The sequence below is a fragment of the Balaenoptera ricei genome, chromosome 14 (assembly GCF_028023285.1).
Source record: "Balaenoptera ricei isolate mBalRic1 chromosome 14, mBalRic1.hap2, whole genome shotgun sequence".
Taxonomy (NCBI): Eukaryota; Metazoa; Chordata; class Mammalia; order Artiodactyla; family Balaenopteridae; genus Balaenoptera; species Balaenoptera ricei.
The window spans coordinates 76,747,345-76,819,433 of record NC_082652.1 but is presented as its reverse complement, the minus strand read 5'-3'; the positions used below and the strand labels follow the sequence as shown (position 1 = coordinate 76,819,433).

Genomic DNA, 72,089 nt, shown 5'->3' with positions numbered 1-72,089 from the left:
GAATGAAGCATTTCCTGTTGATAGAAATGATACTGCCAAGGCGACAGGACTAGCTGCTGCAGGAGCTTCACAGATGCAACTCTAAGGGGAGCCACAGGCAAGTCCGAGCAAGTGTGCAGTTAACAAGCACCGAGTACCTCTTGTAAAAGCGTCAGAGTAAAGCGCACAAAGAAGTATGGGATGTGGTCCTTGCCCTCAAGTAGCTTACATTAGTTGGGTTACAAGGTGCAAAGCAGAAAATACAAAGCAGGATGAGCTAAAGGTCAAAGAAGTAGCAAATACAAGGAATGCCATCAATGGTGGGGATTTGAGGGCAGAGTAGGAGGGAGAGCGATCTCATTCAGGATGAGGAAATGGGAGTGGGGATGGGAGTGGGGATGGGAGTGGGGAATGGGAGTGGGGAATGGGAGTGGGGATGGGAGTGGGGATGGGAGTGGGGAATGGGAGTGGGGATGGGAGTGGGGATGGGAGTGGGGAACGGGAGTGGGGAACGTGAGTGGGGAACGGGAGTGGGGAACGGGAGTGGGGATGGGAGTGGGGAATGGGAGTGGGGATGGGAGTGGGGAATGGGAGTGGGGAATGCACAGCTACCTGTGGGAGGTGGGATCTGTACCTGGATACCAAGAGCTTAAACTAGAACAATTTCTATACGCAAACCATCTTTTGGTGATACCCATTTTTGAAAGTTTAAAGTCTAAGGAATTGTATTCATCTAGGTTATATTTTAGTAATACATTAACCCCCAAATCTCAGTGGTTTAACAGCTTGGCTTGGCTCACTTGGACACTTCTGGGAATGCAAAAATCATGAATAGGTTTCTGAAGATGCCAGTTTTCTATGAGGCTGTTGGGAATCTGTCCACCCCAGCTTCCTGCCCCTCTTCCCATAGCCACTTTCTCCCTCCCTAGAGGGACTAAGTCTGTTTGTCTTTTTTCATCACAGTGCTGCCTCCTATTTTAACCCTTGAGCTTCTTCTGTGTGTCCCCAAACTGGCAGCAGAGGAGGCCAGACTCCTAGTTCCAGCTCCCGGGGTTATCCTGATAACTCTGTACTTACATGGGCTGGGTTTTGGGTGCTGTGGGCCTGCCGAGTCATGTTCCAAGGGCCTGGCTCGGGGGACACCATCACAAGCCGGAGATTATTGTGGTGTGTGCATCTCAAGGGCAATCCCTGGTTACAGAACAAGGTGAAATCTGGAGTTGGCATTACTGTATCCAGCCAGGGGCAGATGAGGACACCAAGCTGGGATCTGAGTGGGAGGGGGACTCTGGGGAGTTAATATGTGAGGAAAGTCAGTGCAGTTAGACGGAAAGGAAGCGAGGAACTTCCCTGAAGCAGAATGCTGGGACCGTTTAAAGGAGCTGCCAGACAGTTAACAACACACAACAGGGGAACAGTCTAGGTATTCAGCAAAAGAAGCACAGGGAATTACAAAGATGAAAGAGAATGACAAAGTTCTCTGGTCCCTTGTCCCTGGTTGGTAGCTCAGGATTCTCTTCTTTAGATAGTATCCAGATCAACGCAGCCTTCCTCCTTTTATACCAAAGACTCACGGAACTTACCTCTTCCATCATTCATTCTTTCTGCTCTAGTGTTTGCTGTATTCATCACCTGGAAAATTCCCTCTCTTAGTTAGGGCTGGATCCAGAGAGTGAGAATGGACAGATCATGTGGTGTTCACTGGCACCCGTGGATCGTTTCCTGGTCTAGAACATCTAGGTGAGGGTGCGGGGATGTCTTCCATCTGGGAACCCTCAGCTACTAACAGGAAAGACCGTTTAGGCCATTTAAGCCTCCACATTTCATGTAAATAATCTTGTCTCCTAAGAGTGAAGCCTCCAAGTAGTCATTCTGGTCTTGATATAATTTAATACAGAAAACTTTCTGGTATACGTTCCATTCTGAAGGATGTAATGCTTCCAAACTGGACAAAACAAATCTATGTCGCCATTTCATTTTCTGATTTTCTATTTAACTCTGACCTTTCTCTCCTTTAAGTCGCTCAAGCACCCTCCTTTACTATATCTACACTTCATTAAAGATAGTTTCAGTGTGTTCCATTTCTGAGAAAAATATCTCCAGCTAAATTTCCACCTTAGTTCCCCATAGGCTTTGTTTACTGCTTAGGTCACAAAGGTTTCTGGAAGCTAAATCAGAAGTATTCGTGTTTGTGACTAAAGTTGTTGAGATCTATATCTGTATATCTGTGATGTCTGCTGCAAGATGAGAATGAGTTTTAAATTGATCTTTAAGTGTCAAACAACTATGTCCACTGGAACATTTTAGACATCTCTTCTGAACTTACACTTCATGTCATGGGTTGGTCAACTTTCATGTTTTCTCCTACATGTTTTTTTCTTTCAATGTGGTGCATGTACCCCAGCCAGAAAACTCACTTATACAAGACCAGTTTCCCTGGTACTGAGCATCTCCTTGGTGTGGGAAATGAGTTCTTTGTATACTAGGAGCTTTTTTAGAATTTGTTGATTTTGGTGGTGATGTTTGATTTGTTTCTGAATCCACTGTTGGAAACACATCCATTTATTGTCTATAGATTTCAGAAAGCTTTATAAAATATGATTTAAGAACATAATTTCTACCACCCAGTAATGCTGTTGGGCTCTTGCAGTATGGGTTTGTTCATTTTAAAGGGGGATAATGGCACCAGGAGCACATGTGAGTCTGTGCATCACTGAATTGTGTTCCATGGGTTCTTCTCTGTGGATCCTTGAATTACTTGGTGGATGGGGTAATATTGTAAACGGATGTAGTGGGTTGAATTGTGGCCCCTAAAAAATATGTCCACCTGGAATGTGACCTTATTTGTAGTAAGGATCTTTGCAGATGTAATAAGGTAAGGACCTTGAGATGAGATCATCCTGGATTAGAGTGAACTCCAAATTTCTTATAAGGCAAGTCCTTATAAGACAAGAGAATGGGAAACATATAGACACACAGAGAAGGCCGAGTGAAGATGGAGCCAGATTGGCGTTATGTAGCTAAAAGCCAAGGAATGCCAAGGGTTGCTGACAGCCCCAGAAGCAAGTACAGAGACATCAAACAATTCTTCACAGAACTCCCAGAAGGAATCAACCTTGCTGATACCTTGAATTCAGACTTCTGGCAGAATAAATTTCTGTTGCTTTAAGCCACCAAGTTTGTGGTAATTTATTATGACAGCCCTAGAAAATGAATACAATGAAACTTATCAAATGATATATTTTACATACAGGAAGGAGCATGTTACTTAAAGCAAGGTTTGGCAAACCATAGCCCCACAGGCCAAATCTGGCTGCTGCCTGTTTTTGTAAATAAAATTTGTTGGAACACAGCTGTACTCATTCATGTACCATCTCTAGCTGCTTTTGTGCTACAATAGCAGAGTTGGGTAGTTGTGACAGAGACTGTGAGACCCACAGTGATGAATATACTTACTCATTTATTTTGGGTGCAGATACAGATTTACTTAAGAGGGGGACAGTAATAGGGAATAGGGAGTTCTATAGTTATTTCATTGGCTACCCTTAAATCTGCTTTGAAAATCTGTATGTTCTAATTTTGAATTTGCTTTTAAAGTCACATCTCTCCTGTAGAAGTAGAGATATTGATTTTAAAAAGTTCAACAAAACAACTGGTCTATAGGATTTGTGTAGCCTCAAGGTAGATTATTTACCTCATCCTACTCACTTTGACTTCTTGGACTTAATGCGAACTGGAAGCACCGTTGAGTAAGCAGTAAACATACTCTCAGAATAAGGAAAAGCGCCACCTATCGTTGTATTGAAGGTCCGTCTCTCCCAGATGGTCCTGGGTGCTTCTTTTTTGATTAGCAATGAGGATGTGATCGGATGGGCTTTCTCCATTGATGAGTGAAGTTCTCCCCGCTCCCAAACAAGAGAAAAAGTAACTGAATTAAGGAGAACACAACAATAGCTTATTTACTTACCTTAGCATCATATATAAATAGGCGTTACTTCTCTGTTGAGGAGTCATCCTTGTTGATGAAGCATGCTTTCCTCCTAACCTTTTTGCTTTTTTAAAGCCTTTTCAACTTTTCTTGTGAAACAAAGATTTAAAAATTTGGTCATTGAACTTCTACTTGAACATTTCTGACTGGCTTTGAAAAAGACTTCTCTTACAAAAATTTGTCATACCTCTTGAAAATCCACTTAAAGGGATTTATACAGGGAAACAGTCATTGATGTTCAAACATTCAGTTACAAAGACGTTCATCAAAGCACTGTTTACAGCAAAGAAAAATGGCAAAGAATGCAAACTTAAATTTGAAACAACAATGGAGAATTGGTTAAATAAGATACAGCTTCCATTATGTGAGCCTATCAAAGAATATTTAATAACATGGAAAGCTGTTCTTGATATATTTTTAAGTGGAGAAAAATCAAAAGAACGCAACAGTATGCATGGTTTAGAACAAACACACACTCAAAAACAGGTGAAAGTTTTAGGTTTTTTTAATATTCTTTTGCTTATCTCTATTTTCTAATATTTTTTCAAAGAATATTTTTATAATAATAAGAAAAAAGAGTTAAAATGACCAGATTTTCCTTTCAAATATTATCATTTAGAATTGAGAATTGTTCGTTGATATAAAAATAACTTTGTCGTTTGCGTCCCAGAAAATTGATAAAGTACTTAAAATGTGGCTCGCTAGGACAATACATTTAGATTAGTCACTTTAACTCCTAAGCCTTGGTTTCTTCATTTGGGAACTAGAGCATTGAATTCATTGAATCTCTAAGTTCCTGGTCACCTATGATGTTCTGAGTGGTGTGAGATAGTGTTCAGAGCAGCCTAACTCACTCACTGAGAATAGCGTGCTCAAATGGGGGAAACCTCAGCTATTGAGGCTGGTATGGGCCACCCCGGGCCTTTGGACCCTGTAGAAGGCCCACTGGAGAAGGAGCCCACACGCTTGCTTAGACTAATGCAGAAAGCTGATTGCCCTACTGACCTGGGAGACTTGGGTCAAGTTGGCCCTTTTATGGGTGGGGTTTCTTTAATTTTCTGTCTTGGTCAAGCTGTGGCAGTGCATTTTCTTAGGGAAAAAAATTCTACTTTTAAAATTTAATTTGTACCAATTGGCCCCAGGCAAAGAGAGCCTGCAATAAGCTCGGTGTCAATTTCACGTTTTGCTGAAGTTTGTGAAGTGTTTTGTTTTGTTTTAGAATAACTTAACCTGCTTCTCTGTGAGAGGTGATGGGGGGAATCATCAGCTTGTCAAGTAGTTTTCGGAAAATATAAGCCCTGAGTATTACATCTGGTGTCTAAAGTTTTTATTGCCTTCACTCGAATTTAATGGGACATCCTTTACTCTGTTTGCCTCTCCTTTTCTGTGTGTCACCTGCATCCCAACATTCCCTGGAGCTACATAGGGTAAATGATATTCCCCTGTAATGTGTTGAACTATTTCCCCAGTAAGACCTTTAAGTTCCTTCAGGAGGGGCATTGTGAGTTTGCTCATTTCGTATCCTGTTCCTATCCTGCCTGGCGTTACACATAAGTGACCATTAAGGACTTTTGATTTGAATTAGAGAGTACTGCAACAAACCCTCTCTGATGCAACCCTGTTTACCGAAGGTGGGGTCTTTCCAACCATACTGTATTTTTTTTACCCTACATAAGTTCTCCTTTTGCTTAAAATTACAATCAGGGTGCGCTTTGGTGCATTAATATGCTGGGACATTCTTAATGTTGGAGCATAGATATTGAGAAAAACAATTCTGGGACTGTTCATTCGTTCAGCCAACAGATACTTATTCATGGTGCTATCTGAGGCAGCAGAGTCAGAGCAGAGTGAGCACTTTTGGTGTCTGTGGTGGAGGCACAAAGACGGGAAGGGAGATAAACATGAGTGGAAGTGATATTCAGACTCTATGGTGTATCCATCCATCCATCCATCCAGCCAGCCAGCCAACAAATATCAATTGATAGCCTACTAAGTTCCTAGCACTCTTATGGGCATTGGGGGCATAGGCTGATTAAAGCAGGCAAATTTATCTGTTTTGGAGAAGGTAGAGTTTATAATATAGTGGGAGACACAGAAAAACTATGAATAAATAAATGCTATCATTTCAAGTGAGGAAAGAAAATACTTTGAAAAAAATAACACAGGGTAAGGGGATGGAGGCTGATGGGGGCATTCAGGGCAGGTGGTCTAAAGAGTGACTGGAACGGTGTGAAGATGCAAGGAAAAGAGCCCTGGACTGAGTCAGTTTCTCATTTTAACTCTGCCACTAGCCGTGCAGCATGAACCGAGTCCTTACGCATCCCTCTCTCACCTGATTAGTGATGAAATAAAATGGTGTATGTGACTGTAACATTCAAGAGTAATGTATTATTATTTAACAATGTTAAGGCCTGTTGCATGATTTGCATTTAAAGGACCTAGGGGAAAATTGGGCATCGGGGAGCTATTAGTATTTGCGGCTAGTTCATGGCTGTAGACAGCCAAGCTCAACCTTTCTGGAGTTCTACAAATCTCCAAGGAGAATTCCTCAAAACACAGGGAATGAAGAAAGGAGGATGCATTTAATGTCTTCGTTGGATGCAGTGTGTTTGTGTGTGTGTGTGCGTGTGGCTGTGGTGGGGTCTTCCGAACGGGGCAGAGACACCGAGCAGTGTTTTCCAGTGCACGATAAAACAGTTTATTTAAAAACAACGCATTCAGTACTGTGTTTGGCACACGAGGCAATGAGGCAGGCACATTCACGCTTAACAGGTACATTTGGGGAGCTGTTGAAGCAAATCACTGCATTTTCTCCGTAAACTACAGTCACAATATACACGCGATTACCTTTACAAAAGAAAAAGATGATTGTCCTTGTTCACCACGAAGGCAGGAGGTTATTTACATGTTCCTCAGTCCAGCATGCTGGCTTCCTTTAGGTCTCCATGGCCCTGTCAGTCTGGCAGCTTGTTTCTAAGAGCAGCTGAGGCTGCCTCTCACAAGAGACGTGAGTCTGGGTCCTAAGGGTTGAAGCTTCTTCCAAAGAGCAAGAGGTCTTCTGATTTAGCTGGGAAGGAGTGAAGTCTTCAATGCCAGTCTCTCAGCATAAAATAGCATTTCCGGAACAAATGCACTAGGTGCGTGGGGGGAGGGCTCCATGGTTATGACAGCACAAGAAGCACTTATTTTCCCTGACACATGCTGCCTCCCCATTTCTTTAATGACTTACATTCACTGTTCTCCTACCTTTTGACCTTTTGGTTCCATCATTACACCATAAAGATCTTTGTTACTCATCCTACACTGATATAACATTCCTTAAAATGATGCTAAAATGAAATGGTGAAACCAAGTAGTTAAATGAGAGAAGATACCATAAACATTCTTTTGCCTTGTTTTCTGATTTATGCTTTCACGATGGATTGTCAACTTCCCTTCTAAAGAACGGAGGCAGTATGGTGTGGTGTAGTAGAATCAGTGGTGGGGAGACCCAGACTCTAATTCCAGTTAACTAGCTGGGCAGATAAGCTTCCTACTTTCTGAACCTCAGTTGTCTCATGTCCATGTTGAAGATGTTCACCTAGAATCTAGACCTGAGTGAATGTCTAGATCTGTGAAGTTCTGCTATGGACTTAGGTGACTGTCCTATGTGAGTAAATGAAGCAGCATTGGGATGCTTCGGTATTTTTGTTCTGTGTCCTGGGTGAATTTCTGTGCTAATTGCTGATGTTCCGTGTTTGGATCTCAACCCATCAATAAACCCCTGCCAGGGCTCTTGGCTGTAAGGCTGCTTTCTGCCTAGTAAGGGCTTAGATCTGGATCTTGAAACGGGGTGAAAGAGTATTTCTCTCACGGATACCAGTTATACTAAGTCTTGCAAAATGGTCTGGATTCTAGATTTCAGAGGGAAATCTCCCCTTCCTTTTTGAAAATAATTAAATGACTTTATTTCACTTACACACATTGACCAAACCTCTGTCCCATTATCTACCAGATTTTCTCCCCACCCTCCCTAGCTAAAGATGTTATGGAGGTGGCTGGTTCCTCAATGCTGGCTTTGCTGTCAATTTATTCATAATAAAATGGGGGCTACTGTCAAATCCCTTCTTTTTGTAACTACGGACTTAACCTCTTTGGTGTCCAGAAAAGAGCCAGAGGATGAAGGCCTACTTTGTGCCCAGGCTCCATGCAAATTGTTCTGAATACAGAAGAAAACATTTTAACATGTACCTGACTCATTTAAAATAAAATGTAGTGTGTTAAGTATAGAGAAACAAGCTCATTTTGGTAACTGTTAAGAAGAACAGAAAACAGAGGCATACCCTGGCCTTTGGAACATAATATAGAAAATGTCCAAGTTGAGCTTCAAACATTCACAGTCTAGAAAGGTTTTACAGAACCTATAGGATATTCTACTACAGCAAGGAAAGCAGATTTGGTCCTTTATGATCTGTTTTTGATTTACTACATGCAGAATAAAAACCTATGGCCACTTATTGTATGTAAGGAATTAAGTACATTTTTTTTTCCCAGCATTACCTTCCAAAGGATTTAATTAAACCCACCTAAGAATGACTTACATCAGAACACCTTTAATTTGCAAACAAAGCTTGTTCTGTGGCTCACTAGGGTATCTGATTTCTAGATACTCAGGAAATAGGGCTTTCACTTATAACTAGTGGTGAGGAAGAAGGAGAGTCGTGCTCAATGCCCAGGGACTGCAGTGGCCAAATGTTTTCTGGTAGAGTTTTTTCAGGTTCCAGCTTTACACTAGCTTAGCTAAGGGCAGGGCATCATAGGGTGCCTTCCTTTACAGTTTTCTCAGTAGTATTCTTATTTAGTGTTGTTTTTAGCCCACTAGGAATTTTCTGAGTGCAGATAAAGCCCAGCCGAGTGCACACTCAAGCCCCAGGTATGGGCATGATGCTTAGCTGAGTGTCCCCCTGGTGAGGTAGAGACATTTGAACTACGGAGCCTCTCCAGGTGTAATGGGTCCAGGTAAGCGTATTGGATGTCTTGTTTTTTCCCCTGCTCCTTTGCAGGCACTAATTTCTGGATGCCTGTCAATCTTGTGCCAGAAGGTTGAGGAGAGGACAGAGAAAATTAGAGAACTGGGGAAACAGGCGATGGACTATAGGATGTAAGAAAAGATCAGCCAAACGTGGTTTCAACTGGCAGTTAAAGAATGTTTACCTGAAAGGTCAACTTTAGAAATCAGACAAGCCATGGCTAGTAATTTCCTAAGGTTCTGAGGAGTTTGTTGAGTGCTTCCTAAGAGTCACATGGCTAGGGAATATTTTGAACACCTTAGGGTCCTTAGCCTCAAGGACCAATAATATACTAAGAATCAGTAGAATTGATCAAGGTGGAAACGCCTCTCTGTGCGGAGGGGGGGCCCTTGGGAGTCCCTGCAAGCCACTGCAAGTCCTCCTATTTGGTATCACTGACTCAGAAATTGTTCAGGCAGTGCTGTGCTGGAGCCAGCTCAGAGTGGCTCTTGAGAACATATTGTGACATTTTCAGCTGGTTGACATCAAGTTAGTAGTTTGAAATCGGCTATGATGAGAGTATTTATACCATGGAAACTGGCAAGTCCAACAGATCAGGGCTTCATCATTCTTCATAGCCAGTTGTTAAACATTTAGCAGCACACCAAAGAGCTAAAGCTGTCTCTTAACCCCACAGCAGGGAACTCAAAGGAGATCTTTAGTATCCCTGATGATTCAAGGCTTTGCATGGGCACAGCCATAGTAAGGAGCCTGGCCACAGCTTCATTAGGATGGAGGCACCTCATTCAACAGAGGCTGGCACAAGGCAGCCAGTGCCAACTGGCCACCTCTCTTATACTCACTTGGTCTTAGAACTTTAGCTTCTTTTTTTCTTTTTTGATTGGTTTCATTTTAACCCAAAGATGTGTGCATTTGGGGCATTACCTGGGGGTTGAGAAATCAGACCACTTGAGGAATATTTTAGGCTCTGGGAATGACATCTAAGTAGAATCTGAATGAATCGTTTAACTTCCCTGTTTCTCAGTCTATCTATTTATAAATATGAGTGACCTGAGATCTGTCTCTTAGTTTGAAATATAAAGAGTGAAATATAAAGAGCTGGCCTTGAGGTAAAGTATGTTAAAGCTATGTTCCCCGCTCTGACTGTCTTCAGGCTTGCATCCATTCTGACTAAATTAACCAGTAACTGTTCACTTACAAATTCGTGACTGGTCAGTTTAGCCAAAATAGTTGAATGGTTGAGTCACTAAGACTGTGTCTATATTGCCATGATAACTCCAGGGAACAGATCTGATATTAACTGCATGAGGAGTGATAAGCATTCAGCTACTTTGGTCAACATGGTATATATGACTTTGCTCTATATTTTTGTTTCTCAAATTGTGGCCACAACAGAATCACCCGGGAATCTGTGTAAGCTGGGCTTATTCCAGGACATTCTGAGTCAAAGGTCTGGGGTGGGGAGCAGGGATTGTATTAGCGTCTCCTGTCATTCAGCTTTGCTTGCCGGTGGATTGGTGGCATAATCCACGTCCTTACCCCATAACCCCGCTGTAATCTTAAATTGGAGTCAGTTATTCCATGACGGGCTCTTCACTGTGATTCCATTGTAATTAACAACAAGAGAGTGAGCTTCACTGAGGATAAAAACATCTGTTCAAACACGTATATCTTCAATAATAAGTCATCAGAATAAAAAGAAATTTTAAGAAATACTGCATAATACAATAATGACATTCTAAAATGTTTCCCACTTCAAATGTTATATCTATGTGGCAAGGCAATCAAAGTGTGAGAGAGGCATATTTAGTCATTTTGGTCCTTGGTATCAACTCACCTGTGGCCTTGATTAATTGGGCCACAGAGCCCAGACAGGTCCATCAGGTGGCCCAGGGGCTCTAAGTCCCCAGCACCTATGATCCTCCATCTGGGCTTTTCAGCCACATACACATAACCCCAACTTTGTAAGCAAAAGCATAGTTCTACACATTCAGGGAGAAGTAGAGGCTAAACAGAAGCTTTTGCCTGGCACATTCAAACAACTGAGGGGAAAAGGACTTAAGGATCCAGAATTGTACAGAAAATTGCTAAGTCTCTCATTTTGCACATGAAGACCCAGCTCAAATTATTCATTATTATTTGCACATCTTCTTAGCATATTGAACTAAATGCAATAATATGGAGTCTGCTGTTGAAATTACTTATGAGAGGCATTGACAAAATGTATTTTTACCTCAAGAGGCCTCAACTGAAAATTATACATATGGAGAAGTACATAACCATCTTCAGTATTCAACTTTTAAATTACCTATACATATTACTAAAACACGATTTTATTAAGATGAATAGATTATTAGCTAAGAGTCCATCTGTCAACTGGGAACTGTCAGTAACTGAATTGTGATTTACCAGGTTTATCAGAATCATGATTTACCAAGTAGGTTTCCTCTCATTTTAGGGGAGAATGTAGGTTATTACCAGTGGACTGTTGTATACCTAGGCAAGCATCTCCTTTTCCATTTTGCATTGAGAAATAATTTTTTTTTTGGTGGGGGGAGAATCTTTTTTCCTCTTTTACAGCTTTTATAACTTATTTTCTGTGCCTTGTGAACCCAAGACCATAATCACTTTCCCTTTGAGCCCATTTTTATTTGATGCTGATAAGCCAAGAAGTACTAGATGAGGAGTCAGAATCTCTCCACTGATTTCCTGTGCAATCTTGGGAAAATCACTTAGCCTTTCTGTTTCTCCATGTCTCATTTGGAAAGTCAAGAATTAGGACTAGAGCCACTCAAAGGCTCTTCCATTTCCAGCGTCCTAGGGCTCTAGAATTCTGTCCCTGCTACCTTTGCCCTCAAGTCAACACCTCTTTACTGTCTGTGAGTGTCTAATAATTAGTAATTTGCCCTAAGTCAGAAGAAATGCTCTTCCATTCCTCAGCTTCCCCACCAAGTTAGGTTACTCCTGGCACTCACGTTCATGGATAACTGGAGGCCTGGGCACAAGGAGGCTGGGGGAGCCTCTTGTTTTGCACATCCTGGCTGGTAGCCCCATGGTCAGTGCCTGACATCAAAGTTACACACAGACAGCACAGCGGTCACAGTCGGCACTGCTAGGCATACACACTACTAAACGCACGGCTCTTGTACAATGATCGAGGACAGTGAAGACACAGGAGCAAAGGCGGAGGAAGCGTAGACGTTTAATCGTCAAATACGGGGAATGTTTTCTGGGTTTGGGAGGGATTCATGATACCACACTTTAACTCTGTCTCGCCTGGATCTGCATGTCTGCACATGACACTCAGAGCAGCTGATGAAAACTGAGGGACTAGCATTAAACAGGTGGCTAAACGTTTGTGGGTTTTTTTTCCTCTGCAAGTGAATTGGTCATTTGTATTGGTGTCATGTGTAGACAGACTTGGGGGCTTTATGGTGATATTTATTCCAATAGCTGGGGGTGGGCTCTGCCGTGAGTATCTGAAAAGAGGAAAGATTCTGACAAAAGGATGCACTTAACCTAGAACCAATAAAGCAAGGGCAATGCAAATGCCAGGGGTTTGTATCTGTAGCTGAATCAGGAGGGAGAACCCAAAAGGCCCGTCTGCCCAATTCCCTGCTCTTGACCACACAGCCCCGGGAGCTCTGGCTACTTACACCACTGCCTTTCTAATCTGGACTCACGGGACCCACCAACCCTTTTGGTCGTGACAGTGGTTCTATAGGTTTAATCTTTGAAACGGTCTTTAAAAACAAGAGGAGTTTTTGTATGATCAGCTAGAGGCTGTTTTTCTCTATGCTGGAACTAACTGTAGGTCAAGGGCATAACTAACAATAAAAATAACAGTAAAAGCTGCCATATATTACTGAGTGCTGACTACATGCCGAAAACTGGGATAAATGCTTTACTCACATATTGAATCTAATTTTTGCAAAAGGAGGATATAGGCTGCATATAAAGAATTTATAATTATGAGAATTGTGGTTAACCACTTTAGGAGGACTTGGGATTTTCTTCAGAGTTTTTTTTAAAGAAAAGGGAAGTATGGTCTTTTTGGATCAGCTCCAGGAAGTCCTACCTGGAAACAGGGGTTGAGCCTGATCTCTAAGTTCTTCTAGTTCTGGGAGACAGGTCTGTTTCTTCAACATTTTGAGTTTTTTGAAAGTGATGGATGAAATGATGTTGGGAGATGGCAAAGTCCTCTCACTCTAGGTTAAAATGGAGCCAAGAGTGAAGTGAGATTTACAAAATCTCCCTAAACTTAAAAAAAAAAATCCCCAAACTTGCCATTCTGATGAGATCTAATTTAAATGGTCCACTAATAGAACAATTAACTGGTTTTAGGGATTGTGGTCTTTTGTTCTTTTAACCTTCCTGGTTCAAAGTGTCTACACATTTATATTTAGTGAAATCTAATGGGCACATTGGGATTAAAACTCCAGAGTCAGAAGCTGGCTTATATAATATTGGCATTAATATCACTTAGCTGTAACCAAATGAACTAAGTGCTTAGGAAGAGCCAACTAAACACTCCTGTCAGTTATCCATCTCTCAGTGACCCTCACAGAGAACAGCATGAGAACTGTAGTACTTTCCTCTTTAAAGTGATAGGGAATAAGCATGTGGTTTCGGTGCCCATCAAATTATACCATTGAATTTTAAAATGTTTTTAATATCTCCCCTTCTAATTATTTCAAGTATCGAGCTGTTTTAGTGTTTCCCATTTCAAAACATCTATTCCTATTTTTTCCTGTCTGTTTGGATGATTGCCGTTCACACAACATTGTGAGATGTGTCACAATTGGTAACACGTTTGAACCTGTATGATTTTTCTTTCACTGGTTAGTACTGGATCTACGTAACCTGCTCTGATTAGCTTTCTGGAAAAAAATTAGAATAAAACAGCCCCCCTTTAGGACCAGGCAGAACATGAGCATAAGGACTGAGTCTTTCCTTACTGAATTTGGCTTGATTTTAGGCGTGATGATACCTTCTCAAGGAGGGGCAGTGAGCTGATTACTGAACTATAGTAATTATTTGAAACAGTATTTGTAACATGACAAGCAATCTAGATGAAGATTTCTGGAAAAGAACAAGCTACCCCACCTAAATGTATTATAAATGTGCTTGACTGGCATTTGGAAAGAAGAAAGAAACTCTTATTAAAATTTAACATCAACTTGGCCAGGCTTTGGGCTGAACTGGAGGAACAAAGTGCTGCTCAGTGAAAAGCCAGGGACAAGAGTGATGTGATTTCTACTCCTAAGGCTGAAATGATGGAAAAGAGAACGGCTAGTGAATTCCTCTGCAGCAGGCCTATACATCTCCAATTCCAAGGGTTAATTTAGTACCAATCTTGCCACTACACAGTGGCTTTTCCTTTCGAAATGCTTAATTTGTAGGTGTATAGATCCAATTTCCGTGGCAAGAGGGAATATCTGGTGTCTACGATTGTCTTGAAGTTCTGGAGCAGTGCTGACGGACACAGTGATACTCAAGATGACCTCGCCTCAGTGCTATTCACATGGGGACCTGGCCAGCCTCAGAGCATCTAGTCTGCTTTAACCCTGCTGGTTCTCAGAGGCCCTAATCATAGTTACAACACTTTAGGGGATACGGGAGCCATAACAACTTCTAAGTATTCTCCTTCCTCTTCTTCCTTTTTCCTAGAAGTTCCAGGTTCTTAAGCTGACTCCTTGCCTCTATATTCTGAGAGAATTCCCAGCCCAGTGCTCGGGTTGGGACTGTGGGAGGCACTAAACCCAGGCTGCAATGCCCTGCAGATGTGGCAACAAAATGATCTGCCATAACAGCCCTCACGCCAAGAGATGAGATGCCGCCCATGACCTAGGCTTTTTTCGTGGTAGTGAAAGAGGCACTGTATTATACACGTCTCACCAGAGAGGAACCACACTGCTGTAGAATGACTTCACGGACTAGTGAGAACTTCATAAGAGGCATTTCTTATAAAAGTAATCATAAGGGGATCCCCATCATGATTTGCTCAGTTTGTCATGAAATATCAAAGTTACCCAGAGCCTTGAACATATCAATTACAGATGCAAGACATACAAGCAAAGCTATTTCAATAGGATTCCTAGCAAAAATATTAAACTCCACGGTGGGGGGGGTGGGTCAGGGGAGTGGTTGGGGGGGGTGTGGGGAGAGAGGGAGAGAGAGAGAGAGACAATATACGCAAGCCAGTCTTTTATGTTATCATTTTAAAGAGTCTGATCCCACCCAGGCAAAACTGAAATCCTGCTCAAATTGGCCAGAGGCCTCTGATTACGAGGACTGTATCTGAGCAAAGCTGCAGAAACTACAGCCCTAATCCTCATAAAAAATGGGAGGCAGTTTATTATTAAAATACAAACATGAAAATACTTCAGACCATTTCGTTAGCAGCATAGTTCCAGATGCAACATTCCCTTTATCAATCAAGTTTAAGTCAGGTGGCTTCCAAGCATCTGTCCTGCTAAGACCCTTAAAAGAGCAGCGCAAAAGGGGGAGAGAAGACATCTTTCCTTTTAAGTGGCAGACAATCCTTATAAGAAATTCTCTAGGGTTCTATTCTGTCGACTATTCAGTGTGAGTTGGGGCACTTTTAAATCAGCCATTTGGCACTTTCTGTTCGCAGTTCTTAGGCACAGCGTGACAGAGTCAGCTTGGTGAGCCCTTCCCCGTGCATTCGGTACAACAGCTGAAACTCAGCAGGCAGCTGGTGGGACTCCTGCCACTTGGTAGTAAATTTGGTTCCTTTTTTGTCATAGTAATGGTATGGAAGATCTTCCCTTGTGTTGGGGTCAAATCCAAAAGGCCAAAATCCATACAAGTGGATCTCTTCACATATTGCTGACGCAAGGGTGTACATAAGAATACCTGTGCTCAGCCGTTTGGGTGACAAATGTTTGTTTTTCCAGTACCTGTGGAACAATAAGTACAGGTGGATTCAGAGGCCAGTGTTGAAGGTTTTGGTCAGCTGGGTCACTGTGACTGGTTTGGGAAGTGAATTTATCCAGGTAACTTAACCAGTACTTGCTTTGAATCTGTCTTTTAGACCACAAAACACCTCAGGGCAGGACCGGCTACATAATTTGTGAGACCCCGTGCAAAATGAAAATGTGGGCCCTTACTTCAAAAATTATTGAGAATTTCAAGAGGGCAACAGCAGAGTATTAAACCAAGCGTCGGCCTTTCTAAGCGTGGGCTCGTGTGTTACTATAGAAGTCACACAGGTTTGAAGCCATCCCTGCTCTGGGTTGTCCTAAAGAGTGGTGTCTCTGACTCAGCGGTGATGCCGTAAAAGCCCGCCAGTGAGAATGACTGTGCTTCTCACACATAAAGGGCCCTTGGGCTGGGGAGGAGGTTGCTTAATCAAAGGGGGCCTCCTCTGTTAATTCCTTATCCAAACTTAGAGATGAAATCTGTCTTCTTGGGTTTGGAAAGATTGTAGGGCCTTATTTTTTTTCTACCCGCTCGTAAAAAAATCACATTCCCTCTTCCTTTGTCTTAACCAAATGCTCCCAAGCCCTTCTTTGGCGTGCCGGAACCTAAGAAAAGTATTTACACACTTTCTGAATTTTAAAAAAGGCTAAATTATGGTTGTTGTTCCTTCCATGTTTAGATAGTAATTTGAAGCCTTCCTACCTAAACTGCCAAATATCTGAGACTGCTGTGGAGTGTGTGTGTGTGTGTGTGTGTGTGTGCATGCACACACGTGTGCCTTTGTGACTGGCTGTGCAGGCAGAATCAAACTGTTCATGAATCAGGTTTCCATGGACTGTACTTCCTCCAAGTTTTCCCTGAACTAGCATGTTCAAGCCCGACCTGCTGAAAGGCTGGGGGCCAGGTGGGCCACACAGGCTGCTTCCTGAAGGTTCTGTCACATGCAGTTCCTGCTTCACTACCTGAAGGCTACACGTGGACATTTCCCTTCCAGGTGAAATTCAGAAGTTCAGTCTTTGTTTTAATATTCTTACCTAAGAAGTTAGAATGGCTTCTGATGTCTCTTTTAGTACAGCTATACTTACATAGAGCAAGAGGGGAGCAAAACGATGAGGTCAAAAGACCACAGGGCAGGTTGGCAGGAGGCCTGGCTTCTAATTCTGGTTCTGCCCATTTTGGGCAGTGACGTTGGGTAAATAACTCGTTCTTTGTACCTCAGTTAATGCATCTTTAAACTTAGGAGTTGGGTTATATTACCTCTTAAGAAGGTAACCATACATCCTGGGAAACTGGAACAGTCCCAGTTTTTGCCTATTGTCTTTGTTGTAATTCTTAATAGTGCCCTTTTTCTTTCAAAGAAAAGGTTCCAGTGTGGACTGTAAATTCTGGCATCACCCTACCTGTTAGATACATACCAGTTGATTACACGATAATTCCTCCTTATATGAAAGGTCAACTACACAGATCTTAAATTTGGAAGACTTTAGAGGACTACAGGTACACTACTATGTACCCATCTACCATGGGATAAAAATTTTACAATCCTTGTTTACCAGACCTCCTAGAACCCACTCTAACTTGCAGTAACATCTGGACAGTATGTTAGGACACTGGGGCTATTCTCATAGGGGAAATTAGAGTTGAGGCAATTTCCTCAGATTATTTAAAGAAAAAAATTCTGCAATTAATCTTGCTTTATAAAATGCCCTGCATTTTACAGATGCCTGCTCCCAATTCTGGCTGCTTATTAGAATCAGCTGGGGAGTTATTAAGACATACCAAGTGCCTGAGCCTCTCTCCTCCCCCACCAGACAAATTACATTAGAATCTCTTGAATTAGAGCCCAGGCAAGAGTATTTTTTAAATCTCTCCAAGTGATTCTAAGGTACAGCCAGAGTTAAGACTCATCGGACTAGACGAAAATATTGCATCCTGGTTAATCTGTCTTTCAAATTACAAGGGATAACGATGAGCTGATAAAATACTTTTCACGTGTTTTGGCACTCAAATCTCGAATTATAAAAGCAGATTATACAATTTTGATTTGTCTAGGTGGTTTTCTAATCTTGGACATCTAAAAAACACCCAAATATCAAATAAAAAGGAACATTTAAAGTCAATTGCATCTTTAAAAAAAGCAATTGATTTGTCCACTTTAGTCATTGGCATTATTGGGACACAGCTATCCATTAAAAGAAAATTATTGATTTGTGGTGATTTCCATGACTGCTTGTTAGGCTTACCACCAAGGAAGGGGACAGGGAATGGAGAGGAGAAGCTGATGAAACATCAGTCCCTCCATTTGACACTTGGTTACCAGCTGGGGTAGGAGACTGAACTTCTTACCTAGAATGATCCATTCATTCATTACAAAACATAAGCGTTCATTCTAAGGTACTAAGCTAACCGCAACAACTAACTAATCAGTTCGCTACCACCCCCAAGAGATTACAATATTGATTTGCCATCTGGTAGGGTATGAGTTAAAGGCAATAAAATATACACACCTGTTGACATGTTGCATTATATTTCCAGGCCAAGCCAGTTGGACCTTTAACTGACCTCTGTGTTCAACAAAAAAGTCAACTAGTGTCCTGGTAACAGTTGCTGAAGTGTGGAAAAAAAATGCAGGGATCCAAAGAATGGCCCCATCGAGCTTTTTTAAACTGAGAAAAAAGTTGTTACGGTCCTGAATGGTCAAAAGATTGTTGTAATATTTTTCCAGGATGCTGGGGTTGAAGGTGGTAAGGTTGGTTTTCCTTCCAACATCTCTTTGGAAAGCCTCCGTAGGGGCAAAATTGCAACGGAAAACAAAATCTGACTTATCTATTTGTTGTCCACACCGGCTCCCTGTCAGGATCCCACTATTTCCAACCACAGCACAAATATTATAATGCTTATTCACAATGGGTGACACATCTGGAAGCAGCGATCGGAAGTTATTGCTAATAGAGAAAACATATTTATGGCTGGAATAATCATAGTGCATCAGTTGTCCAATCCGAACACTATTCTTGGTCAAAGAAAAATTTTTTATTACATCGACATGCTGAAGAATTTCTTGCCTAAAATAAAAAGAAATTCATTAAATATATCCCATTCAAAAGAATTGATTTTCCATCTTATGTCTTATGCTATTTCATTTAGACAAGAACCGTAGGCACTGAACCCAAGAAAGATTATACATTCATAATTGAAGGAAGAACTGCTTCAGAATTTACAAACATGTGCTAGTCTCTCAAATTCTGGGTATAGTCCTTTGAAGCTTGTAAATGTTGTAATTTATGGTTTTTAGCTGCCAATTCTTTGGTTTTCTGCTCTACCTGAAAAGTGTATTTGATCAAGGGGGAGGCATAGGCCAAACTGTGTCAGAAAATACAGGGAGACAATTTACACAGGCCCCAAAGAGCTCACATTAATGCACAAACATTGGTGACTAAGAGTTTGTAACTAGGGACTACTTGTTTGCTATTGGACTGCAGCGTTCAAGGAATATCAAACATCACTGGTGTCCAAATAAGAGCCAAACAGATATGAGTCAGTATGATACTATCTATTATTAAAATATGAAAATGGTAATAGCAGTGGGTGTAGTTGACTAATAGAAATGAGATGATAATCTCATTAACGTCCTTTAAATAATGAAAAAGGAACATTTTTCTACTTGATTATATAGAAACCCATTTAAGTTAGAGAAACCTAATTCTTAGAAAAGGAAGCTATTGTAAATCCTGAAAATGTGTGTATATTCTAAGAATTCAGAGGATAAACAAGGCAAGGGTGATACTTAGCACTAATTTCTGGTTGCTTTCCTGTTGAGCATTAAGTGTAATTAAGCGTATCCTCTTAAAGTCTCTGCTATTTAAAATATTTAAGAGAGACCGGTCATATGTTACTCTGCTCGTAGGTTCTTCAGTTCTAAGAAACCATATTGAACCTCCTGTGTCTTTTGCCTAAAAAAAATAGCAGGAATGAAACTAAATGCTTTGCATATCATCATTTTACCTGGAATCTTAATTTTTAAAAATTACTTCATTTGACAAAATACAGAGAAACATAAACTGAAAGCTTTAAGCCAGAACTTCCAAAGTTACTAACAGTGTTCATTACAGACTGTTACAAAGGTAAAGTAAGTTTAAAGTGATACTGGGAAAGTTAATTAAACCTTACCTAAATGGATTAAAAGGAGGGATGTTTTGAGAAGGCAATATTGTTCTAACTGGTTATTTGGGTCACATGGCCTAGTGTGGGAAGAATATTTTTATTGAGTCAGAAACATGTTTGGGGAAAAGGTATACTGTATTCGACCCATGAAAATTTTCTGGGCTGTCTATAAAATTAATATTGGATTAAAACCACAAAAGTTAAAAAAAAACTTCAGAGTTTTAGAATTAATCAATTATTGTCATGGACTAACTTCTAATTAATGTTTAAAAAATTTTAATCATAATCATGTGACCGTGTGTCAACCTTTCATGTAAACATTTTCATGACACCATGGATAGCTACTGAATTTGTTTTAATTCCATCATTAGATTAAAATAAAAGAGTGCAATAACTAGAAATTCTATGACCAAAACACAACACCCTAAATAGAGTGGTAAAATAAGTATTTGTAAAATAAGTATTCATACCCCTAATGAATACACTAGATGGCTCACATTCCATTTAGCAGCATAATAATCCCACCAAAGAGGAAGGAGAAATGACTTATCTGTGATTCCTAAGAGTTGACCAGATATCACTGAGGAGAATAAATACGTTTGTATAAATCTCATCCTTCTTCCCCCACCTCCAAAACAAAACAAAACAAAACAAAACAAAAACCCACACACATAACACAAAAACTCCTTCATGTATAAATGAAGCTGCTACAAGACAATTAAGAACAATGTTGGGTAGCCTTTGCAATACGTTAAAAGCTATAAAAGTTTAATGAGAAGAAACAGGTAAAAAACCAAAACCATAAAATACCTGCATATATTTGGGCCGAGATTTTCACTAGTAATTTGTTAGGGATGAAGTGTAGTGTCTTCTGTGTTTCAGTGGGACAATACTTTTTTACTTTATTTAAAAAAAGTTTTTTCTAGTCGGGGAATGAAAATGCATTGGGTGGTATTTTTGTACTTAACTTTTTTTTTTTTTTTTTTTTTAAATAAATGGCTTTGGCAGTATTAGCCATAATGTTAACTATACATCATGGTGCTCAATTAAGCTCAAGTTAGGGAGGATACTGGAAATATCTTTTTTCCCTTCCATTCAAATTGGTGTTTTTGATGTTTTCTTTTTATGAGAGGGCACTACATATTTAAATTAAAAAAGATTACTAATCAGCCTTTGTTCAGTCAGGCCAAGAAGACAATGCAAATACACCTCGGGTTGGGGTGGGGGGGTAGATGTTTGTTGTTTTGTATTATTTCGTTTTGTTTTGTTTTTGAGCTCCAGAATTCAGAACACCTTTTGGATCTTTTCCCCCTATCCTACCTTTGATGTAAAAACGCTGTCCGATTAAATGTCCACTTAGGTCTGGCTTGGAGTTCATGAGTCAGAGAATGCGGAAAGGGCACAAAGGACGGATCTAGAAGCTTCAGCGCAAACTGTGACCTGGAGAGGAGTATGAGTACACAGACAAACGTGCTGGCCTCAGCCAGGGGAAGCCAAGGTAGCCATTAAAGTCCAGCCGGTTGGGAGCGGGGCGGGGATGGGGCGCGGCTGGAACACGTACTGGCTACGTCCCGCCCCAGAGCCCCTTCTCATCTGGTCCAGCTTCTGCTCCCCACACACACCCGGGAGGAAGGAAGAAAACGAGGGAAATCCGTCTCCATTGTCCATCCCTGCGGGGGCGGGAAAGACCATAAAATGGCCGTCTTGCGGAGAGCAGGGGCGGGAGCCCGGCGCTCTGCTGGAAGCTGATGCGCGGAGAGGACCAGGGAGTCAGCACCGCGGACAGCGGCCGCACCACGGCTCGCCCTACCCGCGCCGCCCCCGCGGTCCGGCCGGATTGATTTTTGTAGAAAGGGCCGATGAACCGGAGACCCAGGGGAAGGCTGGGGGTGGCTCCGTCCTTAACCTCTTGCTTCCCGAGCCTAGGTCTGGTTTCACTCCCTGTCCCCTGACTGGGGACCCCCCTGGAGGCGGCTGGCCAACTCCACTCCTCTGCCCAGGTGGGGCTTCTCTAGGTTTCGCGTTCTGGCCTGCCTTGGACCACAGGGTGCACTCTGTATTTGCTACCCGCCCCTCAGAGGCTCTGCCGGGGGAGCTCCTAGGGGGGCACACTGGGGCAGAGGCTCTCGACGAGCTGCGCCAAGCTTCGCCCGGAGCCTTCTCAGTCCAGCCTTGCGCCCGTTGGTGACTTGGAGCTGGGGCGAGGGTAGGCGGCCCTTAGGAGGCTCGCTTCCCGCAGAGGGCGGGGGAATTGCAGAAATCCCGGAAAGGCGGGTGGGGGGGGGGGCGATGGCGCGGTGTGCGGGGGAGGGAGGGAAGGATGGAGGTCGAATACCCCAGGGGCTTCAGGAGGACAGACCCGCGCATCATTTGATGGGGTGAAGGGTTGGGGAGAGGAAAGGAGGAGAGCGCAAGAGGAGTCCGGCGCCTGCGCCATTAAATCGCCCCGGACCGCCCGGAGCCCGGCCGTGGAGTCTGCGGACAAGGGCGCGGGGTAGGCACTCACCTAACGCATGTCCATCTCTCCATGCCCCTTCCCAAATACACACAAGGCCTCTCCCTCCACCATCATTCTCCTTAAACCCTCCCCCCATTTTTGAAATGGGGGAAGGGATGCCGAAGAAGAATTCGAGAACGCAATCACATTGATTAGGACAACGGCTTTTAGGGGCTTTGGGTTAAAAAAAAAGCACGGGAGGGGTGGTGGTGTAAGAATCAGAGAGAGGAATGGAAGGACCACGCAGTTTTCTTGCCCAAAGTGTCTCGGAGAAGGCAAAACACCCCCCTCTGACCTCCCGCCCCCATAAACCAGATACCTGAGGGCGCTCAGAGGCCCGCACTCACCGGAATCCCGCGTGGAACATGTACATTCGGGGCGCCCCCGGGTTGGCATACTTGGGAGTGGTGAAGATGTTCTCCTTTTTCAGGGACACGTAGCTGATGAGCGATAAAATCAGCAGGGCGACGCTGAGCATAACCAGCCCCAGCACACTGGCGACCCGGGCCATTTTGCAATTTCTCATCCCGGGCTGCGCTGGGATCAGGAAAAGCGGGGAAAGCGGTCCATTGAGCGGCCAGCAGCTCGCTGGCGTGTCAGTGTGTGTGAGTGTGTGTGTGTGAGTGTTCGCGCGCGCGTGTCAGCGTATGTGCCGGGGGGGTGGGGAGGGGGACCGGGCAGGGGAGCCGCGGAGGGCCAGGGCGTAGGGGCGGGCAGGAGCCCCGGAGAGAAGCCAGGCCCCCAAGGCAGGGGCGAGCGGGCCAGGAGGCTGAGCAGGAAGATGGAGGGTCTGCGCGGCGGCGTGGCGATGTAGCTGCGCGCCGTGCGTCTCCGACCGCCGGCTCAGGCTCCCCAGCGCGTTTCCAGCGAGGCTGCCGTCTCCTCTGCCGCCTGCAAGATAAATGTGATTGGAATAACGTTACAGTTCGATCTAAGCACAGGATTTAATTAATGAACTCTAATCTCCCAAATAACCGGGGGAGGGGCGGAAGAGGGAGGGATGAAGGGGAGGTGGCAGAGGGAGGGGAATTGAGGCTGGAAGGCTGCAGCCCACGTCAATGGCCTTCCCAGCTGAGGGTGCGGGCCAGGAGGTGGCTCTGGCCAGACAGACGCCCAAACTTAGTTCAGTGGACAGTTCATTACTTTATAAGTTAATCGTGGAATATAGAGATAAATAACTGGAGTTGCTGTCCTGGAGGATACACAACAGCTGGGTGCTTATGAGATGCAGGGAGAGTGGTTTTAGGAGTGGAGATTTAAGAGCTTCTCTCCTCACCACAGAGCACAGCCCCGGGGCCCCACGGATCAGCACCTGCCCCAGCAGCCCAGCAAGGAAGCCCTAAATAGCGGTTGGGCCTTGTGAGCGCTTCAAACCTCCTCGGAATCTTCCGTAATCTCTCCCGTATCTGCTTCCTGTGCCCAGCGCATACTGCGCTTCTCTCTAAAAGATGGGTGGTGCCTGGCAGAGTTGTAAGGTGAGCTGTGAGTGTGGAGGGCCTGGCTCCGCCTCCCTTTCCTCCCAGTGTCTGACTCCCAGCACCCTGCACGTGGGCAACCAGCATGCCCCGGAGGTAACCAGGACTGGAGCAGTTCCCTCTGATTAAACTCTCCATTGCCCACTTTTCTGACTCATCCCTGTGGCCAGGCCTTCAGGATGGGCCACTCAACTTTGCCCTGAAGCTTAGCTTAGCTTAGACCAGGAGCTGGGGCATCATAAACCTCTGTCCATTATAAATGCCCAGAACTCTCTTTTGGAGGAACTCAAGAACCAAGTAAGAGATGCTGCCTCCGAGGGTGGAAGGAAAGCTCACTGCCTAACACTCTGTGTTGCTGTTTCAATTTGTTTTAGCATATTCACATGTTATCTGTTTTAATATACATTGGAAATAAAAGTTAATTCATTTTCTGTCATGCTGTTGGATGCTCAGAAGGCAACCTACATGTTTCTTTAGCTCTGTCCTCTGCAAGTAACTTGTGACGTCTTCCCCCTAGCTTTACCCTTGGCCTGGTCCTGCCAGTAATGGTCAGTAAGCACTAAGGAAAGAAGCTGGAGGTGAGAAATCAGCTTCAGGAGCCTTTTCCAATAAAGCAAGTTGATGTTTTCCAAGGTGGCTATGATTTCTTTCTCTCCTGAACTTCTGGTTTTATGGGCTTTGGTGGACCTGATGTTATGGTCTGTCTGTGGGCTGTGAATTCTTCAAAGCGGTGAGCTCCTGGGCTGTAAGCTCCTGCAGATCCAGGGCCATGTCTTCTTCTGCCCTGTTTCCGCATACTCCCCGCATACTGTCTATGGAGAGGCAGGCTTAATAAGTGTTTGAGGACCTAATGGGCTGCCTATGAAACACGTCTGGTTGTGGAGAGCAGCACACAGATTGCAGCTGTCTTTTTCCAGTGGAACAGAGAGCTAGTAATTTTGCACCTACTCAAGATATTTTACATCAAAATCTAAAAATGTAGGTTAAGAGGACACAGTCCTTTCCCCATGGGACTTTTTAACTATGTAAAAATTTTAGAGAAGTCTTACATGTCTGCGCATGATGAGTACTTGAAGCATATTTTTTGAATAAATACTATTTTATTTTTTTTGAAAAAGAGCTCATATGAATATAGTGTAAAATGCCAAAGGGGATAAGATCTTATGAGAGCTGTCTGGGAATTACACAGATTGGAAAAACTCTTCTTGAACAAGAAGTAGGGGGACACACCATGGAGGCCAGAGTACTGGTTATAGCTCCAGGCTCTGAAGTCAGCAGACTGGACCTCAAACGCTGACTCTGTGACCTTGGATAAGTTGTCAGCATCTCTGTGCTTCAAGCTCCTTATCTACATAACTGAAATAAAAACCTTCCAGGATTTTGGGGAAAATTAAACAAGGCATGTAAAGTCCTAGGTACAGCTCCTGGCTTGTATTAAGCAGTTAATAAATATGAGCTAAACAGCTTGGGCAAGTTTTTAGTGTCTTTCTCTGACCCCATAAATATCCTGCTTCAGAACGCATAGAAAAGGATGTACTTGGTGAGGCATTTTCCTAACGGAAAATGACAAAGATCGAGAAGCTCTTTGGTTCTCTTACAGCATTACAGGCTTTCCTGGAACATATGATATGGACTCATTCTGCCTGGATTTAAAAATTGATGTAGTACTTACGCTTAGCACACCTCTGCGAACCCTCTAAAGAAAGTCCTACTAGGATAATTCCCATATTGCATATGGATCACTGAAGGTCATGTGATGTAAAGGAACCAAATTAGCCAGAAAATAAACAGGCACGCAGGAATCCTATGCCAGGCCTATAGGTGACAGTGGATTGCTCAGTAATTAGCAGAGGAAAAAATCTTGGGAATGCTGCTTCAAAGAGCAACTGCAGCTACTGAATATGATATTTTTCAGGCCTGGGATTATAGCTACTTAGTAAATTAAAAAATAGGGTACTTTTACAAAATATCACTTTTTCAGATTTCTTTGGAAATCAGACCTCTATAGTAGTTCAGGAGGGTAAATACAAGAAATACAGAAATGAAAGACTCCTTTGACTTAATATTTTCTAGGGGAGTTGTTATTTTTGGATACAAGTACTTTCCCACTTTTTGTTTGCAAAAAGTACCCACATTTTGCAAACATGGCTCTGTTGCCCTGTGTAGTTCCTCACCAACCCATGTGTAGCTCCTCACCAACCCATACCTACCAAGAATAATTTATAGGCACCACTTGGATGGGACAGCTGGGAGGGACGGTGTCTTTTGTTAGAAATGACATCATTCATTTATTTCTGTTTTCTTTCATCAATTCATTAAATCAAATGTGTTGGTTGTCAGACACTCTGATAGGCAGACTCAGGGGTTATAAAATTATTCTTGACCTCATAATGCTTATGGTCTTGTGAGGGGAGAGAGGAGTAAGCATTCTGGCAGTACTATGTGAAGAGCCCAACAATAAAGGATTGATGAGAGAACTGGGTTATAAACTCTGTCTGGAGAGGTTGGTGGTGGGGCTCTTCACAGAGGGCAACCTCTGAGCTGGATTTTAAATCATGAGTGGGGTTCATTAGGTAAAGAACTTTAAAAAGGATGTCCCAAGTAGAGGGAAAACAGGAGGCAGGGAAGATTATGGTGGGCTTGGGGAACAGCAAGGGTGTGAATTGACTGCCACAAAGAAGAGCCCACGAAGGCTCCCGATGAGATGCCGTATCTTCAGCAGTGCTCTTCAGAACCGTCCAAAGTTTGTAGAGAGGAACGGATCAATCTCATCTGAACCAAATGGGTGTAGGAGCAGCTGGAGTCAGGCCCACGGAGAGACGGAAACAGCGACTGCTCATGTGGACGTCAGCTGATGTGTCCAGCGGCCCGCCAGCCTGGTTTGTGCCTCAATTGATGAATGAAAAAAATTGACCATTTTCTGTTATGAAGCACTCTTGAATAAGGCATCATGGAGTTGACTTTTGGAAGGGCAAGTGACCCCTCCAGACGACAGTCCACTGGGAAACTCCCAAAGAGCAGTTTCCCAGTGGACTGTCCCCAAGCCACATGTGATGGAGTTCTTTCCGTACATTGTTGCCTGACTCCTTCATTTCTACTAGGTCTAACAGTGGCCACAGAGGAAAGATCTTGGGGTCCTCTGGATTTCTACCTCCTATTTCCCCACAGAAGATAAATACCTCATGAGTTCATAGGTGGGAAAAGCCATTGTGGTCAAAGAGAGCTTCATGAAAGCTCTCAGATGGAAATGAAACTAGAAAGATACATGGAAGTTTCCAGAGATGGAGATGGTAACAGGGGCAGGGCAGTCAGGGACAATGAGGCTGAAAAAAGATGCAGAGGCAGAAGAGAGAAAGGCGTGTTGGGGCCAGTGAATAAATAAGCCCCCTTGGAGTAAGGTGAAAACAGCCAACATGTATAGAGCACTTATTAAGTGCCAGGTGCTTTTTATACATTACCTGTAACCTTTGCACCAGTCTGGTGAGGAAGGTATAATTCTCCTCACTTTATAGCTGAAGAAACTGATGTTAAGGATTTGCTCAAGGTGAAACCTCTTTGACTTTAAAGCCCACCCTTTCCACTGCTGCATACTGCTTGTAAGCAGGTCCAGAGACAGACAGCTGGAAATGTGTGCAGGCCTGGGAAGTTTGAAAGCATCATTCTTTGACAGTAAGAACCAGTTAATGCTACTACCATTGAGGATGATGATGATTTGGTCATCTCACTTTTATTGCACACCTGCTATGTGTTGGGTATTATACTAGGCATTTTACATAACTAATCTCATTCAATCTCCGTTCCATCCCTCTGATGGTATAATGACTGCCGCCATTTCAAGAATGAGAAACTGAGGCTCAAAGAAGTTAAGCAACTTGCCAGGGTCACACAGCTAGTGGCTTTAATGTGTCCACTGGTATTCCAGGGCCAAGAGGAAGTGGGCTTTAAACCTTCTCCCTTGGTCATTGTGTCTCAGGGCTACTGAGGAAGAGGATGCATACTAGCCTCTTTAAAAAAGCCATTTAATCACAAGGGTTGGGGGGTGGGTGCGTGGCAACAAGGAAAAGACCACAGTGATACATCTGAAAGGCAGTGGCCTGCTCTGTGGCTGGGAGGAAACTGAGTAGGGCTGGAGCCTGGGCACAGGGGTGGGGGGGGGGGTGCCCAGCCATCCTGTGGGGACATTCAGGAGACAGCATCTTATTTTCATTGTATACTTTAGTGCCAGCACAGCACCCAACACTGCTGATGCCCGGTGTGGAAAGAAGGCAAGGAGCTTCTCTGCTCTATAGCATACCTGAGGTGCAGGTTAGGGAGAAGGTCAGTCTCCAGTACTGATTGTAGGGAAAGATCATTCACCTTGAATGGGATGCGCGAGTTGGCTTGCTTACTGAAGAGAACACGTTTAATTAAATACAAAATATAAAGCACAGGAGGTATGCACTGTGAACAGTGAAACGCCCTCCTACCCTTATCTCCCTAGAGACAGCTACTGTTGCCATCCAGAGATGCTCTGTGCATTCATAGGCATTTGAGTATGTATTAATTTTCATTTTATTTTATTCTTTTTAATATATATTTTTTTAAATTTATTTATTCATTTATCTATCGTTGGCTGCGTTGGGTCTTCATTGCGGTGTGCGGGCTTCTCATTGCGGTGGCTTCTCTTGTTGTGGAGCACGGACCCTAGGCACGCGGGCTTCAGTAGTTGTGGCTCGCAGGCTCAGCAGTTGTGGCTCGTGGGCTCTAGCGCTCAGGCTCAATAGTTGTGGCGCACGGGCTTAGTTGCTCTGCAGCAGGTGGACTCTTCTGGGACCAGGGATCAAACCCGTGTCCCCTGCATTGGCAGGCAGATTCTTAACCACTGCGCCACCAGGGAAGTCCCCTGTATTAATTTCTAAAACATAAATGCTGAGACCAGTTTGAAATGATTTTTGTTTCAAGGTTTTTATCTGTATCTTTTACAAAAGACATTTTGCATAAAATTTTAACACTTCAGATGTTTGCAATGATTACATTTTCCAGAAGCTGAGGAATTACTCATTTTGCGCCTACAGACTTCTCTTAAAACTCAGTGAAGCATCTCTATGTGAAAGGAATACAAGAACTTCAAATAGCCTTTTCTTCAATGAATAAATAAAATATATTTGGAAAGCCGTCTTAAGGCTTTTTGCGGTCCAATCCCTAGGAAATCGTTGGGAAGAGCTATTATGTTCAATTGTGTTAATCTCCTGGGTCCTTGCGTAGAATTTCGACTTTTCAAATGTTTGCAGCGATTACTTTTTCTAGAAGCTAAGGTATTATACTTGGAGAAGCTACTTGAAAAATAATCTTACAGTTAAGCTTTAAGCTATTCTTATGTCTATTATGTCTCTTTATCGCACTGACTGTGGGTACAGGAAATCACCCACGGCGAGAGCAGCCACAGTGACATTTCCTAGGTACCATCAGGGGAGATGTTTTTAAAAAAAATCTCATTTTAGCCTTCATCTTGAGTTTTTGGGCAGTTTTTTGTTCTTTGTGCTTCTGAAACTGTAATTGTCAACAACATATCTTTGAGAGCAGGGGGAAAAACACTTTTGTTTGTATATTATTATAACAAAAAGCGATAAAATTTCCATGTAATTTTAAAAAAAATGCACTACCACGTGCTGATTTATTGATGAGTACAGCTTCCACAGAGGAAATGGTAGGAATTGTTGAAGGATGGCCTGCTAAGTATCCCCTCCCCGGTCTGTGGACCCCCCTCTCCCGATTATAAGCACATGCCTCTAGCTGAGATTTCTCGTATTGTGTTCACAGGGAATTCACAGGAATAAGTGGTCACTGGGCTTCCCAATATTGAAAAACTCAGTCTCAGTAGGGCAGTGGGGAGACTGAGCTACATCATGTTATATACTATGGACCTCCACGTTCTGTGTCATGTTCACAGTAATGCTATATGATAGTATTTTATTCCTTGCCGTAGATAAGGGAAAAAGAGACTAAGGGGGATTAAATTACTTGGCCAAGTTCACAGCAGCTATTTTAAAAATGGGATTTTAATATAGGACTGAATGACTGCATAGTTATTCCTCTTTTCACCAAACCTGGTTGCCTTCCATGCCAGAAGCTTAGGGTCTATACACTGGGGCATGAAAGATGCTTCCTCAAAGTGAATATTTCTCATTTAAAAAGGAGCCAAGGATATAGTATCCACCTTGGCTTCTGTATCCCTTTCTCCTCATGGTCAGCTTTTTACAAGGATGGTTGAACATGAGGAAAGTGGCTTCTCAATGGATGAGATGATCGCTGTAAACTTGGGAAGAATCCTTTATATCTTTATTTCAACATTCTATTTTGCTCGGTAGTTTTACACGCAAAGACTCTAAGTCCTGTTGGAGGTGGGGTAAGATGAGGGAGTGTCTAGCTTTGGGTGTCTGTACTAGTGTTTGGAGGAGGGCAATTTTGATGCAAGCCTTTTTTGCAGGTAGAAGAGGTTGGGTGGAGACTTGCAGGCAGATGGAGAATGTAATGACCACCTTCTCCCTAACAGCAACCCGAGTAGAAGGAGCCAGGGCAGGCTCAGAGGCGAGAGGGAGGTACCTGATCTTCCCCAGCATCTCTCCGATGCTTACACCTGTTATCTGACACCTGGCTTAATTCCCGTGGAGGAGCTTTATTCTTGCTCTGAGTTCAAGCTGCTCATTAGAAAAAAGAAACTCAACCATTATGTATGCCATGTCCTTCACAAAGAATTGTATTGATCTTGTATTTTTCCCAAAGGAAAATATCCAACAAAAGTGAGTAGAAAAGAGAAAAAAAAAAAAGAGAAAAAAAAAAAAAGTGAGTAGAGAGCATGTTGTAATGCTATTTTTCTCATCTGTGATCATCTAGGATTATAGAAAGCCTCCCAATTGGACCTTAGTCACCATCAACAGGTACCACTGCTCACCTGGGGGCAGGTGCTACCTCAAGGGCAATCAGAGTGCGGAACGCTGAGAAGGTTGCTTCATTTCTTGGAGACCTGGCATGACATATATTACGTATGTAGGTATATCCAGGTATGACGTAGGCTCCAAGGCGGTTACTGAATTCTGCTGGTTTTGGCTTAGATTTTGGACAATCTTTCCCCATCTGCCGGGGGAATTAGGCTTTTCTGACCCTGCAGCATTGTCTGCACTCCCAGATGTCCCCCAGTCTGTTCTCAGCCTTCCCCATTCTCTATGACAATTAGGACTGACAACTAAATGGGGACCTTGTAACATCAAACTTACTTTTTAATCTTTACAGCAGCATCCTTCAACTCTTTAGTTTTATGTTGGATGGCTGTGTATTTAGCAATTTTAGGTAGGATTTGCAAAACTGTGGAAACTTCATCTATTATAGATCTGGTGTAAGGCTAGCTGTGAAAAAGTGAGGGTTGCAGACAGCATTAGACCTTTAGATAGTGGCTGTGAGCACTTATCAAAGGATGCTCTCTTTGTGAGCTCAGAGTGGAAAGGGATGCTTGTTCCACGTAGGTCTTTACGATTGATAATCACTATCTTTGGGGCAAAAAACTGACAACCATATAAATCCTACATTTTTATAGCACTTCAATCTTTTTTCAAAGTACTCTCACATCTATTATCCCATCTTGACCTCCCCAGGAAACTGTGAGCTGGGCACAGCAAGTATTTCTATCCTGATTTCATAGATAAGACACAAGGAGGTTAAATCCCACAGCAAGGCAGAAGGAGACGGAGACTAAACATCCATGTCTGATGTTAAGACTGCTAGTCTCTCCACACAAAAAACCCTCTCCTTTTCTATTCTCTGCAATCTAGCCTCTACTGTTGAAATCACTTTATTTAGAGCAGTGTTTCTCAACTCGCCCTGCACATTTAAGTCACCTGAGCAGCCATTAATACCAATGCCCAGACCACATCCCAAACCAGTTGCATTAGGATCTTGGCAGTAGCTCCCAGGCATCTGTATGTTTTAAGGCGCCTCAGGTGATTCTGATGCACAGTGAGGACCAAAAACCATTGCTAGAAGCTGCCCAGTGGCAACCCTCCTGTCAAATTCAGTGGCTTTTCCTTCACTACTAGCCGGGAGCCAATGGATGTTAATTTCTTCTTTAAACTCACTCCTCCTTCCATAAATGACATTCTCTCGGTTCCCCGTTCTTCTCTGAGGGCGCCCTCCCAGTCTTATTTCTTCTTCACCATCTTTATTTTGTCTTCCCAAATTACATGACTTCAACCTCTCTCTTTTCTCTGCATGGTCACACAGGATACAGGGAATAGTGTGAGGGGTTGTGCAAAGGGTCACTTATTTTCAAGGGCTTAAACATTAGAAAGCAAGCCAGACAAGAGCAGAGGCCTCATTCTCATCACTGCTGCAGCTCTAGAACTTAGGACAGTTCTAGAACCTAGGACAGACACATGCTCAATAACTGGATGATCATCTACTTGACTGTGTCTCGTATCTGTGTATACAGTCCTGACCTGCATTCCAGTCTTGTCCCTCTAATGCCATCTCTTGGATGTGCCATCTTCTTCAACCTAACTTGTTCGAAACCCAACACATCATCTTCTTTCCCCCTACAAACTAGTTCTTTTAAATGTTTCCCAACCATTTCACCACTCCCAAGGGCCTCATCCTTTTCATCCTGTAAATCAGCCTTGAATCTTCTTCCTCCTTTACCTAGGCTTACATCATGATCTCCCCATTTGTCTGACACTGCCCTGCCCGTGGCTCTGGTAGGGAAGCAGTTTGAGGCTGTGCTCTGGGCACTAACTGGAGCAGAAGTGGGTCCACCCATCCACTGGCTGGTTGCCCACACGGTGACCAGGGAGAAAGGCTCTCAGTTCCCTTGGAACGTGGAGGGAGAACATGGGGAACATTGACTGGAAGAGATTGAGGAACTACCAGAGTGACTTTGGGAGCCAACATGCTTGGACACTGAATGGCTTTCTAGGTTTGGTTCTATGTCCTGTGAATCCTTTATAGACATTCCATTTTCTTAAGATCTGCTGGCATGAACTTCTGTTCTGGTAATACCCATAATCAATTATATCAGTGTTCGTGGTAGTATTTCTTCCTTTGAAAATTGTATGTTTTTTTCAATTTGCCTCTTCCTTTCTTTTTGTACCACCTAACCAAATTCCTAACCATCTCCTACCTGAACCAGGTAATCACTTTCTAGCAGGTGTACTTGAACCTTCTTATCTCCTTCAACTCATCTTATTTGCTGTCCTTTCTGCCTAGACTTCCTATTTCAGTTTAAACACATGGGGAGCTCATGCTTGTCCCTTTGGAAATCTTTCTCAAGATTAAGGAGAACGAATAGTCCAGGGATTAAGTAAAAGAATGGGTCTGGAATCAGCCTGCCCGGACTTGAATCCAGAGACCAGTTAACTAACTTGGTGACCTGGGAAAAGCTATTTAACTTCTCCATGCCTCAGTCTCCTCACCTCAAATGGGAAAGAGTGGTACATATGTCATAGGGCTATTGAAGGGATTAAATGAGTTAATTATGTAATGCACCAAGCTCTGTGCTGGGCATACAGTAAATATCAAGATATCTTGGCTTTGTTATTGGCATCTCCTCTGAGAAAGCAACCCCAGTTTCCTGTTCATTCCCCACTCTCTACCAAAGAGTTAGAATTAGGCATTTGTTTTCTCTGTTCTCATCAGTGATATATTTTCCCATTATTTTATAGGCTAGCAACCTTTTGCATTCTGCATTTCACAATGGTCATTACATTGAAATTTGGCTAACTGTGCACCTTCTACCTAATACCTCAGAATGGCGTGAGATTCTTGGCTGGTACCTGGAATAGGCACTTTGGCAAACTCCCCAACCTTCATCTCCTGCTCAAGAACAATTCTCAATGAGTCTAATCTCACTATGGTGATTTTATTCTCTTGCCACATTTGGCTTTGCTCTGGCCAATGGGACATGAAAGGAAGTGTCTGGGAGAGTTTCTGAGAAAGATTACCTCTGTTTTAAAATGAGACCTGAGGGAAAAGCAGTCACTCTTCTTCTCCTGGACATTGTCATGTTTGTCATGAGGTTTGGAATGGTGGCAGCCACCTTGTGACCATGAGGGGAGATAGCTGAGGACAAATCTAACACTGGGGATGATAAGGTAGAAAGTCAGAAGGAACCGGGTCCTTGAGGATATTGCAGGGAATTGATTTAACTGATCTTGCAGCTTCCCTTTACCAGGACCTCTAGCTATATGTGAAAATAAATCTTCTTTACTGTTTAAACCAGTTGAGTCTGGGTTTAATTTGACCAAAGGCATCTTAACTGACATAATGCCATGCCACATTGTTTAAACTCTGATGTTTATTTTTTTTAAAAATCTGGTCCCTCCTCTGATGTCCCTGGGACCTCCTAAAGAGAGACTTTTGAAGTCTTAAAGAGAGGCAGTAGTGCTAGATGAGACCAGTATTTCATTACCCATGGGAAGAGATGAAGGAAAGACCGAAAGAGAGAAAGGAAAATAAAGGGGAGTGGGGAGAAGAGAGTGAGGTGGCACTGCACAGCTCCCTGCCCCCACCCAACCTATGTGAAGGACAAAAGGTCCCCAGAGTTTCTTATAAGGACCCCCAGGGGCATAGCCCAACACCTCCCCTACATGTGGACTCAGCTCTTCCTTTCTGGCTAGCCAGCTCTCGTCAGTAACCTGCCAAAATAACATAAAGCGTCAGGTTAATTTCCCACTTACTTTCACTTAAAGAATTTTATGCTCCTAATACATTCCTCCAAAGCAGGCCTTTGAGCTCATCTGAATAGCAGGCCTTTACCCACTCTTTATTTAATGAGAACATACTGTGTGCCCAAGTTCCGTGCTCTGGGGATCTAGTGGCGAACGACACGCACAAGGTCCCACTCTCATGGTGCTAATACTGTGAGAGTATATGGTGCTAAGTGCGATGTAGAAACTGTAAGAGGAGATGTGATAAAGGGTGTGAGTTTAAGCTGAGGCCTAGAGGAGAGCAAAGAGCCAGCCAGGCATTCCAGGAATAAGGAACAGCAAGTGCAATGGGCCAGGGGTCAGACGTAGCTTGGCTTGTTTGTGGAACAGAAAGGTTGGTGTGGTTGGGAACATGGTGAGGGTGAGGTTGGCACCAGATCCGTAGGGCCCTGTAGTGTGTGGAGTTGGACTTTATCCTGGGTGCAAGGGGAAGCCCTTGGGTGGTCTTAGCAGTGGAGCAGCAGAATTAGATTTATCATTTTGGAAGCCATTCCTGATACCATGTGAGGAATAGTTAACAGGACAGGGACAGGGGTTGAAGCAGGGAGAACGGTTGGGAGCCCAGCACAGTGGTCCAGAGGAGAAGAGGATGGGTGATGAGAGGACTGGGGTTCCTGCCTTCACAGGGCTCATTGTCTGGTTGGGGACGTAGATAAACAAACCTTCTGATAGAATACGTGCTGCAATAGGAAAGCTTACAACCCGGCATCCTGTTGTTCCTCTATTACGCCTCCCGGTTCTGTGGGGACCTGGTTTGCAGGGGACCTAGTCTGGCAAGAGGCCCAGGGGCTGAGCAACTGGAAAGCAAGTTTCTCCTTCTAGTAGGGAGGGAAAGAACTCAGCTTCATCAAGCATGTGTGAGGCACATCTTGTGCTTTTTGATGTGCACATGCCTTGACTTTCAAGTGAGATTTTAGGTCTTTTGCAGTAAGTGATGCTTTTTACTTTTTGTAACCTAAGTGGAAGCTGGTATGTGCTAACCGTTCAATAAATACTAGTCAGTGTTTGTCAATGATTCCTGCACTCAGTCGAGAGATGATAAGAGAGTCTGGACCTTACTGGAAAAGGAACTCAGTCAAGGTCCCAGGAGGAAACAGTAGATAAAACCAAACGAGGCATTTGAAGATAGTTTAATAAAGGTGTGGGCGGGGATTAGGGAGACCAGTAAGGGATGGTGAAGCACCACAGGGCTAAGGACTGTGGGGAGCTCTTACTCCCCTCCTGAAGGGCAGGAGAGCAAGGGGCCACCAGAGTCTAGAGAGGGTGGCTGATGAGGAAGCCAAGCTGCAGGAGCTGTGGCCTCCAGTAGCCAACTCATGGCAAACAACTGCCCGACTTCATGCTATGTCCAGTCTCTGGTCTCCAGCTGGGGTCTTGCATTAGCTGGACCTAAAGCCAGAAGGCAAGTAAACCCACTGATGCAGTCCAGGTCCAGGCCCACATCCCTGGGCACGAAGCAGAGTTGATCAGAGTGGAGAGTGGCTGTGGGGGTGCAGACAGAAGACAGCTGACACAGGAAACCTGCCCCTTCCCACCTCCCTTCCTTTTGTAGCACTGACTTTAGAACGGCAGGGACTGTGTTTTGTTAGAATCAGAGTAAAGCCATCATCACCATCGTCATCATCATCATCATTCCCATTTACCCAAAAAGGAACCTGAACAGTTCAAGGTAATGTGATTCATCGTGACGGAGCCAGGATAATATCGGAAGCCTTGGGACTCCTGGTCCAGAACTTCCCACCATCGCACCCAGCATCTCCCCAGCCATCCTGCTCTTGTCGCCACATGGATGGCTCATCTTCATCTTCATAGTTAACCCACCTCATGCCTGGCAGGTCACCATAGAGGACCCCTGTACTACAGAATCCCCCGAGTCCGCACACCAGGCAGCTATTTGCGATTTTGTATTTGTACCACAGGCAACATCACTCTAAGCCCCTGGAAACTGGGAGCCCAGGAGCCACACCAGGTCCTAATGAAGTTCCAAGGCAAGGACGGTAATGACCAAGGAGCTACCTGATTGGAATGGTCTCTCCTCTCAGCAAGCGGGACACAGTGTTCTGTGGCCGTGCCCGGTGCCGGTGAAGGCTGCCTTCCAGGAGAGACTCCTCCCAGGCATGTGCAGGGGGACGGCCTCAGCAGGCGTGGCTCCACTGGTTTTGAGGTGAAGGGACTGTTTTCTAGGGTTTCATCCTAAGAACTGTAAAATGGAGACAACGTGGGACTTCACTCAACCCTGTCTGTTAGAAATAGTGACAATTCTTGAATTAAGAATTAAGAGCATTTAGGAGAGTGGCCTAGTAATAACAAATGACAAGCTAATATTTATTGTGTTTATTATGTCAGGCACTAGCTAAGCACTTTTTCGTGTGTCATCTAACTGAATTTTTTCAACTTTATGCCGGAGGTATGGGTATTATTCGGATGGTCCATCTGTATGTCCCGGGTCCTTTCCTCTGCTCCACTCCTGTGGATGCCTGGCTCCCCTTCTCCTCTCTCCCTAAGCCTCCGCACCACCTTCCTCATTCTCGCTCTCACCCGATGACTTCTCTGAGAAACTGAAAGCAACCAGAACAGAGCTTCCGCACCTGCATGTCTTCTACCGCCGTGTTGCGTCAACACGATACCATCTACCCTCCCTCTCGTCCACTCCCCTGGATGAGCTGCAGCCCTGGAACTTGTGCGCTAGACCGTCGCTGGCCTCGCCTCCTCCAGGGCAGCGGTTCAGCCCTGCTCCTCTCCTGCATCGCCAAGATGTTGCTCTCTGCCGGTTCCCTCCCAGCAGCCTGCCAACACACTTTAATTTCTCCTATTTTAAAAAATTCGTCTCCTCACAGATGTAGCGAACAAACGTATGGACCCCAAGCGGGGGAAAGCGGCGGGGTGGTGGTGGTGGTGGTGTGATGAATTGGGAGATTGGGGTTGACATGTGTACACTAACATGTATAAAATGGATAACTACTAAGAACCTGCTGTATAAAGAAATAAATAAAATTCAAAAATTAAATAAAATTCAAAAAAAGAATTCGTCTCTTGACTCCATTTACTCGTCCAGCTGCCACCCCAATTTTCTGTCCTCTTTTATAGCAAAACTCCTTAAAAAGAGTTGTCTATTCTTTTCTTAGAAAACTTTATTGAGGAATAATCGACAAATATAATTGTATATATTTAAAGTACACAACGTGATGATTTGACATACATATACATTTGGAATGTTTGCCAAGATCAAGATAATTGATATACCCACCAGCTCACATAGTTAACATAGTCAACTTCCGCCCCCGTCTCTCTGGGGTGAGAATGCTTCAGATCTACTCTCAGCAGCTCTCAAGTATACAATACCTTACAGTTAACAGTGGTGTTGTATACTTGAAAAAAGTTATATGTTTTGATGTCTCCAATTCTCCCCAGAACCCACTCTAATCAGGCTTTCCTATTGCTAAATTGAATGGCCCATCTTTAGTCCTAAGCTTACTGGGCCATTATCATCATTTGACACAGACGATCACTCCCCGCTTGGAACATTTTTGTCTCTGGATTCCGGGACTTCATGCTCCTGTGATACAGAAGCATGCTCCTGTTGTCCTCCTCCCTCACTGATTTTTCTTTCTCGGTTCTTTGCTGGATTCTCCTCATCGTCCTAATCTCTCAACCGCGGGGAACCCCAGAACTCAGAACTCAGACTACTAACTTGTATGTACACTCATTCCCTGAATGGACTAAACCGGTCTCATGACCTTTAAATACCTACATGTGCTGACAGTGTTCAAATATATGTTTCCAGCCTGCACCTCCTGCTATATTCCTGGCTTATTTCTCCTCCGTAACACTCATCACCGTCTATGTATTTTACTTATTTGTTTATTTTCCCACAGTCAAATGTAAACTCTGGGAGGGAAGGGATAATTTTTTAGAACTTTGTATTATGAAACATTTCAATTATACAATAAATCCCCTATATCCATCATCCAGCTACGATAATCACCAACTCCTGCTGAATCTTGTATTATTTACACCATCCCTCCAACCCCACTGGATTAATTTGAGGCAAATTACAGCCATCATACCATTTAATCTATAAATACTTCCATATGTATCTCTAAGATATAAGGACACATAACATACAACGATAGCAATTCCTTACTACTGTTGAATATCCAGTCAGTGTTCAAATTTCTCTAATAGTCTCAAATGACTTTTTAAGTTGTGGTAAAAATATACATTACATAAAATTGACCATTTTAATAATTTTGAAGTGTACAGCCCGGTGGTATTAAGTACATTTACATTGTGCAACCATCACCCTCATCCATCTCTAGAACTTTGTCATCATTCCTATCTGAAACTCTGTACCCATTAAACACATAAGTGATTTTTTATTTATTTATTTATTTATTTTTGGCTGTGTTGGGTCTTCGTTTCTGTGCAAGGGCTTTCTCTAGCTGCGGCGAGCGGGGGCCACTCTTCATCGCGGTGCGTGGGCCTCTCACTATTGCGGCCTCTCTTGTTGCAGAGCACAGGCTCCAGACGCGCAGGCTCAGTAGTTGTGGCTCACGGGCCTAGTTGCTCCGCGGCATGTGGGATCTTCCCAGACCAGGGCTCGAACCCGTGTCCCCTGCATTGGCAGGCAGATTCTCAACCACTGTGCCACCAGGGAAGCCCCATAAGTGATTTTTTACTAGTGTGTTTGTTTGTATCAGAACATGTAAGATCCATAGATTGCATGTGATTATTTCTTTTAAGTTCAGAGGTTCCCCCTCCCTCTTTCTCCCCCCTCCCACTTGGTAATTTTTGTTGAAGAAACTGGGCGGTTTGTCTTGGATCTTGCTGGTTATATTCCCATCATGTCATTTAACATGTTCCTCTGTCCCCTGTATTTCTTGCAAGCTGGTAGTTAGACCCAGAGGCTTCTTCAGATTCAGGTTTGGTCTTTGGCTGTTTGCCAGGCGTACTTCATCGGTGCTGTGTGTCAGGAGTAACATGGTGTCCGGTTATCTCTTCTGTGGGGTGTGAGCGGCCATTGATGATCATGCCCAGATTTATTGACTCAGTGGGCGTTGTAAGATGGTGATATTTTATCATTTCTTTTCTTTACTTTCCAGAACATTCCTGTAGAGTGAAACATCCTCGCATCAACTCTTGAGTTACCTTGAGATACAGCTCATTTAGGAAAGTTGAATTAAATGCTTGATTTTTTTTCAGTTTTCAGAATAATACATCTAGCATCATCATAACGTGGCCATTCAGAAATATCGATGAGTATGAACTGATGCAGTTTTACAAATGTGATGCGTTTCAATCCATTGCCAGTGTTAGTCTTATCGATGCTCCTCCTCAGCTAGTGGGAGTCCCTTCAGTTTGGGTCCCAAGATCTTTTGACAGGACTTTGGATGGCTGCCTTGTTTTCTGGGGTGACAAGATGATCCAGGGTCATCTTGTACATATTCTGCTCTAGACCTGGGATCTTTATCTGTTTTGTTCATTGCTGTGTCCTCAGCATTGTTGTATGTGCCAGAATAGTGTCTGGTGCATAGCAGGTAAAAAACAAATACTTGTTGAATGAATGCATCCATCCCCATTTAATAAGGAAGCAGGCTGAGATAGTTGGGGCTTGTTCACAGGCATGCGGCCAGCACGTGGGAGAGCAGGGTTTGGACTGAGGGAGTCTGCTTTCTGACTTTGTGCTCTTAACTGCAACACAGATGGTCACTCACTGGGCCTTAAGATGGGCCAGAATGAAAATACAAATTGGTCAGGAAGGTGTGGCACACATTCATGAATGGTCAGTCCAGAGGGGCTCCTGTTCCCGTGGGCATCCCCCAGCACTGTTCTCTACAGGGAACTCATATTTACTGTGCACCGAAGTGGACGTTGTCCTGCCCTTCCTTCAGAGACTGGCTCAGACCCCAGGACCTCTCCACTCTTCTGTCATCGCCCTGTGGTCCATCACTTCTCTTGCCTCCTAGCTGCTCCAAATCTGAGTTCTGGGCAGCGGAGGGCAGTGGAGATGGAGTGCTCCGGAGAGCAGACTCCGTGCTCGGGCTGGCCCACCGTACCCAACACAGGGCCAGTGCAGAGCGGTCACTTAGGCACTTGGAATTGTTGCAGAACATGTAGCTGGTCCTTCGAGTTGAGGGAGATAGTTAATCCTCTCAACTCTTCTTCCCACTCTCAGACACATTCATCCAGGTGACAAAGACATTCACATCTGAGATTAATGGCTGAACAGAAGCACAGCACCTCAAACAAAATTTAAAGAACAAAAGAGTAACAGACAACGAGGTTGCTTACAGCTGTGGCCTCCAACCTGGATTGTACCAGAGAATTGGCTGGAGAAAGAAACATTAGATCTTTTATTTGTATTTAATTTTCAACTCATCCTTTGAAGATGCCTATTTTTGAATATGCTTTATAATGTACAAATATATAGGTACCATTGTATATAATTTACAAGTTTTTAGATACACATATATTAAGAGTGCATCTAACATATTTACTAACAGAGATGAATGATCAAAAAACTTTGGAGACCATTGATTTTTGGAAATTCCTGGCTGAAACCATGAAGAAAATTCCAGGCTTCCCCTCCTGGAGTAGAGGGGGAAGGAAACATTATTCTAAGGCATCAGTGCTTTGAGCAAATGTTTTTGCAAAATCTGCCGATAGTTGGTTTTTCCCAAGGGCCCAAATAGCGGGGTTGGCTTCTCTCTGGAGAGGTGGGTCAGCTTCTGGCTGGACCAACATTAGTGGGAGGTGCCAGCCCTTCCCCACCGGAACTGAACACCGTGGTGCCCCTGGAGAGACAACCGGCACAGGTAACGGGGCTGCTGGTTGCCTGCCCGCGCGGTTTTGCCACCACACCTCTCCCAGCAACATCCCAGTTCGTAAGTTGTTCTTTTGTTGCTCTGCTCAACCTCTGCCCAACCCTACCCCATTTTTCATCTTTCCAGCTGCCCTAGGTGTTCTCTTTGGCCAGATTTATCTACATACAAATGTTGGGGGGAGGGGTCTGGCCAGGATGTCCTGATCCAACATTGTCCCCTGGGCGTGGAATTTTGGGAGGAGGTGTCAGAAATGCCCCCTCCTCACTGGTGCTGGGAAGTGGGGTTCTGTGGGTCTAAGGACAGCAACAGGGCGTCCTTTAGAACTAAGCGGGGGGGTGTCTGGGTTGAAGGAACTGCCAAGGCTGTGAGCCTGAGAGACGACCAAATGTAAATGCAGGAGTGACAACTGGGGACCAGAAGCAGGTGCTGAGAGCCAGCACAGAGGGTGGGGGGAGGAGTCCTGAGCGACCCCCTGCTTTGCTGACTGAGCTATATGTACCCTCCATGGGAGGTGTCATATGTGCTGGGGGTACTTAAAGCACAAGAGAAATGCATCTTCCTGGGGTACCAATTTTACTTGAAGAATAAGGGAAAGATTTTCACACTAAAATAAATATGGAAAGAGTATGGAATAAAATACAAAAAGCACATGCGTTTTAAAGGTGAAAACAGATTTTTCCTGCAGATCTTTTCATGCCTCTTCCCAGACCCCAGAGGATTTGCCTCCTGGCATCTGCTTGTGGGAAGCACTGCACCAGAACATCTGCCCGTGGGTCTGTTTGGTGTGAAGGGCCAGAGGCGGAGACAGGCCGCCTTCTGCCCCAGGATGTGAACTCGAGAGGAGCTGCCCTGGCCTCCCACACAGCAGCCCAGGCCGCGAGCAGAGCCTGGGCGTCAGGGTCAGTCTTCGCTGGGGAAACCCGATCCCACCCAGGCGTGTGGTTTCAGTCTCACCTCTCTGCAAGCAGCTCTTGCTTCTTGGTGTCACTTGCCCAGGGAGCTGGAACTAGGGAGAAGTTTCCACTGTGTCAGAGCCAGGGCCTTTTCTAGGGGAGGGGAGAATTCTTTCTAGACAGGGTCAGGGCTGCTCATTGGGCTGGAGAATCACTGAAGGTCAGAGCAGTGAGGACCTGATAAATCCTCTGCCTAACGCCATTGTCACATAGGAGCCTCCTGGAGCCCAGGGAAGCAGTTGGCTGGGTAGTGGCAGAGGCAGATTCACAATAACATCTTTTTATTTGATTAAAAAAATGTAAATTGTATTGTGATAAGAACACTTAATATGAGATCTATCCTCTTAACGAAGTTTTAAGTGTACAAATACAGTATTGCTATCTCTAGGCACAATATTGTACGGTAGGTCTCTAGAACTTATTAATGTGGCATGACCGAAATCTTATGCTCATGGGTTAGCAACTCCCCACTTGTCTCTCCCTCCAGCCTCTGGCAACCAGCATTCCTTTCTTTGTTTCTGTGAGTTTGACTATTTTAGATACCTCATATACGTGGAATCGTATAGTATCTGTCCTTCTGTAACTGGCTTATTTCACTTAGCATAATGTCCTCAAGGTTCATCCATGTTGTCACTTATTACAGGATTTCCTTCTTTTTAGAGGCTGAACAGTATTCCATTGAATATACATGCCACAGTTTCTTTATTCAGTTGCTGACGGACAATTAGGTTGTTTCTATATCTTGACATCGTGAATAGCGCTGCTATGGACATGGGAGTGCTAATATCTCTTTGAGATCCTGATTTCAATTCTTTTGGATGCATACCCAGAAGTGGGATTGCTGGATCATATGGTAGTTTTATTTTTAATTTGGGGGGAACCTTCATGCAGTTTTCCATAGTGGCTACACAATTTTGCATTCCCATCCACACTGTACAAGGGTTCTAATCTCTCTGTATCCTCGACAGCGCTTTTTGTCTTTTTTTTTTTTTTTTTTTGATAATAGCCATCCTAACAGATGTGAGTGATATCTTCCTCTGGTTTTTGTTTACATTTCCGTGATGATTAGTGACATTGAACATCTTTTCATATACCTGTTGTCCATTTGTGTGCCTTTTTTGGAGAAATGTCTGTTCAGGCCCTTAGTCCACTTTTAAATCACGTTATTAGTTTTTTTTTTTGCTGTTGAGTTATAGGAGTTCTTTATATATTTCGGAAATCAACTCTTTCTCAGATATATGGTTTGCAAATATTTTCTCCCATTCTGCAGGTTGCCTTTCCACTCTGTTGATTGTTCCCTTTGCTGTGCAAAAGTTTTTCAGTTAGATGTAATCCCACTTGTCTATTTTTCCTTTTGTTGCTTGTGCCCTTTGTGTCACATCCATGAATTTATTGTTAAGATTAATGTCATGAAGATCATCCCCTATATTTTCTTATAGGGGTTTTGTAGTTTCACGTCTTACATTTAAGTCTTTAATCCGTTTTGAGTTGAGTTTTGTGTATGGTATTAGATCAGGGTCCAATTTCATTATTTTCCACGTGGATATCCAGATATCCCAACATCATTTGTTGAAGAGACTATCTTTTCCCATTGTGTATTCTTGGCATCGTCATTCCAGGGCTGTTTGCACTTCTCCAAGGCCTTTCATTTGAGAGTAATTAAAGGGTCCATCTGCTCCAACAAGGCAGTGGTCAGAATTTCCTAGAAGAGTCTTTGCTAGAGATTTATCGTAACAAATAGTGACTCATAGAAAAATATATGCACAAGGATCTTTATAGCAATGTTATGGAAAAAGTAAAATACAGAGACAAATCAAAAGGCAGATTGGTTTTATCCATTATGTAACAACCTTCCAATGTAATAATGTATGTCACTTAAAATATTCTTGGGGAAGAATATGCACTGGCTTAGGGCTTCAGTGATAAATACAGCATCAGTGGAAACAGTGATGTGATCCTCTGGATGCTGGACTGTGGGTGGTTTCTACTTTCTTTATAATTTTCTGTATTTTTCAAGTTTTCTGCGATGAACACTAATTATATTACTTTCAAATTATTTTACCTTTTAAAATAAAAGTGAAATGTCTCTTTGACTGACTATAGTTACTACTTAATGAAAGTTGCCAATGTGTTCTATCATTTCTGAGTTCATTGGGTAGCCCACATCTTACCTCTAGTTTGATTTTTCTTTTTGCTGAAGGACACCTGTAAGTGATTTATGCAGAGAGGGAGTGTGGATGGTAAAAAAAAATTATTCATCTTTTGTACAGTTAGGATATGTTATTTTGCCCTTACTCTTTCATGATCATTTAGCAGAGTACATAGTTTTTGTTACATTTTCTTTCAGCACTTTGAGAGATACTGTCCTGCTGTCTTATGGCATCCATTGCTGCTGTTGAAAAGATTGAGGTCAGTTTAGTGAGCATATTTTTGTAGGTAATCTCTCTCTCTCTCTGTCTTTCTACCTTCATCTCTCTCTGATAGCTTTTATGATTTTGTCTTTAATATCCTATAGTTTCACTATGCTGTGTCTAAGTGGAGATTTCTCTTTGTGTATTCTGCTTGGCAATTGGTATATACTCTCAATTTGAGGATTCATCATCTCTCACCAATTCCTAGCCATTTCTTCTTTGGATATTGCCTTGCCATCTGTTCCTCAGTTCCCTTCTTCTAGAAGTTTGAGCACATGTATATTTGAGTCTTTCAATTTATTCTCTATGTTTCTTATTTTAAAAAATTGTTTAATTGAGGTAAAATTTATATACAGAGAAATGCATAGACATTAAGTGTACAATTTGATAAATGTATGCACCTGTATAACCACAACCCCCATCAGGACTTAGAACATTTCCATCACCAAGAACATTCCTTTATGCCTCCATCAAGAAATTCCCACCTCTCATAGACAATTGTTCTGATTTTTTCCACCATGTATTAGTTTTCCTATTCTTGAACTTTTTATAAATGGAATCATGCAGAATACAGTTTTTGTGTGTGGTTTCTTTCACTCAAAATATTTTTGAGATTCAGTCATGTTGTATGTACCAGTAGCTCATTCTTATTTATTTATCTATCTATTTATTTATTTATTTTAGTCAGAGTAATACTTCATTGTAGAAAAATACCAGAATTTGATAAATCTATTTTCTTGCATCATCTGGGGACAATGGGGTCCATTCTGTTGAATACTTTATCCTTGAATATTAGTCATGTAAAATCAGGAAAAAAGCTATTGAAGTCAACACTATGTCACTTCCACCTCTCATTTCCTCACTCTCTACCCCCTGTTAGTACCTAATGTTCTTCTCTTACCCAGCTCTTGAGTGTCTCCCCTGATCTCCCCTGTCACCTAGCTGAGGAGAAATATGATTGCATCATTCACTCATATGAGACATTGGGGAATGTGGTAGATAGAATAATGCCTCTCCCCAAATGTCCATATCTTAATCCTCAGACCCTTTGAATCTGTTACTTTATATGGCAGAAATAACTTTGCAGATATAATTCATTTAAGGATGTTGAGATGGGAAGATTATCCTGGATTATGGGGTGGGCCCAATGAAATGACAAGAGTCCTCATAAGATGGAAGTTAGATGGTCAAAGGCAGAGAAGGAGACAAAGGAAGCCGAGTCAGAAAAGGCGATGTGATGATAGAAGCAGAGAGACAGAGACAGAGGCAGAGACAGAGAGACAGAAAGAGACAGAGACAGAGATTGGAAGATGCTACGATGCAGTTTTCAAAATGGAGGAAGATGGCCATGAGTCAAGGAATGCAGGCAGCTCTAGAAGCTAAAAAGAGCAAGGAACAAATCCTTTCCTAGAGCCCCCAGAAAGAAGGCAGCCCTGCTGACCCACTTTAGACTTCTGACCTCTAGAACTGTGAGAATAAGTTTGTGTGGTTTTAAGCCATAAGTTTTTGGTAATTTGTTACAGCAGCAAGAGGAAACCGGTACAGGGACAGAAGGTTTGACCTCCCTAGAAATGTTTGAAATCTAAAGTAGACCCAAAGGAGAAGAATATTACTTAATTCAAATGAATGACTCGGTAATGGTGGGTTTCAGCCACACAGGTGGCCGCCATACCTTACCTACAAGGCCTGCACCTGGGATGTTCTTCACGCGTTGTAATGCCTACACCTCCTTCATCAATGCCATTGCTTTGGAATATGGCTTTATTTCTCTAAGAAGGCTCCTTCCTTAATGCTATTGAGCTGGGAGGGTCCTAACACTGGGGTAGGTTTTAATTTATTAGCGTCCAGACAGATACAGTGAAGGGAACAGGCTGGGAAACTATGAGAGGTTCTCAGCCTAGAGGCTGGAGGCCTTGTGGGGCCCTGGACACCTCAGAGGGGATGCCAGGTTGGTGGAAGGAGGCACCCAAGTCCTCAGCTTCATCCGCTGAGGTCTCGCCCTTCAGCCCTACAGGCCTAGCGAGGTCACATAACTCCTCTAACAAAGCGTACAGAGGAATGAGTTGCAGGAAGAAACAAAGGTGATTTTGCTTCCGATTCTTCTGAGATAGCAATATGTCAGCAGCCCCCAGAGAGGCTGAAAGTAAATGAATCAGTGCTAGAAAGTGAAGGATACCATCCGTGCTGAATGGTGAAAAGGACTCCTGAACAGTATCTTCATTGATTTTTTCTATAATTGACACAGCATCTTGGTTTGCCTTCGGGCTTCAGAAGGAGAAAACGGGGAGCCTGTGTACACAGCTTCCTTGGGTTGGAATTTAATAAAAAAAATTCCCCTGAATGAGCTTCCTTCCCTCCATCATTTCTCTTTCTCTTTGTATCTTCTCTCTACTCTTCCCTTCTTTCTGCTTTCTTCCTTCATTTCTTCTTCCCTTTCCAACCCCCTCCTTGCCAGATAGCCTCTGCCCCAACCCCCGCATTTCCTTTTGTACAAATAAGCGTTTCGACAATAGGTACCACAGTACGAGTAACCTATTTTTGCTGGAAGTGACGTGGAGGACCTTAGGAGGAAAAAAATAGCACATTCCATCTTTTGTCTGCTTAAATCTCATTGGGTCAGAAGCTCATTTTTTGGTGGAAAAATATATCTCTCAAACATTGCCATATCTGAGCACTGCCCCCTGGGGTAGGATACAGGGAGAAGTACCTGGGCTCCCTTCAGGGGCTCCCAGGGGTCCACTCACAGGAGATGGAAGGATCATCTCCCAGCTGATGGGGCAGGCTCCCCACCCGCCCCCCAGGCCTCGGTGGGCAGAACCTTGTTCCTGGCTGTGTTACTGGTTATGGACTTTACAAATGGGAAAAGCAGAGGTCAGCCAGATAATTTTCAGGAGAGCTTCCTGAAATGAGTCCCTCCGTAGGGCAAGTCTGGCTCCTAAGCCAGAGGGAAGAGCTGTCAGCAGATTTATCAGCAGCCACTGGGAAGATCCAGGGAAACAGGATCGGGTGCTGGGGAAGGCAAATCATCTGATAACCTCTCTCTGTACCAGACATGCTTGCCTAAGTGTGCTCAGAGGAATGGGAGAGCATTTCAGACGTTCTAGCATAAAGATATTCCATCAGGCACCAAACTAGTCTTGGCCCAGAAGAGGTTCAAAAATTACTTAACAAAAAGTAAAAACGAACCTGAGGGTTTGTTGTTGCTTTTAAGAGTTGACTTCAAATTTGTCTTTGTGAACCATGTTCACTCATGCAACAAATATTTATAAAGTTCCTGCACTGTGCTTTATGTTGTGAGTATAATGGTCAGCAAGAAATCAGATAGAACATTCTCTTTTACAAGAAAATATAAAACTTCCAGTATGCTGGGTGCTATGGAGGAGAGATGATGGTGGCCACAGGAAGGGTAACAGGGGGGACTGACTTGGTCAGGGAGGTCAGGAAGTGGTGACTCGGTGCTGGGAGCAAAAATCTGCAGGAAGAGCAGGAGTTAATCAGGGGAAGGGAGTGGAGTGTATCCAAGAAAAAAAAAGGAAGGCATGTGGGAAGGCCCTGCGGCATGGTGGTTTCTAAGAATGGGAAGAAGCCCCAACTGGTTGACCAGGGCTGAAGGTGGAAAAATGGTAAGAAATGGAGTTGGAGAGTCAGGCCAGGGCCCAGGCTGGGGTAAGGATTTTTTTGGTCTTTATCTCAAAAGCATTTGGAGCCCTTGTTAACAGCTTTAATGTGTGTGTGTGTGTGTGTGTGTGTGTGTGAGAGAGAGAGAGAGAGAGAGAGAGAGAGAGAGAGAGAGAGCGACAGAGAGACAGAGAGAGGGGGTATCATGAGATCTCAGTGGTATTGGCTGGGACTAGGGTGGTGGTGGAGAGGAGTGGATGGAGTCCATAGACATAGATAGTTTTAAGGGAAAATTGGCTGTATTGGGTGATAAGCTGGATGAGAAAGGTGAGCGAGAGGAAAGAGTTAATGACTTCTGGGTTTCTGGCCTGAGCAACCATGTGGACGGACGGATGGCGGTGCCATTGGAAGATGCAGAGATCCACGGAGAAGGAGTGGATTCAGGATGGGCATGAATTTGGTATTAATCATGTTGGGTTTGAGGTGCCTTTGCAAAATCTAAATGGAGACGTCAGGTTAACGTCCCCACATTCTCCATGGTTCTTCCTGACACTGACAGAGCTACCGCCATACACAGAGTCATCTGACCCGCCATAATATGCAAGTGGGCAGAGCAAGGATTATCAACCTCACCCTTAGGCTCAGAAAGGTGAAGTTGTTTGCCTGAGGTCATGCAGCTAGAAATTTGTAGAACTGGGGTCAGTTTAATTCTTTAGACCCCAGTGTGGGTCCCCTCCCACCTTACCACGCTGCTTTCTAGTCCCGCCATGTGAGTAACGACGGGCTTCCCGGCACTGTGGCAAACTGCTGGGAGAAGATATTTTGGCAGATGGGTCTTCTGCCAGGTGGCCCCGTAGTCTGCCTACCAATGAGGCTGATGCCACAGGACACCCTAAGTGCTAGTGGTAGAAACCGATGGTGTCAAACTGCTATCACAGAATGTTTAGTGTGTAGTTAGGGTTCGAGGTCAAAAGTCACATTCAAGATTCAAAATTCAACTAAGAGGACTAACATTTATTGTTGACTCATTTATTCTTCACGACCTCTCTGTGGTGTGGTGGAGGTGGGTATCATGATCCCTGTTTTACGGACAAGTAAACTGAGTGACCTTTATATAAGTTACATGTCCAAGGTGGCTCAGCTGGAAAGCGGTCAAGCTGAGACTAAAACTCAGGTCGGTCTGATGGCCAGTCCGTGCTCCTTGAATGAAGCCTCACTGATTCCTTATGAGCTGAGGGGCCAAGCCAGATGGCCTTGAAGGGACCTTCTAATGCTCCCATTTAATGATTTGAATCATGAAAAGACTGTTAGGAAAAAAAGTAGCATCGAACATGATTCTAATGTGAACGGTCTGTTGCTTTATGTTATTTTTCCTTGAATACCAAGGGTCACCTCTGTGGTTGTGTGGAATACTAATGACCATTTTTGCCTGATCTTATAAAAAAAAATCAAGCTCCAAATAAAGCAATAAAACAATTCTTATGGTGCTGTCTTAACAAGGAGAAATTGGTCTATTCTACTCCTTTTTCCTTCCTAGCAGCCTGCTTTGAGCTTGGCGCTTCCCTAGGATTTACTAGGGAAGAGTTAGAAGTGGAAAGATTTAGAAGTGGCTTAAGGAACCAGAAGCAGGACAGCTATCAGGCACCCCCTTCGAGTGGGGGGAAAGTTTCCCCAGCCTCTTCTGCCTTCCTCTTGGGACTTCCTCCGCCCTTTCCTCTTACCTGAGTGTGTCCCCAGTACCCCCTCCTCCAAGATGTGGAGAGTGTCTTATATCAGTGAATTGCCACCCCAGCTACACGTTAGAATTGTGTGGAGGACTTTAAAATATATATATATATGATGGGCGCGTCCCAGACCAATGAATTCAGAGCCTCTGGCATTGGGGTGGATGCTTCTAATGTCTCACCAGGGCTGAGAACCACTGCCCAAATGTTTGTGCTCAAAAACCTTCTTGGGATTTTGGGGGAGAGCTAGTTAGGAGGTGGGCATAGGAAGAGGAGCTAGTGAAGGCGACTGAGGCTGTTTCTGAGAGGTAGAAGGGGACGTAGGTGTGACCGATGATGGAGGAGGGTGTGCCAAGGTCAGGGGTGGTCAGTGACGTCTCAGGAGAGAGAGGGAGAGAGCGAGGGCTACTGGGGAGGAGGGAGCGCTGGTTCCAACCCTTAGGAGTTCAACTGGAGTCATCGTAAAGGTGTGAGGGGGGGATGGAAGCCTGCGTGAAGTGACGCGGGATCAGGAGCCGAGAAAGCAGGAATGGGGAGGATTTGCTTCTCTTTCAAGCAAGTTGGTGGCAGAAGGAGAAAATTCTTGAAGCAGTAGCATGCTGTGGACAAGGTAAAGGAAAGCTTTCTATTAAAATGGGGCACTTGAGCATGTTTATGTGCTGAAGTCGGCACCAGCTAGGAGGAAAAAATGTGAAAGTGATGGACAAAGCTTCTTCGATCTTCCCAGGCCAGGATCTGATTTATTTTCAACCTTGTTACTTCTCTGTGCCTCAGTTTCCATATCTGTGAAATGGGGATAATAATAATAGCTGCTTCAAAGGGCTGTGGAGAGCAGAGTGCGCCTGGCACACAGTTAGCAGCATATGACACGTGCTTGTTATCATCCCTCCCCCCTCCCCCCACCTTCTCCATCATGCTCTTCTGTCTGCTCTTCCGTCCCAGGCCACATCCACCTGGGAGCATGGCGTGGGAAAGTGATGGTGGATGGGTGGCCTGGATGGGTGGTCTGGACATGCTGCAGAGCACAGGAGGACTATTTAGCTGCCCTGACTCTAACTCTGGCTTTTTGATGATTTCCTTTACAGTCTTTAATAGCCTTGCTAATTTTGTCACAAAAATCTATACTTGGTCCTTGCGGCATATGGTGCAATGACAAAGCTCTCAGTGTAGCAAAGTGAGGGGGAAGCCTCATCGCCACGACTTTTCATTTAAAAAGGTGTTTTAAATGTGGTTAACAACACCCCTAGTCCTTGTCTGGCTGTCAGTTCCCGAGTCTGTCCCTGAGTGTGGGGCTGTGGAAAGACCTCAGGGCTGGGCAACAGATGACCTAGGTTCCAGCCCTTGCCTACCAGCAAGCAGCTGTGTGACCTCAGGCTAGTGGCTTCACGTCTCTGTGTTCACGTGACTTCCTGTAAGGCCACTGGATCTCTGTTCCAATGTCTGACCCCCATTTCTTGACCTTCCAGGGCTACTGCCCACTGCTGCCGCCCACCCTGGGATCAGGGGCTTCACATCTGCCCACCGAGGCTGCTCAGCAAGGCCAGTGTTGGTCATGAGAGGCAGCCCTGAGGAAAGGCAGGGCGGGGATTTGAGGGGATTATAGAAGGCCTGGCAGCATCCCCAGTGCACCCCCTTCTCGTCAGGGAAATCCATCATTGGTACTTGATTCCTTTTGTGTCAAAGCCAAGGTCTGAGGGAACGAGGCATCCTATTTCAAGTCCTTCCCATCTTAGCAGGGATGAACGTCAGGTGCTTTCCCGAGAGCACTAGGGCCTTGAGGGGAAGGTCTGCGGCGTGGAGAGGGTGCCTGATCACAGAGAGGGGAGAATGGGGCAAAGGACCAGCTCACAGTTGGTTGGGCCAGGGGAGCGTCACGTCTGTCACCTGTGCTGACTGTAACTATCTTTCATTATCATCTGAGTAGTGTCGCCAGTGCTTCAGAGCTGGACAGACTGGGTTTGCGGTCCTGGAACAACTTACGAGCTGAATGACCTTGTACTGCTTCATAAATGCTGCTCTGTGCTTTGGCGTCCATATCCACAGCCTCCCTCATAGTGACAATGACAAAACACCTGGGGGGCACTCGCCCTGGACTGGGGTCTGTTGAGTCCTCACAACCCCATTGTGTTTCAGCTTGGTTACTATCCTCAATTTACAGACCAGGAGACTGAAGCTCAGAGAGGTCACATGACTTACGGCAAGTCACACAGCGAATCACCGTCCGGGCTGGGATGCAAACCCCCGCAGGCTGGCTCTGGCCTGTGCGCTTGGCTGTTAGGCTTGTTGCCCCCTAAAGTCCTGGCATTGATCTTGCGCCGTCCTCCTCTACCACCCGCTTCCCCTCCACGTTGCTGACATTCACCAACCCTGCACGCATCCCCTCGTTCTTGAAGACTTTACCTCCTGCTGGCCGTTACCCTTGCCGATCTTCCTGCCATAATTCTTGGTAGATGATCCTTTCTACCTTAGCCCACCTCCTCCTTGACCTCTCCACTTCCAATCCATCTCACCCTCCACCCTACCATCCTCCCAAGTCATACCCTTGACTGTCATTACCAGTCACCAGCCCCTCATCCCCAGTCATCTTACTCTGTGACCTCACATCACATCTACTCATTTCACTCCGTCTGTTCCCCAAATCTAAGAAGTAACCCTGACTCAGACCCTGCAGTTGATTGAGCCTCCCATCCTCTCTCTGGCCCTCATCTCCCCCCATCATGGCCTCACTCCCTCCTTACCCACCTTCAGTTCTGTGGCTCCATAATTATATTTACACCCTTACGTATGTGCTCCCCTTGCTAGCTTCTCTCTCAAAATTCCAACCCTGGTTAAATCCAACGGTCCCCTTGCCCTGTAATTGCACTCATGCAGCTGAACAGGACGAGAGAAATACACACAGCCCCTGGCCTTGAACTCACGCCCACTAACTTCCAGTGGGCAGTTCTACTACATCTCTTGGGTCCACTTACACTTTCACATTTGATGAATTTCTACTTTCTCTCTCCTCAAACCTTCCCCATGTACACTACAGTTGATGATCTTGGCTTGCTATTTCACTGAGAAGGTGGAAGCCATCAGAAGAGAGCTTGTGGGAAAGTAATTCCATGCATTAACTCTTATGCTCTGGTTTAGAAAATACAAGGAAATAACACTTGTAATAAACTCCACAAAATAGGAGATCAAACATTAATATGGAAGAACAGTTATAGGAGCTTGTAATAGAATCAAATAGATGGGGAAGAGACCTTGGATGACAGAAAACTAGTGGAAAACTGTCCCATGGTCAGGAGATCTTCAGGGAGCTCACAGCAAGAGGAAAGTAATAAAGGCATCAGAATAAACCCAGAAGTAAGAAGAAAGGAAAGAGTGGGCAGAAAGAAAAAAGAGTAGCTCTCAAAGTGAGGAGGAAAATATTCCATGAGGCAGTAGGTATAATCTAGAATAAGAATACCATCTCCAAAGCCTAATGGCTTGGATTTTATCCCAGCTCTGCTATTCAACTAGCTATGTGACCTTGGGCAAGGTAGTAATCTCTCTAAGGATTAAATATGTATATGTGTGATTATTATGGTTTTTGTCATAATAATGTACAGTATGTCCATCCATCCATCATGAATGTATATATATTGAGAGAGAGAGAGTTTTTATATATAGTATATTACTGTGGAAAAAAACCAATGGGAGAAAATTTAAATGTAGCAACCAGTTATAGTGGTCAAAAGAATTTTAATTTGAGCCTGCAAGTTCCTAGATATAGAAGAAACAGAACATCCTTCTTACCACACTATTAATAATATTATTAATTATGATTCCTTTTCATTGCTATACTGTGCAGAGAGGGAGCCGTTCAGAGCTCTCTGTTGACTATACCTACACTTTCCCTTCTTGGGAGCTAGTGTTTCCACCAATTTCCTCAAAATGTCACTAAATATTTAGTTTGTTATATTGATGGTTTTGTAGTTGATGATGGTTGCTTGTCCCTACCATGCGGCCCTTTTTCTCCCTTCCTAATAGAAGTTCATCTTTGATCATATGACTATTCCTTCTCACAGCTCAGGTACCTCAGGAGAAGCTGACTTTTCCCCCAGCTTCAAGAGTTGGCCTGACTGGTCTAAGAATGCAGGTGAATTGTAATGTATAAAAACATCTAATCACTATGTTGTACACCTGAAACTAATATAATATTATAAGTCAATTATACTTCAGTAAAAGAAAAAAAAAAAAAAAAAAGAAGAGAGCTTGCGCACATTCTCACTATCAGATCCATCCACCAACACGCATCTGAGCCCAGTGTGAAAATCAGATGTAACATGGAAACCAGACTTGAAAACTCCCTAAGCAAACAAAACCATTTCAGCCACAGAAGCAAAACTAAATCTAGCTTATGGACACAAGCAAAACTTAAGTTATTTCTTTAAATGCCTCTGATCATCATAAAAGAAACCTGGTCATTTTCCTAAAATGGTATGAGATACTCACTTCTAAACAATTACCTGCTGTTCCCAACCCCAGCTGTAATGGCTTATCATTGTAAAGGTTAAACAACTTCCTCATTTTTACTTTATAAGTCATGCTGTAAAGAAACTTGCCATTTTCCTAAAATGGTATGAGATAATCACCTTTAACCAATCCCCTGCTGTCTGGAAACCCCCACTGTAATAACCAAATATTGTAAAGGTTAAGCAACTCTCTCATTTTCACTTTATAAGCCGCCCTGTAACATCATGCCCTGGGTTTCATGCCAGTTTTGAATTTGACAGCTCCTAGTTCACGAACTGTTCTTATATGCATAATAAACTCTTACTCATACGGTTTTCTTGAACTGGTGTTTTTAATTTTGCTACTTCTGGATTTTTGACAATTTCTGACATCAGAAGTAGGAGTCAAAGAAGGTCGCCAACGACTCCAAGGCCGTTGGGCCACCAGGTGCTGGTTCCCACGGAGCCCCTGAGGTCACTGCTTTCTCACCGACCTGAAGTTGGGGGCAGGTCTCTCTTGGATCCGAGCTTTGCTCCCTTTGCGTTTTGAGTGCTCCGACTTTATTGTGCATACTTATGTTTTGTTTGTTGTAGCTTCTTGGTAAGTCATCCTATTCTGTTCAAAAGGCAAGAAACACTGATTCCCTGTGTTTTGGAATGGCTGTTGAAAAATAGGGTCTCTCCTAGTTAAAACATCTTAGGGAATCTAAAGACGAAGATGGGTTCCTCCGGATCCAAACTCTTTCTCCACCTCCCTTAAAAACTCCTGCTTCCTGTTTGTACACTGAATACGGACAGGGTCTTGTGGCTTTTTGGAAAATGCATTCTTGGATTGGTGTACAGAAGCTTCTAAAAGACAAAATGACTCCAAAAATAGCTTCTCTAATTAAAAAAAAAAATCCTTACAGCATGCAAGTAAAAAATCTGTAGTAAAAAACTTTGGCATCTGAGCAGGTAATCTTAACTTAGTCCTTCTGCCAGAAACACGATTTGGATCCAGCTATTCCTCTGAGTTTCGTATTATTGTACTTGAGACATGGCAAAAAATTTTAAATGGAAGCTATAAGGTCTCTGTGTCTGTTTATATGTTTGTGTATATATATTTATGTATGTATATTACATATGTGTGATATTTTATAAAGAGCACTACTAAATTGGCTTGAATAAAAATAAGTACTTATATAAATTAAGTATTCCTAAAACTCTTAGAAATGTAGAAACTAACCCAAATGTTTTTCAAGTTTACATGATCTAGGTGTTTTTGTTTGTTTGTTTCTTTGTTTTCTACGACTATGTAACTTTCTGTATTTGCCTTAGAAATCTTTTGTCACTTTGGTTGAATGTATAACTGAGTATTAGTTCACAGTTACCTGTGATCCTATTTGAACAAGTGTTTTAAATCTTTTGACATTTTTGACAAACTTCCCCAAATCAAATTCTGAATTCTTTTTGACCTCAAACTAACTTGGGTTTTCCAGAAGATTTCAAAAGATTTGCTCTCTCATCTTATAAAAGAGCAATATATGTATTTACATAAGTTCAATAAGAATCTGTTCTCTTTGTAACAAGACACAATTAGACAAATCCTTAACTTGGCTTCTTAGTCTAAAGAGACTTTTTAAGATCTAATCTGAGATTCCCTATTACCAGACAATTTTAGGGAACTGAGGTTGACTTTATGCCAATAAAGCCCCTTGGCTAGTACCAAAGCTTTGACTGGAATGTCATATTTGAGAATATGAGTAGAATCATTATGATTGCTACATTTATGTAAATAATCAAGCCACATTTAATAGATCTAGACTTATTTTACAGACAAATTAGTTTCGCTGTAATTATCTTTGATAAAAATGGGATGACTGGGCTTCCCTGGTGGCGCAGTGGTTGGGAGTCTGCCTGCCAATGCAGGGGACGCGGGTTCGAGCCCTGGTCTGGGAAGATCCCACATGCCGCGGAGCAATTAGGCCCGTGAGCCACAACTACTGAGCCTGCGCGTCTGGAGCCTGTGCTCCGCAACAATAGAGGCCGCGATAGTGAGAGGCCCGCGCACCGTGATGAAGAGTGGCCCCCGCTTGCCGCAACTGGAGAAAGCCCTCGCACAGAAACGAAGACCCAACACAGCCTAAATAAATAAATTAATTAATATTAAAAAAAAATGGAGTATCATTAATAATAACTAAGTATTAAATGCTTATTATGTGCCAGGCCTTGTGCTAAGTGCTAATCAAATATTTAAAAAAAAAAAATGGGATGACTATAGAAAAAATTTATGTTTTAATAGAAAAACTATAGTGTACCTGTTATCAGATTCTAGTCCTGTTCCTGTCTTTGAGGTTTTGTCGTCTACCTGTAAACCTCAGAGAAACCACCACAATGGATCGTATATGGACAAGCTTCATGCCTGCTGCTGTGTGGGCCACTCAAGAGAGTTCACCAGCACACACATCAAAGACAGTCAAACTGCAAAGAAGGAAAATCCATCAGATTGAAACTGCTTTCCTCATTCCACCATCTAAAGATGCTTCGAAATCAAATCTAGAAATGTTCTCAAATGGCTGCTCTCCAAACTCAGAAACTGAGTTTATAATTTGTTCCAACTATTAAGCTTTGTTTTTCTTTCATTTCCATAGAAATGCCTTTATTAAATTACCTGATGGACCACACCATATAGTGGCCTTATTTAGGTGGAAGCTCACCTGTAAGATCACCTCCTAAAATAAAATATCCTCTCCTGTTTATCCTGTCCCAAGTAATCCTGAGGACATGTGACTACTCATATATCATGTGTTCCTCTCTAAATAACTCAGAAAAAAAAAGAAACCCAGTTACACGTTACCCAAAAAAATGTAGGTTGACTTAGAAAGATAAAGCCTGAATCTGATTATAACCTATTTGGTTTATTTAATTGGTTAAATATCGGCCCCTGGGAATCTCTGTTCCAGGGAACTTTCCAATCCCTGGCTATTATTCTCCTTATAGTTGTCATATTAACCTCTCTAGTTGTATTCTTGTATTCTTTCAAGGGTTTTAAATGCCTTTAGGCAGCCACTCACACACCAGGATCAGACAACTGGAAGAACTCAACAATGACCGTACCAATGATGGTAACAGTGATGACGTGACCCTCTGTTCAGATGACTCAACTAGTGGAAACCGTGATTATGTTTTTCTTCGGCCTGACTATATTGGAAGTGGTAACTGAGAGTAATGCCCTGCTAGTTGGTCATATTTTCAGCCTGCTGAGAGAATGGCCAAAAGGGGGGAATTATTAAATTTAAATACAAAATGGAGACCAGACTTGAAAATTCCCTAGCATGCAAAACCATTTAAGCCACCTAAGCAAAACTAAATCAAGCTTATTTAATGAACAAAAGTGGAACATAACCTAGATTATTTTTTGTAAATGTCTCTGATGATCATAAGAGAAACTTTAGTCATCTTCCTAAAGTGATATAAGGTAATCACTTTTAACCAGTCCCCTGTCATCTTGAAACCTCCGTTGTAATAACCAATTATTGCAAAGCTGAAACCACTTCCTCACCCTCTAACATCATGCCACTGAGTTTCATATCAGTTTTGAACTTGAAAACTCCCAGTTCACGATGGGAGTTGCGAAACTCCCTGTTCTTACATGCACAATAAACTCTTAGTGCTATTTTATTTATTTGGTGCTTTTAATTTTGCTGTTTCTTGATTTTTGACACCAGAAAGTTCTGCTTTCCCTCCTTTTGCTATGGATGAGCAATCTATGCTCCTTTTGGTCCCAAATCTCAACTTTTACACTGGATCTCATCATCTCTCTTCTATTCAAGGGCATAGTTCCTGAAATTAGCCTTCTGTCTCCTGCATTATTAAAATTCCCCCTCCTTACTGGGTCATTCCCATCATCATGTAAACAAGCTGTAATTTCTTACATTCTTACTAAAACACAAAACTCTTGTCCGTCTCTAGCCATCGCCTCATCTTTTTGCTTCCATCCATGGCAAAATCTCTGAAAGGTTGTCTATACTTGCTGTATTCAATAGCTATCCTCCATTCTGCCTTTATTCCACTATAATATGGCTTTTGCCTCCAACAATCCAAAGATATTGCTCTCATCAGGTTTGCTGATGATTTCCATGTTGCTAAAACCATTGAGCAATTCTCAGTCCTCATTTTATTTGCCACAGAACTAAAGTGTATCCCCTTTGCTCAGTGTATCCCTCTCTCCTCTGTGGCACGTTTTCTTCACTTGGGTCTTTGTCACTTCACTCTTCTGACTTCCTTCTTACTTTGTGAACTACACTTCCTCACAATCCTTTGCTGGTCTCATCATTCCTCCAGCCCCCAAATGTTCACGTGCCCCAAGGCTCAGTCCTTGGACCTCTAATCTTTTCTGTCTTCTCTCTCCCTCAATCATCTTATCTAGGCTCCTGGGCTTAAATATCATCTATATGCTGATGTCTCATAAATTTCTATTTCTAGCCAGGTTCTCATCCCTGAAATTCAGACTCATATATTCCGTAGCCATCTCAACGCCTCCACTTGTCATCTTCAAAACTGAACTCCTGATCTTCACCTCCAAACTTGCTCCTCTCACAGGCATCCCCATCTCAGCCTCCACATGGCAATTGCATCTTCCAAGGGTCCAGACCAGCCTGGGTCAGAGACACAGTTAGATAAGCATCCCTTCTCCAGGTTACCTGGATGGCCCTGGGGAACTGACACATACTGTGACCTTGAACTAAGCAATGGAGGTAGCTCAGGGCAGCTAATTTAGGTGCTCCTGAGGGGAGAGAGTGTATAGCAAACGAACAAATTATCATTATTCATGATAATTCCTATTGGAATTCCAAAAAAGATCAGGAAAAAGAGGCTGGTCCTAATGTTACTTGTGTCCCTCATTGACAGTTTTGAGACCAGGAGCCGTACCTTATTCATCTAGCATGGTGCCCAGCATGCAGTGGGTGCTCAGGAAACCTGTAAAAGGTGAATAAATTATTCAGAACTGTGTCTTTGCCAGGGAGCTAGAGAAAGTGAGAGATTTGAGTGCTTATTTAAAAGGGAGTATTGGGATGCAGAAGTATTGTCTCTATGAATCTGGTTTTGGGTAGGGGTGGTTACACATCTGAAGGTATTTTTAAAAGCCTATTTAGCCAGAGCCTGTTTGTGTGCTGGGGTGTGAAACTCTATGAATGCACTATCATCAGGGCCTTAGATGGGTTGTGTGATTTGCTTTGGCTAGAAACAGGCTCCTTCTTCACACAATCCCTGGGGGCAGAGAGACTAGCCAGACCACCTGCTACTCTAATGATCCACACACACATCCACAATTAATGCAGGAGATGTTTTGGTCTTTAAAGGAACAGTCTTAGCTTGCTCTAAAGGTGCAACGTCCAAAATGGTAGCCTCTGGCCACATGTGACTATTAACACTGGAAATGTGGCTAGTCCAAACTGAGATGTGCTGTGAGTTTAAAATAGCCACCAGGTATTTAAGGCTTGGTACAAACAAAAGAGTGTAAAATCCCTCATTATTAATTTTTATATTGAGTAGACAATGAAATGATAATATTTTGAATATATTGCGTTAAATAAAAATTTTACATTGCAATAATTATTATTATCTTTTAAATGTGGCTACATAAAACTAAAAATTTCTAAATATGTGCTCACATTGTATTTCTATTGTACATTGCTGCTTTAAAAGATACTTTGTCAGGGAGCCCATTCCTAGAAAGCTTGTATTTCATTTAGGTCTGGAAGAAATGATAAACTCTGAATAGATAAGAGGAAAATAAGATCTTGCACGGGAAAAATGCAGATACCTGACACTACAAGGTGTATTTAGCAAAAAAGAATAGCCCTGTTGGCCACAAACCCACCCCTAGTTTTCTCCGTATTTGATCTTGTTCTCTGAGGACTCAAGTGTCACTTTCACCATCATTTCAATGTGCAGGGAAAGAAAGCACGATAGTGACAGCTAACATTATCGAGCTGGGAACTTTCTATGACTATTCTGGCTATGTTCTATCACTGAGAACTTGCTGTGTGCCTTGGGCTGTACTAATTACTTTACCTACTTTTGCATTACTGAAGTAGGCACCTGACTATCCCCATTTTACAAATGAGCAGAGTAAACAGATGGTACACAGAAGGATCAAGATGGTGGAAGTTACAAGAAGTGGGGGGTAAGGGACAGAGGGTAGTCACGAGTGTTGCCCCAGTTCCTGGCTTGACTAGTAGATGAACGTTGGACCCATGCCCAGGTGGGAGATGCCAGGAGGGACCTGTTTCCTTGGCGTCCTCCCAGCAGACACCTGGCAGAACGCCTGTGTGTAGCATGTGCTCATTAAACATTTGTTGATTCACCACCTGAGCCTTCTCCCTTACCCTTCACTTTAATCATGCTCCTTCCTTGTTCCCATCACCTCTTCCCAGGAAAACTCCACTTTATTGCTGTGTGATAGACAAAGGATGTTCGTTAGAGTCAGGTGGACTCAGGTTTGGAGCCAAGTCCTGCTACTTACTGGCTGCGTAAGTGGGAGGAAAGTCCCAGTTAGTTTCCTCCCTTGTAAGATGGGGGGAACTAACACCCACCTCCCAGGCTGTCACGGGATCCTAATGACATGTTGAAAGTAACGAAACTGCAGGCATACGGAAGGTCCTAATAAGTATTAGCTAGTGTCATTATTTGTTCTTTTCTTATGGCTCACCTCTGGTTCCCTCTCTAATTTCCTGCTCTGAGTTGCTGGAGGAGGGGGCGAGACTGATGGCCTGGGGGACCAGGGACCAGGGATTCGAAAGGAGTGACTTCTGTGCTGAGATCCACTGTGACCTCCACCTCAGGCCAATTCACTTGTAAACTCCTTGAGATCTAAAGAGAGCCAATCTCTTGGTCTAGAAAGATATTTTTTTTCTTAAGCAATTCTTTCCGTGAATATTTTGAGGACTTTTCTTTCTTTTAAATATCTATGTGTAATTAGCGAGCCTGGGCAGCTGCCCTTTGGAAACTGGTGACCTGCTTTGCATGTGCAGGTCGCAAACAGAGGGCAGAAGCCACGTCAAATGTGACTTTCTTCTGGCTCTCCATTGTCATGGTCCTATGAGCAGCCATGTGTCACAGACACAGGGGAGCTGACTGAGGACACTTTCTAACATTACACCACACGCTGAGGGGGAGTCCGGCCTAGGGCTAGCGGACCTGGATTTCCGTTCTGGCTCCTGCACTCAGGTGCAAGATGGCTTTGGGCAAATCTCTTTTCCTCTCTGGGTCTCGGTGTCCTGTTTGGGTCTTATGGTCTCAGCTCCTGAGCCCCTTGAGGGCGACTCCAGAAGGCAGAGACTGACTGTATCCCTCTGTTTGTAGCTGGGTCCCTCGTGCCTCACATAGTATCTGGCATTTAGTAAGTACTCAATAAGTGCTTGTTTAATAAATGACCCTCAGCAGTTGCAGCTGTGACCATCAGTAGACACTGCTGATCCGTAAACATTTCTTGGGAGAGATGAGTAATAAGGGGACTTAACAGATATACGGGTTGCTTTGGGCAAGCTGAGCGGTTCTTACCGTTTTTCATCTTTCTCGTCCATATGCTATGTTCATGCTCTGCCTGAATCTACACAGAGCATAAAATAGTAAAAGGAGGGATAATAGTAAAGCTAGTTAATTCAGTCAAAACCTCCTGAGTATATTGAAAACAATGAATACGCTGTACATATTTAGTTACTTTTTTGTTTAGTATATAAAAAATACTATCTGATTTGGAATCAAGAGAAGGAGCCAGCAAATGCTTAATGAATGGTGTCAGTTTGTATATATGGAGCATCTCATGTAAAGGCTGAATTGTCAGCAGAACTGAGAGAGAGATTTCCTTCTCAGCACCTCGCAGACCCCTCTCAACGTGTGTGCCCCTGAAGGTGGGCAAGAGTAGCTGAGGGGACCCACAGACTGTGTGAAGTCCATTAACTCTCATCCCTTAACCAAGCCAATGCCTGCAGACCCTTCCCAGGGCCATTCGGTGGACGGGGAGCCCATGGAATCCTCCTCTTTAAGTGGAAACGGTGCTCACTAGAGCATTTGGTCCAGGAAATTGCTCAGTGTTCTCAGCACAAAGAAGAGGGCCCTGTGCCTGAAATTATGAGCTGTCTCCTGGACAGTCAGGATGGGACAGGATAGCAGGTTGGGTGCTGATCTCAGACCTTGAAACCAGACAGGCATAGCTCAACAGCAGGGAGCAGATGAAACAAGGCCTCGGGCTGTGGAACGACCACAGGATGGGGCCCCGAAGCTCCTAGATTTCTCTCTGGCTCTCCCTCCCACCCTCCTTCTCGCTTCCTTGCTCTTCTGAATCTCTCTCTCTCTCTTTACACACACACAGCCCAACCACTCTGAAGACTTGCCAGAGCAGAGCAGTGAGATACACACACACGGAGGTGCACAAAGAAATCACACAAATGGAAGGGGCATCATCCAAACAGGATGATTTTCCTCCTAACCCCTGTCTGATTTTACTTGCAATTTATGGTCATTGTCACACTTAATCCTTTCTATTTTCTAAAATGCTTCCCTCTGAGAGCCCAAGAGGGATTACTTGTCTCCATCCTTCTTTCCCAGCTCCCAGGCGTGCTCTGGGCGGTGCTAGGACAGGAGCGGGCTGCCCTAGCCGCCCCAGCTGCTGATGCGACGGCGGTGCTGCTGGCTGCAAGTGCCCAGCACTGCTGGTGGACAGCGCCCTTCTGCCTCAGGTCGCTCAAAGGCCAGAGCAGTGGGGCTGCAAGAGAGACAGCCCCCTGGGAGGCAGGAGCTGCAGAAAACGTAGTGCGAGGCCCCTTTCATTCTGAGTGAAAACAAGTCCCTGCCCTGGGCATTGGATGGACACCATAGGGGGGGAAGCAGGCTGGAGCTGTGTGATTTTCTCTTTAGTTACAATGCTATAACTAGAGTTGCAGAAAATGTCTCAGTCTGCCAGGGAGAGGCTGGGTGGATCTGTGGAGCTTGGACTGGGCTTTGAGTCTGGACTTCTGACCCCACCAGCTCTCAAAGCTTAAGCCAGGCCTATCGCCTCAGCTTCCTCATCGTTAAGTGATGAGGATGGTCCAGATCGTGCCGCTGTCCTGAGAGATGCTCTGTGAAGATGGGGCTCCAGGATCAGTGTGGCTGACAGCACAGCTCATTCTAGCCAACGCTTAAATAGCGCTTGGCTTGGTATCAAAACATATTAGCTCACTCAATCCTTGTGAAGCAGCTGCTGTTGTTATTCTTATCTTACCGATGCGGTCCAGAGAGGTTAAGTGATGTACCCAAGGTCACACAGCCGGTAGGGGGCAAAGCTGGGCTCTTGCTTCCGAATCTGTGCTCCTCACCATCATGCCCCCTCCATGCACATCGCAATAGTGAGGCAGGGCTCTGAGAAGTTTTGCAGCAACAAACCAGTTTGACTTCGTTTAACCCAGCAATTCCCAAACTGATTTGACCAAAGAACCCTCAGGAAGCATCAGAGTACGGTGGCTGAAAGCACAAAGTCAACAGTCAGACATGGCTGGGTTTACATCCTTCCCTTCCACTTATACAACTGTTGTGACCTTGGACAGTGCTCAGCCTCTCAAAACATCGTAAAATCGATAACATGGGGATGATGATGATAATAGGGCTGCTGAGCGGATTGAAGAAACCAGTGCATGAAAAACTCTTTGCAGAGTGCTTGGCTTATTGTATGGATGTCAGCCTTTACTGTAGATGGATAGATGAATAGATAGATAGATAGACATACAGATAGGTGGACAGATGAATAGATAGAAATATATACTGTAAAGATATCTATATGTTATAGATATAGATATATTTATCTTTATATAGGTCTGTATCTGTATATTATATATAATTATATATTTATGTATAAATTTTATATATCATTTAAAAATATAATCTTAATATATAATTTATATAAAAATTTATATATAATTTTAATATATAATCTATATGTAATATATAGATATAGATAGATAAATATATACACACAAACACACATGTATACATACATCCTGTTGTGAGTCTGAAGAACTAACATTCCTGAAACATGTTTTGGGAAATGTTAGTCTATCAGTCTCTAAGTTCCTCTTCTTTTCCTTTCCCCCTGTTTTGATTTCTAATTTTGAATTCTAAACTTCCTAAGATCTTATTAATGCACAGTCACTTCCTGTGTGGAAAGAACTCACGTGCACAGGATGTTATAGCTGGAAGGGCTTTAAATAGAGATCATGGCGTCAGACTCATCCGTCTCTTGGAGAGCTGAGGCCTGGGGAGGTTCGTGACTTGTCTAAGGCCACTGTCCATGGTGCCATCATTGGAAAACAATATAACTATATGAATTCATGGAGTTATAGGATAGTGCCTCATCCCCTCTCTTGCCCTGGGATGGGGTGGGACTTCAATCCCTGCTAGCCTTTAGAGCAGAGACCCCCAACAGCCTCAGGGTAGGGTGCTCTGGGCTTTCCTGAAAATCCACTCACGAGGTTCTCACAGGTTAGCTAAGGACTCCCTAGAACCCCCTCTTCCAACTGAGCTCCTCCTGGTCGCTCTCTTTTTTTTTTTTTAATTAATTATTTTATTTATTTTTGGCTGTGTTGGGTCTTCGTTTCTGTGCGAGGGCTTTCTCTAGTTGCGGCAAGCGGGGGCCACTCTTCATCGCGGTGCGCGGGCCTCTCACTATCGCGGCCTCTCTTGTTGGGAGCACAGGCTCCAGACGCGCAGGCTCAGTAGTTGTGGCTCACGGGCCTAGTTGCTCCGTGGCATGTGGTATCTTCCCAGACCAGGGCTCGAACCCGTGTCCCCTGCATTAGCAGGCAGATTCTCAACCACTGTGCCACCAGGGAAGCCCCTGGTCTCTCTTTGATTTCCTTCGGGAATATGAACATTCTCTAAGATCCAAATAATGTTTAAGGAAGGGGTTGCTAACTCCTTGGCCTTCCTGGCCAAGCATATAACTAAGATGGGTGTTGGGTCTGTTTGAGATACTTTAAGAGATTGTCACTGTGGCATCAGAGGAGTGCAGGCCCTCTCTGAAGTCATTCCAGTCCCCAAACCCCACAGTCCTGGTCACCAAGGCTGGCCTCTGCCTGGATGGCGATTTCCAGGCTTACGATCTGTCATCACTGTGTAAATAGTCCTAAAGCACCTTGCTCTTTCTTGCCTCCTGACCTGGGTCTCACTAGTCCATATCAGACTCTAGCTCTTCCACTGTGACTGTCTCCTGAGTTTTACATGTTGCTGTGCTGGGCCGACCTCTGACCTTTGTCCTCCATGGCTAACTTTCCACTAATGTTTTGTGTTTCCCTTTTCAGAGAGTTGTGGCTGGAAAGTGGCTGACCCACCAGACACCATAGTTCTCATCCCCTTGCCGTCTAGGTGGGGCAGTAAACTGACTTTAAGCCAATGGGATGTGGGAGAAGTGATGTGAGCCCCTTTCGACCCTGGACTATATAAACCTTCCACGTGACCCTTGCCCACCTTTTCCCCATTTTCTGGGTGGATGTTGAAGCTCTGAATAGCCTTGAAAGGCATGTACTGGGGATAATGGGACCCCTCACAGCCTGGAACCCTGAATGACTGTATGGAGAAGAGTCCCATATCCATCCCCACTGCCCAGTGGCCTTTATGTTAGCAGGAAATTAACTCCTGTTGTGCTAAGGCCCTGATATTTCAGAGTGTTCTGTTACTGTAGCTAGTGTTCCCCTAATACATACTCATATTCCCTCCACCAGTGATGTTCTCCACCCCTAACTCCAGCTCAAGTCCACCTCTGCTTCAAGTCCTCCTGGCCCCCTGATCTCAGTGGGCCCCGTCCTCTGCATTTCTGTACCTTGCATTGTCACACTCAGGCTCTTCCCACTTTGTTACACATGGGCTTGTAGTGCTAATTGAAGAGGACAGAGATCTTGTTCTGTACTCATTCTGCATCTCCCAAAATGCCCAGCGTCAAGCCCAGCAAACAGTAGGCACTCAATCAATACGTGTTGATCGATCTGAGAGAGGCTGGAATGATCCATATCAAACTCCAAGCATCATCTGGGAGCTCGCTGATTAAACAGATGGATCTTGCAGCCTTTCTTTAACGCCACCAACCCAGCCTTTGCTGCGGGGAGCCCCGTGTCTGAGCCTCTAGGCTGCAGAGCCCTCCTTGTCAGCCAGTTCCTGGCTGACTTCCCAGGATCCAAGGCACTCCGGGCCTTTCTCAGATGGCCAGCGCATCCATCAATGACCTGTCGACTGAAGGTTATTCTTTGTTCTCTTTGATCCTCTTGCTAAACAAACAACCCACAACAGACCCCTCTCTCTAGGGCTCTTGTTTCTCTTTCTCTGCCTATCTGGGGAAGAATGGACTAGACGTATCTTCCAATTGCTGTACCTGTATTTTAAAATATATATTTATGTTATAAAGTCTCATGGAAGTGTCATGATGAGGGGCCTTGGAAGCTCAGACCCAGAACTAGGGGCTTGAATACTGGTTAGCAGCGTGGTTCGCACTGGCCGTTTCTGCTCTAATGCTATAGCTGCTGACAGGTTAGTGAGAATTCAGCCATCCCAGGTAGTTGGAATTATGGTGATCAAAAATATTTTAGAGCCACTACACTTAGTTTCATTCATATATTTATTTTTTCAATTACTTTTTGTAGAGGAAGTAATATTTGTTTAATGAAAAATGAGAGAATATCGATAAGCAAACAAAAACTGTTTTTCATGTCATGTGAATTTCTCTGAGTCAAAGATAACTTACTCTGAATATTTTGGTGTACATCTTTTCCAGACTTTCCAGTGCCAAAATAGACATGTCTAATATACATACTCTACACATACTGTTTTATAAGTTGGTTTTTACTGAACATTTCTCTATCTTAAACAGTACCATTTTAAAGGACTTCATATTATTCCATTTTATAGAAATGCACTGTAGTCCAGAAAACTATTGTCATCTATTGTTTAAGTGTTTTTCTGTTTGTTTTGTTTTGCTATTATAAATTCTTTGATGGACATTCTTGTAAGCATGCAAGCTTAGGATAAATTCATAGAAGTGGAATTACTAGGTCAAAAGGAATGTAGATTTTAAAGATGTTTGATACCTGTAGCCATAAAGGTCACACCAATGTACCCTCCCGCCAGCATTCTAGCTAGTTTTAAGTTTATTCAGTCAAATAGGTTTGTGTATGTGGGTACAAACAGGGGAGAAGTAGGATGGGGAGAAAGAATTTAAACAGTTAATGTATTTTTAAAGCTGTTTATCTTAATTCAATCTGCTCTGGTTGAATTCTGCTGCTCTTTAGAACAGACTTATGGGTTTAGATCCAGTTTTTGTCTGATTCTAGGTTTGTCTGATGCCAAACATCTGAAATCATCCCTTTGCATGAGTATAAAGGAGATGGGCTTGTTTTCAGCGTAATTCAAATGGGCACAAGCCCTGTGATCCGGAGAGCCCTGGGTTGTGGTGTGTGTGTGGGGAGGTGTGTGAATTCATCTTGCAGTTCACAGCGCACCACCCCTCTGCCCCTCAAGTCAAGAGCTGGTTGCTTCAAAAGGAAAAAAAAAGAAATCTGATTTTGAGATGCTCAAGCAAAAGAAAAAGCAAGGTGATGTGTGAGCTGTTTTTCTTGCCAGGAAGAACGTAGGTGCGGAGAAGAGCTGCATTCGGGAACTGGCTTTTTAGTGTGTGCAGATGTATTAAAATTCTTTTACTTAATGTGTCAAAAGCTGTCTTTTCAAAGTAAAAAATAGAAGCAGTTAATATCTCCCCCTCTCTCTTCCCTGCCATGCTCCCTTCTCTTGTCTGCCTTTTGACTCCCATGCTGCCGGGCTGCTGTCGGATGGTGAGAGGGTTGCTCAGTGTCTGTGGTGGGCTTTGCAGCAGGGAGCACCTCTGCCCGGGGACAAGACCCTTCACACTGCCCAAGGTCGCTTGTTCTGATTAGCTTGGCCCCTGAGGAAGGAAAGGAGTTGGCTTATTAATGAATCCCTGAGCAGGATCACTTCTGGAAGTGGGGCATGAACTGTCGTGTGGAGAGGAGCAGGGGAAGTAGCTCTGGTTAAACCCTATCCTGGGAGGTGCAATCAGTTGTCCAGATTATGGGTTTGTGCTTCTCCAAAAAGAGGTTTGAGACAGTGTCACAAAGAGACACTGGAAGAGAACTGGAGTTGAGCCAGGAGTCTGGTGCGATGACTTTGCCCAAGCCAATAGCTCTGAATCTCAGTCTTAATATGTCAAACGGTGATGACAGGGCTGTTGGTGAAGATCAGATGGGCTAATCCTTCTGGGCCCACTGACTCTGTGATAAAAATATCCCTTGAATTTCTAATGGAAGTTTTCCCTCCCATCATTCCCTCTTTGGTACTCTTATAGCACACTGTTAATGTAGCTCTTATCACACTGAGTAATGACAATTTTCATAGTTTCTGTTCTTTGCCAGACTGTTGTGTGAATTAGGGTAAAGTTAGTGACCATGATGAATAAAGCCCTCATGTTTGAGAGCCTTAGCCCAATAGTTGTATATTTATCAATTACTTGATTGATGAGCACCTTCATGTAAGAATTCAGGGACCCAGGTTCCTTCTATCTTGTGGCTCTGTTATCCCCTAGATCCTCGGAGTCTTATACACCCAGCCAGAAAACATGGGACGAATGTATGGAGAATGCACACTTGCTTCTTAACTCTCTTGGCTTATGAGTGACTCGTGTTACTTCTGCTTACATCTCATTGGTGAGAATCATCACATAGTTCCACCTAGATGCAAAGGAAGCTGGGAACTACAGTCCTTGGCTGGGCAGCTGCACCAGAGACAACTCTATTCAATGAAAGGGCGAGTCTTAGTCTTTGGTGGACAGTTAACTGTCTCTTCCACACCTGAGATCTCTGTGAGGGTAGGAGGCTGTCTTTCCTAGTCTTAGCATCCTGCATCATTCCTGACACAGGTGTTCAGTCCAGGAGACTTGCATCATCTATGTATTTAATTTTTGTAAATTTAGCCACACAGAGAAAGAGAGGGAGAAAACCATCAAAATAGTGCCTGTGGTTTTGTTTACCAGTCCCAGGCAGTGGGGGGACAGCTAGAAGATGGGTCTGCCAACTACAGATTGCGGGTCATACCCTGCTTGCTGTCTGTTCTCGTAAATGAAGTTTTATGGGAACACAGTCATTCATTTACATATTGTCTGTGGCTGCTTTCCTGCTACAATGGCAGAATTGGTTGGGTACTTGTAACAGTGACTGCCAAGCCTAAAAAATTTACTATCTGGCCCTCTTCAGAAAAAGTTTGCGGACTCCTGCTCTAGAGAGAAAGTATGAGATGATAGACTTGAACCTGCTGTTCTTTGTTAGTTTTCATCTCCTTGAGCACCTGAGAATGAGCATCTCATCGTGCCAAATGTGATTATCATCCAAGTGTTTAAAGATGCATGTTTTTAACACAATATAGTGTCCAAATGCAAACCAACTCCTTGGTGAATGCACAGACCCTGTATATGGTACTTTCTAGGTTATATAAGAAATTTTAAAGGTTCACGTTTATCTTACACACTCTTAGAGCTTACTGCTTTTTATGAAATGTAACTCCACTGTGAAAACATGTTGAATGAATGCATAAGTGAATATGACAACCCTTTGGAAAGTTAAAGGGATCCTACAAATCACAGTCCTTGCTCTGTGTCTGAAGTTCAGGCTGAAATTTAGCTTCATGCCTTCCTCAGGTACCATGTGTTCAAGTACTTTCTCTTTCTTAGTCAAACTTGCCAAAGATTGGTCTCATCAATATACCAGTTTTATTTTATTGATTAATTTATAATTTCTTTTTTTCTTTCATACTTCCTTCCTTCTACTTCCCTTGGATTATTTTGTTGTTTTGTTGTTATTTCTTCCTGATTTGAAAGTCAAGTCCCTTTATCTTCAATCTATATTTTGTATTGATAAACTTGTTTATTACTATTCATTGGCTTCTCAGTACCACTTTGGCTGCATCCCATAAATTTTGCCAAGTAGTGCTTTTGTTTTCGAGTTATAAATAGCTTGTAATTTGCTTGTATTTCCTCTCTAGCTTGGGAGTTACTTAAGAATATGTTTTAACATTTTTAAGTGTCAGAAATCCAGAAATAGCAAAATTAAAACCACCAGATCAGTAAAATAGTATTTAGTAAGAGTTTATTGTGCAAAAATGAATAGTTCTTGAACTGGGAGTTTCCAAATTCAAAATTGATGTGAAACTCAGGGGCATGACATTACAGGATGACTTATAAAGTATAAGTAAATGAGGAAGCAGTTAAACTTTTACAATGATTGGTTATTACAGTGGGGGTTTCCAGATGGCAGGAGACTGATTAAAATTGATTATCTTATACCATTTTTTGGAAGATGACTTAAATTTCTATTATGCTTATCAGAGACATTTACAAGAAATAACGTAAGTTAAGTTTCACTTATGTTAATAAAAAATAAGCTAGATTTAGTTTTACTTACATGGCTTAAATGGCTTTGTGTGCTTGGAGGATTTTTAAGTCTAGTCTCCATCTTATTTTGTTTTAACACAAGTATAGATATTTTTTGTAGTTAACTTTTTGTTGTTGATTTCTAACTGTATTGCATTGTGGTCAGTGAAAATACTCTACATGATGACAATTTTTCCTTTTTGGTCTATAACAGAAAAAGGGAGGTTCCAGAATTTCCATCTGGATGGAAGAGAAAGCTCTATCTCCATAGGCTCCATAGATTTTACCTAAAATTGAGAAAACATAAATTATCCAAGCTGAAGAATGGAGGGGTGTGGCTGAGGGAGATTATAGGAAGACTAAATCCTTCTCCTTGCCCTCAAGCCTGCCAGTGATACAGACTTAATTGTCTTTGTATCCCCTCCTCACCTATTGTATTCTCTAGCTTGGGGGCTTGGTCAGAATACATCGTTGAATTGAATAGTTACACCCATCATAAAATAATTAACATTATATACTAATAGAAGAAGTATCAGCAGTGAGAACAAGAAGAACTAGAGTTCAGGGTGACCAAGTGTCACCGGGTGCATGAAGGAGGAAGTGAGGCTAGAACAGGACCCTGTGGGATGATTAAGATGAGGCCAAGTGGAAGGGAAGGGAGAGTGTTTCTAAGGTGGAAAGAAGCACCATCAACCTGTAGGCAGGTTGATGAGAGCAACCTGAGAGCAAACAATCATGTTCATTTGCATGAAGTAGAAATATAACAAGTAGAGTTTGACTGCAGCAAAGAATTCATGCTTTAGAGTAACGGGAACTCTAGGTGATTAAGCAGGATAGGGCTGGCATGTTTAGG

At 43.5% G+C, this 72,089-nt stretch overlaps 1 protein-coding gene across 1 annotated transcript; it reads right to left on the bottom strand.

Moving 5' to 3' along the window:
* Window positions 1–15,616: 15,616 nt before the first annotated feature.
* Window positions 15,617–52,370, bottom strand: ST8SIA3 (ST8 alpha-N-acetyl-neuraminide alpha-2,8-sialyltransferase 3). The gene is given in 7 exon segments (XM_059893796.1): window positions 15,617–15,899; window positions 18,429–18,986; window positions 21,406–21,525; window positions 22,930–23,181; window positions 23,183–23,401; window positions 23,403–23,424; window positions 52,298–52,370. Coding segments are annotated over 7 exon segments (1,527 nt in total).
* Between the last annotated feature and the right edge of the window lie 19,719 nt (window positions 52,371–72,089).